Raw genomic sequence first — 55,344 nt, 5'->3', positions numbered from 1 at the left:
TCCTGTGTCTTCAGACTGGAACACCTGACCCTTCTCAGAGGCATCATCGTCCTGGAAGAGTTCTGCAAGGAGCTTGCTGCTATTGCCTTTGTCAAAATGCCGCTGGAGCCACACTCACCCGGACCAGAACCGAGTCGTACGGATTAGGTGAACCTGGATGAACTCAACTAGAATTTTAAACTGGTACCACTGAGCACACCTTGGTCTTATGACAGCAGGTACACCCTCAGAAGCAGCAGCACGTCCAAGTAATCTGCAACCTGAGTGTTTTTAAAAACATTTTAGAAAAGCATGGATTCATGAAGCCCCGCCCACTCAGCCTGCAGCCAGTCACACGCCTTCTGCTGACCAGTAAACAAAGAATGCTGCAGGCCACCTGTCTGGGTTTGGCCAATCAGGCACCGTTTGACTGTCTTTGATCAAACAGGGGGGACTGAAACCAGAACCTGAAACCTCCAGAACCCTGGTCCTGGTCCTGGTCCAGGTCCTGGTTCGTGATGCTCTGCATTGCTACCAGCAGGACAAACATTGTGCCTTCAGACTTTATTTTACTGTGAATGTTTATTTATTCAGATGTATTTTAATACACAGAGAGGTAATGTAATTATGATGTCACACCTGTTGTAACTTCACAACAAAACCAACAACTCGGATGGATTTTTCTTCCTGTTGTGTCCAGCAACATGTAAACAACAATAAAAACAAAAGATTTTCTCAGATTTTATTTCAGAGTTTCTGTTTACTTATCTAATTTGTAAACAACGTGCTTGGATTCTAATTGGCTGTCAGTGATCTATAAGTGAAGTGATTGATTGGAGCTTTGACTTATCTCCACTTGTCCAGACTGTCTGCCTACATACGTGGACAAGATTGTTGGTACCCTTCAGTTAATGAAAGAAAAACTCACAATGGTCACAGAAATAACTTGAATCTGACCAAAGTAATAATAAATAAAAATTCTATGAAATTTAACCAATGAAAGCCAGACATTGCTTTTCAACCATGCTTCAACAGAATTATTTAAAAAAACAAACTCATGAAACAGGCCTGGACAAAAATGATGGGACCCTTTCTTTTTTTTAATCAATAATCTTTTTATTGAATTTTCACATCAAAGAATTGACAATAATACAAGTTCCAATGTATGTTACACAGCAGTATAGAGTGAGAAAAGGTATTGAGTACAAATTCTATACAGCATATTTAAACCTATGGAAACCTATGACCCCAAAAGTGAGGGGGAAAAAAAGGGTTAGGGTTAGTCCTCACCACTGCCGCATTTATCACACTGAGGATTCACATCTGAGTAAATATGGGAGAGTTTGGCCTTGGACATGTGGGTCCTGTGGACCACCTTAAATAGGGAGTGACGAGAGCAGAATGATGAAGAATTAACAAGCTCTAGAAATGAATCCCAGGTGTCGTCCGACAAGTGCTGGTTCAGGTCTTGTTCCCAAGATGTCCTGATCCTTGTTATGGATGTATGGTTTAGATCTGATAGCCTACTGTAAAGTTTCAAGGTCAGACCTTTACCACAGGGCTGCAAGCCAAGAATGTAGTCTAATACAGAGCTCTGAGGAGCCTCTGGGAAACCTGGTAACTGGCTTTGGAGAAAATGCCCAACTTGTAAATATCTGAAAAAGCGTGTACTTGGAATTCCAAAATTGTTTGTAAGGTGATCAAAGGAAGCACATTTATTATTAATAAAGAAATCTTTAAATGATTTTATACCCATGGCAGGCCCGATCCGACGATGGAGGGAAAATAAAGCCAGATATAATAGGGATGAGAAGGGAAAAACTACCAAGTCTAAAACGTTTTCTGAACTGGGTCCACACTCTGAGGGATTGTCGTAAAATTGGATTAGTTACTGATTGGGGTACAGAGAGAGGGTACGAGGCGCCTAGCAAGGCTGCCAGAGTGGTGTGTTGAGATGAATGGGCCTCCAGGATGTAGGGCTGGTTGTTCTACCATTAGCCCAGTGCAACAAAGGCCTGATGTTGGCTGTCCAAAAGTAAAGGTGGAAATTGGGTAGTTCTAGTCCACCATTTGGCTTTAACTTCTGTTAAGTGTATTCTAGAAACCCAGGGGCGTCTATCCTTCCATATATAGGAACAAACTGTGGAGTCTAGAGCGTCAAAGAAGGACTTTGGGATGAAAACTGGAACTGATCGGAAAAGGGAAAAGGGAAAGGAATTTAGGGAGAATCTTTATTTTAACCTGTCCAGCTAAAGTGATAGAGGTGACCATTTTGATAAGTTCTGCCTGATCTGATTTAGAAGTGACATGACTTTTAACAGTAATTTATGCTTCCTTGTTACAGTAACTCCCAGGTAAGTAAAGCTTTCTCTCGCAAGTTTGAAAGAGAAAAGAGAAAAATCGAAGTGAAAGGTTTTATCATTTCAAGGAAATAGTTCACTTTTGTGTAAATTTAGTTTGTAATCTGAATATCTACCAAAATCAGAGAGCAGAGATAATATGGAAGGAAGAGTGGTACAAGGATCCAAAATGAAAAGGAGTAAATCGTCAGCATATAATGCCAGCTTGTGTTCAATGTGGTCGCTCTGAATACCGGAGATAGTTGAATCATTTCGGAGTGAAAACTGCAAGAGGTTCAATAGCAATATCAAATAATAAGGGGCTTAAAGGACAGCCTTGATATGTGCCCCTTTGTAGATGGATGGGTCTGGATCTCAGCTGATTGGTAAGGATACAAGCAGTGGGACAGAGAGAAGTTTTATCCACGATCTAAAATTGGGACCAAAGCCGAATTTCTCTATAGCTTTAAATAAATATTTCCAGTCAATGCGGTCAAAGGCTTTTTCCGCATCGAGAGAGAGGATGCATTCTGGCACAGTATTCGGGGAGGTGTGTACCATATTGAATAAATGACGTATGTTGAAAAAAGAGTGACGGTTTTTAATGAACCCTGTTTGGTCCTAGCAGATAGTTGAAGGTAGGTGCTTCTCCAATCTGTGGGCTAAAATTTTGGCTAGGATTTTAAAATCAACATTCAACAGAGTCAGGCATGGAGAAGGTTAATAACAATGGTGCATGATCTGAAATAACAATGCTCCCATATTCACAGGAAGTGACAGATGCAGCCAGCTGACTATCGAGGAAGAAAAGGTCTATTCGCGAAAATGAGTGGTGTACCTGTGAAGAGAATGAATACTCTCTCATATTTGGATGAAGTAAACGCTGGATTTCCAGGATACCCAGTTCATCAGAAATGGATTGGACAAGTGAGGCAGATCTACTAAGGGAGGCTGGTATAGGCGAAGAACGATCTAAGACCAGCTCCAGCCAGCAATTAAAGTTCCCCCCCAAAAATGAGAGCGTGGAACTCACATCAGGCAGCTGAGAGAAGAAATGCTCAAAAAAACTTGGGCTGTCAGTGTTAGGGCAGTATAATTTTGCTAATATCACGTTGATGTAAGCTTTCCTGAGACGATGACAAAGCTGCCATACTTGTATGTTATGTTGTGAGGCGTGAAGGCAGTATTACGGCTAATAAGAAATGAAACTGCCCTGGCTTTGGCCTCAAATGATGAGTGAAAGTGTTGTCCTGCCCATCCAGTCATGAGCCTGGAATTATCAGAAGCACGAATGTGTGTCTTTTGTAGGAAAACGATTGATGCATTCCATCCATCCATTATCTTGACCGCTTATTCCATTTCGGGTCGCGGGTGAGCTGGAGCCTATCCCAGCATTTTAGCAGGTGAGAGGCAGGGTACACCCTGGACAGGTCACCAGTCTGTCGCAGGGCCAACACAGATAGACAAACAACCATTCACATGCACACTCTCTCCTAGGGAGAATGTAGAATAACCAATTAACCTATCCTATCATGCATGTCTTTGGACGGTGGGAGGAAGCCAGAGAACCCGGAGAGCGATTGATGCATTGTCCTGTCTTATATCTGCAAACACTTTCCTTCGCTTAACAGGGTGGTTAAGACCCTTGACATTCCATTTAAGAATGTTCAGTGTGTTAATCATTAAAGTAGATAAAAGAAGTTGGACAAATAATTAAAGTCAGTAGCAATTGTGCCGGACTTTTACCAGACTTTTTACTGACTCATAAGACTTTTCATATGTGACCAAAATGTAAAGAACAAAACAGTTTACTCACAAAAATGGATAGCACAGTCTTACGATGAACGAGGCGACGATGGAAAAGTCTAGACAAATGTCCGTGCCTCCTCCACTGAGCGTAGCCACTTCTTCTCCCCGGTGGTGAGGGTGATGTGAAGCCTCACTAGGAAGAGGAGCGAAGGTCTAAATCCTTTGGTGTAAAGTCCACCCATCACCTCCCTATATTCTGCTCTTTGGCTTGACACCTCGGGCTGTAATCCTCCACTACTCCAATCTGTTTGCCGCGATACTGAAGCGTCCCTCTCTGCCAGGCTTGCCTGATGAGCGGCTCCTTAATATGGTAGCAATGCAGCCGGATAATGACAGGCCACGAGGTAGCTCTAGGTTAGTCAGCGCTAAGTAATGTGGAGGACCATATAACTAAATTAGCACTACTACATAGCATCATGCTAACATCAGGTTAATGGCCTAACATAACATTTGTAGTAGTACTTGCACAAAATCTTTTTTAGAAATGTACAGCCCGTTGTCTATTTTAAAGGGTGACTAATTAGAAAACTACTTTAAAACTGATTTCAAGCTGGTGATCCACGCATTTCTGGAAAGATGTTTCTTCCTTTCACCTGCAGTAACCTGTCAATCACCTGAGATTATCTGTCCAATCAGAGTTCAGGAGTGACCAATGCCGCCCTGGGCCCCGCATCTAGCTCTGTCCCTGACCGAGTTGAGATGGAGTTCCGGTTTTCAGTGTAAAAGCTGGTATAAAATTGTCCAAGCCTTTTATTGTGACAGTAAAACCGGACCTACATGTGTGTGCGCACACCGCGCGGTCCCTCCCTGCAGCGGAGAAGAGAGCAGCAGAGGAGGAGAGCGGAGCTGAAGGTCACAGCTGGATGAGCATCATCGTCCTCCTCATCGATCATCTCATCGATTAAAGATCCACTGATCACATTCACGAGCCTCTGCGGCGCATGACGCAGTAGGAGCTGCTGGTCTACAACATCCCGTCTCTCCGTGTGGTGTCCTCCGGCCGCCTCCATCATGGGGAACCGGGGGATGGAGGAGCTGATTCCGCTGGTGAACCGGCTGCAGGACGCCTTCTCCTCCATCGGACAGAACTCTAACCTCGACCTGCCGCAGATCGCGGTGGTGGGCGGACAGAGCGCCGGGAAGAGCTCGGTTCTGGAGAACTTCGTGGGCAAGTGAGTCTGTGTATGTGTGTGTGTGTCTGTCCGAACCGGACCAGGCCGCAGAGAGTGAAGGTGTGTGAGAAACCACCCGCTTGGCTGCAGGTCGGCGGTCCCGCTTAATGAAAACCAGCTCACGATGTGGCTTCACACGAGCTCCTTTATTTCACGCGCGCACGTTCACGCATTAAAATTAGATCAGCTGATTCTTAGTGATTCCTGATCAGAATGTTCCTGCACCTTCTTCCATCTACAAAACTGCTGCCCAATTACTGATGCATGATCAATACCTGATAAACTATCAAAAACTGATTGATTAGCTGCTTTGAACCTGTTTTGGTTTGATTCTGTGTTTGTGGTAGTGAAGGTTTTAAAGCAGAAACTCACCTGCCAGGTGTGTCTGATGGTTCTGCTGCGTGGTGTCCTCTTTCTTGCTCTGGGCTGGTCACTGGTTCTGGTTGGCTCCAGCAGCTGGAAACCACTGAAATCACTAATACATCTGCTTATAGGTGGTGCTGTAACGCTGCCACAGAAATATACCAAACCCAGAGAAGAAGACATGGAGCACGCTCAGCAACTTCCAGCTGGTTGTTTTACAAAGGCAATTTTACAGCAAATGATGAAGTGAAATCGTTTTTCCTAAAGGAAAACTTGTAACTAGACAACAGCAGCCCAGCAGTATCGGCTGCACATCATGGTACACATTTTTCTTTTTCTATTTTTTATGCTGTATAATTTTAAGTGCTCAAAAATAAGCTGTTTTGGAGGCATCCATTTTTTGAGTTGGTGTAGTGGAAACACCAAACAAGTTTTTGCCTGGTAATTATGCCATCTACTTTTGGGCGCTCAGAATAACAACACAACTGAAGCTCTATCATGATGGCGGGGTTTGCAGGTTAAGGGAGAATTGGGGAAATGGCGTCACCGCTTCAGGATAGACTTGGTTGGATTGTAACCACAGAAACGACATGGTGGTGTTTTCAGATTCATTCACTTTAGGACCCTAAAGGACTGGCGTGTTCAGGCTCCTAAACACTGGTTTCATATGTTACCTGGAAACCATGCCATCAGTTGGCTATCTATCTATCTATCTATCTATCTATCTATCTATCTATCTATCTATCTATCTATCTATCTATCTATCTATCTATCTATCTATCTATCTATCTATCAAATAGAATAGATCTGTGAATGAGAACCTATGCTCTTTAAAGAAAGACTGCAAGGGATTTCCATATTTTTCCCTTTACAGTCAGAATATGAGTGCACATTTACTAATCTGAATAAATTGTTCATCTACCGGTTTTCCAAACTCAGTAAAGCAGAGAAATTGTCCAGTGGAGAGGGAGAGAGCATTGAGGTCAGTGCTGTTACTACAGAGTGAGTACGCATTTTAAATTCTTTAAGGACCTTTCTGCTCTGCGCTAAAGACGGAGACTTTTGTCTATCTTCTGCAAACTATGCATGCATAATTTGATCAGTTTCCAGGGTACTTGCAGATGCATCCCCTCAACTCAACAACCAGAGCAGTACCACCGTTAACCACGGGGGCAGTGTTGAGCAGTATAGCTGCACAGACCACCACCATCTACGAAGCTGCTTCTTTTCATGTACATTGTCATGATTTCCTCCACCATCATCGTGTCTTCTAGTCTCAGAAACGGATGCTAGAACTCATAAGTGAAATTTGAACTCTGCCCTGCCCCCTGCTGGACGTATTGCCTAACAACCATGCCTGCTCAAAGGAGACGAGAGTAGGAGAGCAGTGATGTATGAAATAGACGTACCTATTCACATATATAAGAGGAGCATACTCAAGTCCTAAAACACATTTCCAGGAGGAATAGGACAAAATAACACCTGAAACTCTTCATCACTCAACGTTGGAACATCGAACACTGCAAATGTTGAGAGAAGGAATGGTAAAGTTACAAAGTGGGAAAAGATTCACCAAACCAACTTTTTCTAGAATGTTTCAGGTCTGAGACCTGAAAATGGGTGTATATGAAGAGAAAAGCTGATACATCAGTTGGAAGGAAAATGAGACAAACTTTTAAACTGTGGCGATAAACTATGGGTTTATAGGTGTGTACCTGCAAACAGCACTCAGCGCAAAGACATTAAACCTGGTTTTCTAACTGATTCTGCTGATCCAGAACTCCTGCTAGAACCTGCGAGGATACAGGACCATCATCTGATACATTCATCACCGACCTCTCAGACACTGTTCCTGTCACACTGAAGGTTAATGTGTGAATCTTAAACAGAGAACAAGCAGCTGTCTGCACATGTCAGCCAACCAATGGGGGCAGACGGGGCCTTTCAGGGGGCGGGGCTTAAACAGACAGCAGGTGACCAGAGGAGCTGGTACAGATTGCTCCTCCACCATGCTGCTGCTGCTGCTGCTGATGAAGATGAGGTTTTGAAGTCTATATTTTCCTAAAGTCTAAGCTGTTTTACTACTGCAGCTCAGTGATGACGAAGAGAAGAAGAGGAGGAGGTCTGTAGTTTGAGTCCTGTGGAAGCTGACATTTGATTGGCAGAATATTTTTATCCTCAGCCTGAGGAGGTACTCCCATATGAGCTCTGCTCTCATTGGTCACTGATGGTCACATGACTTTTAAACGTCTGCATGACAATAGCGGCATGATGTGTGTGTGAGAGAGCTGACTGCAGGGAAGACACACACACGCACATATTATCAGAATGTCGTGATTTTCTCCTCGAGCTGCAGCTTCTCTGAAGGATTCACATCCCAGACACCTTATTATATTATATTATATTATATTATATTATATTATATTATATTATATTATATAGAATCAGAGGATGGTGGTGAACACTGTAAAATTGATCTGTGTTCGGTTGGCATCAGTCCCGTCCTCCTTCTGTTTCCAGTCCAGATTAAATCTGCAGTGTGTTCTGGATCGAACCGGGTCGGCTTTCTGCTGACTGAGAACTCAACCCTTCACAGAAGAGTCCAAGATGATCCTGATCAGAATCAGAATCAGGTTTATTGCCAAGTAGGTTTACATGTACAAGAAATTTGTTTTAGTGCGTGGGTGCCAGCAAGAGCAGATATATACAAAAAATAAATAAATAAATAAAATAAAATAAAACCACTAAATAGAAAAACTGTGCAAGTAAGTGCAGTATGAAGGTAAATGTAAGTACAATCTGAACTGAGGATGTGCGACGTTCAGATTGTGGCAGCATTTATACAACGTTAATATAACGTGTAGTGCCCGGGGGGTGATGTTCAGCTCCCACTTGAGGTCCTGGCTGATGATGGTGCCCAGGAAGCGGAAGGACTCCATAGTGCTGACCGTGAGGCTGCGTTCTTCCTGAAGTCCACAACCAACTCCACTGTCTTAAGAGCACTGAGCTCTAGGTTGTTCTGACTGCACCAAGACACCAGATCATCAATCTCCTACCTGTAAGTGGACTCATCCCCACCAGAGATGAGTCCAATGAGGGTGGTGTCGTCCGCAAACATCAGGAGCTTGACTGATTGATGACAGAAGGTGCAGCTGTTGGTGTACAGGGAGAAGAGAAGGGGGGAAAGGACACAGCACGGAGCCCCTAATAACAATTAGCTTTTTTAAAGTTCATGTGTTCTATGATATTCTTCAAAATCTGGAAAGAGTTTTGTTTTTGACATTGGGAAGAGCTCATAGCTGTTATTTAAAGGTCCCATATTATACACTTTATTCCCAATCTGAGACCATTCATTAATATCTAAATGAAATATTTCCGCCATGGTATGGACAAATCGACCCTCAGTTTGAGTGCAGCGGCTTCTCTTCACCTCCCTCTTTTTAGCAGCTTCAGAAATGTGCCGTTTATGGTGGGCGGAACCCTGGTGGAGCAGCTCAGCTGTTGGCTCCGCCCATCGCATCGCCCGTCATGAGGTGATTGACAGGTTAGGCCTTAGCGGTTACTAGACGCTGATTACAGCGTAGTGAAGGATAAACAAACGCCGGAACACCGGAACCCATTCCTGAAGAAGTTCGAGCAAGAAGACTAACAGTACTGCTCTTACCTCTCCAGCTGTGTCACGGACAGTTGGTATTGAACCTGGCTTCAGCTTCAAACGGTTGGCGAAGCCTGCTTTCCATGCACCCATGTTGTGGAAACAGTCCTCTTTGAAATGCTGGCCACAGACATGCAAAACCTTTGGAAGTTTTCCGGGTACATTTCCTCCAAAAATAAAATTAATCCACTCAGTCCTCGTGGGTTCAGTGGATGGAAGTAAAAAACGTTTTCGTGTTCATTTATGCAGCCACAAACAGAACAGTGCTTCTGTCGCTTAGCCATGTCCGCTAACGAGGGTTGCCGAAGAGGGAAAAACACTGGGCGCTAGGTGATTTTTAGAGGGCGGGCTTTGAGAGCCGGTAGACGGGTCCATCGCTCTGTGGGGAGTGGTTATTGTCCCTTATGACGTCATAACGTACACGCTTTCAAACAAGCTCATTTCAGCGCTTACTTCCCTAGAGGTGGAGCAGGGGGGAGAGAGAGCGCCTGAAAGAGTTTCACACTTACGGGTCTCCTACACATGCGGGGGGACCAGTATGACTGTTCCAAAACCATTAAAAAGTGAATTTTGCATAATATGGGACCTTTAAAGGGTTTCCAGACACCCAATATTTCCCCGTCTTTTACACATAGATTCTAACCAAAGTTAATAGTGATCCTGCTGGACATTACAGTAACTATATGTATTTACTGGCCACCCCACACTAACATCCGCCACCCTATTACATCACAACACTAGCCCCGCCGTGGCTGATGGGAGAAATAGCCATTGTTGGAGGCCATGAGGCGCCATGATCGACATGGGTAGAACTTGTTGCCTAGTGGGTTGCAATGCACGTGATCGACAGGGGAAAAATAGCAAACCCGCTGTCTTTTTATTCTTTTCCTACATGGAAAAATCAAGCGATTCTTGCGTCTGAAGTAACAAGGAGGCGGCGGATGGTGTGGATATCCACTGTGAAATGCCCAGACATCAATTTCCCTGATATCTCAAGCTGGTTGAAAATGTGCTCAAGGCATTTTCATTCTGGTAAGTATGAAGATTTCGCTTATTTTTGCTTTCTCCATATCCGAGAAAATTAACAGTAGGCTCCTCTGCATGTTTTAACCTAGCACCAGTCGAGCCAGCAAGCAGGCTAAGGAAGGCTTGTTCAAACATCCTGTGATGAATGAATGGGATCCAAACAGTTCTCAGCCGAGCTATTCTGAGAAACCGGATGTAACCCAGCCAGAACGAGGGCTATTTTAGAGTTATTTTTATCATTATGCCTGAAGCCTGACAAATTCTCCTATTATCCCTATAAGGGAGTCTGCTATGTTAGATCGGGTAGACTGACAAATAAGACAATTAGTAGGAACTAAAATGTGTCATCTGATGAATCCAGAGCTCTTCTGCCTTAATGTGTATACTTTTCCCACCCTGTAGGTCAGGGGTATTCAACTAAAATTTAAATAGGTCCAGTAAAACCTTTTGGAGTGAAGTTCCGGGAGATCATAATGACATATACACATATCTATACTTATGTCTATGTCTATGTGTTCATGTTACACATTCCACACCCAAAGAGTTATTTTCTTTATTGTGGACAGCTGTGAGAGAATCAGGAGGCTTCATAACAGGACAAGCCCAAATAAACAACTACACTCAGGAAAACAAGCCCAAAAGCCCACAACTGACGATATTTGCAAGAGACTTCACAGTAAAACCAGCTAAAAGTCGCTGATAACAGGCAAATTTAGCAACTCTGCTGCCTTTCTCCAGTGCAGTCGTCTGTATCCTGCTGTTTGATCTAGTTCCAGTGCAGCATCTTTCCCACATTTTTTAGTGTCATGTAAAACTCTTTCCACTACCTTTGCTGACACCATGCACATCTTACTACCTTGTTTTACTAGCCTGAGAGACACTGATTACAGACAATGCCACATTAATTTTTGAAAACTTTTGGAAAGTAAGTTGCAAATATTGTTGGATGTTTTGAAAAACACATTGAGAGACCATCAAATTTAAAAGCAGGTGTACAATCCTTTTCCAACTACACGCACGGGTACACGCACAATGAAATGCCTGGTAGGAATCACACCCCAAGGCCAAATGACATTTATTTCAAACGGGGATGAGCCTCCCACAAGTGTATAACAGACAAACCCTCCACTAAGCTTGCCACTGAGACACAGGGCTCCTGTCTGATCTATAGTTAAAACAGATTACAATTTGATCATTTAAGAAAATGATTCAATAAAAATCTAAAGTGCAACTGAGTTTCTTCTTGTGCTTCTTACAAAATATTTCAAGTAATAATCCTTTTTGAGTCAAGTTAAAGTAAGCTGTGGTTAAAAATCCATAGAATATATAAGGGATAATGCCCAACGAGGTGGCCATTATCAGAAATTAATGGACGACGCGGAGGCTAGAACCGGAGGATGGTTGCCTCCGTGAAGTCCATTAATTCATGATAATGGGCACCTCGAAGGGCATAATATATATACACATATATATATATATATATATATGTATATATATACATATATGCATATATATAAATTGTCCCCTCGCCCTCCGTGGGTGGTCTCTCATCCATCCAAGCTCGGGTCCTCTACCAGAGGCCTGGGAGCTTGAGGGTTCTCTGCAGTATCTTGGCTGTTCCTAGGTCTGCACTCTTCTGGACTGAGATGTCTGAGGTTCATCCTGGGATCTGCTGTAGTCACTCTTCCAGTTTGGGGGTTACTGCCTGAGTGCTCCGATGACCAGGGGCATCACTGTTGCCTTCACTTTCCAGGCCTTCTCAAGTTCTTCTTTCAGGCCTTGGTATTTCTCCAGTTTCTCATGTTCCTTTTTCCTGATGCTGCAATCGCTTGGTATTGCAATGTCAACCACAACGGCTTTCCTCTGCTGTTTGTCCATCACCACAATGTCGGGCTGGTTTGCCATTACCATTTTGTCGGTCTGGATCTGGAAGTACAACAGGATCTTAGCTCGGTTATTCTCTACCAACTTCGGAGGGGTTTCCCACCTTGACCTCGGGGCTTCCAGTCTGTACTCCGCACAGATGTTCCTGTACACTATACCAGCCACTTGATTATGACGCTCCTTGTAAGCTTTCCCTGCCAGCATCTTACACCCTGCAATTATGTGCTGGATTGTCTCAGGGGCCTCTTTGCACAGTCTACACCTGGGGTCTTGTCTTGTATGGTAGATCTGGGCCTCTATTGCTCTGGTGCTCAAGGCCTGCTCCTGTGCAGCTATGATCATTGCCTCTGTGCTGTCTTTTAGTCCAGCCCTTTCTAGCCATTGGTAGGATTTCTCAATATCAGCCACTTCAGTTATCTGTCGGTGGTACATCCCATGGTGGTACATCCCATGGAGGGGCTTTTCCTCCCATGATGGTTCTTCCATCACCACATGATCTGTTTTCCACTGCCTGAGACATTCACCGAGCACTTCATCCGTCGAGGCCATCTTCCTGATGTATTCAAGGATGTTGGATGTTTCATCCTGGATAGTGGTTCTGACAGTCACTAGTCCTCTGCCTCCTTCCTTGCGCTTAGTGTACAGTGCCAGGGTGCTGGATTTGGGGTGGAACCCTCCATGCATGGTCAGGAGCGTTTGCGTTTTCACATCTGTGGTCTGAATCTCTTCCTTTGGCCAGCTTATTATTCCCGCAGGGTAGGCAGGGCATAGTTGTTAGTTGCCTGGACCTTGTTCTTGCCACTGAGCTGACTCCTTAGGACTTGCCTTACTCGTTGGAGGTATTTGGCTGCTTTTCTTGTGGCCTGTTCGAGGTTGCAATTTGCTTGTGGGATTCCAAGGTACTTGTAGCTGTCCTCAATGTCTGCTATTCTGCCGTCTGGGAGTGAGACCCTTTCTGTATGGACTACCTTCCCTCTCTTTGTAACCATTCGCCCACACTTCTCAAGTCCGAATGACATTTCGATGTCATTGCTGTAGTTCCTGGTTGTGTGGATCAGTGAGTCAATGTCTCGCTCGCTCTTGGTGTACAGCTTGATGTCATCCATGTAGAGGAGGGGACTGATGGTGGACCCATTCCTGAGTGGGTATCCATAGCCAGTCTTGGTGATTATTTGGCTGAGGGGGTTCAGACCTATGCAGAACAGCACAGGGGACAGGGCATCTCCTTGGTATATGCCGCATTTGATGGACACTTGTGCAACTGGCTTGCAGTTGGCCTCAAGGGTGATTTTCCACTGCCGCATTGAGTTTGCAATGAAGGCTCTTAGAGTCCTGTTGATGTTGTACATCTCCAAGCATTACATGATCCATCTGTGTGGCATTGAGTCAAAGGCTTTCTTGTGATCAATCCAGGCAGTGCACAGATTGGTATTCCTAGTTCTGCAGTCCCAAGCGACTGTTCTATCTACCAGCAGCTGGTGTTTTGCTCCTCTGGTATTTTTACCAATGCCCTTCTGTGCTGTGCTCATGTATTGATCCATGTGCCCACTTATCTTAGCCGCTATGATGCCTGACATGAGCTTCCATGTGGTGGGGAGACAGGTTTTGGCCGATAGTTGGACGGAACTGTTCCCTTCAGGGGATCCTTCTGGATCAGGATTGTCCAGTCTTCATTTAGCCATTCAGAGTGGGTCCCATCCTTTAACAGCTGGGTCATTTGTGCTGCCAGGCGCTCATGGAGTGCTTTAGCTTCTTCAGCCAGTAGGTGTGAACCATGTCAGGCCCTGGTGCTGTCCAGTTCTTCATACCTGAGACTCTTTGTTGAATGTCTGCCACTGTGATGGTTACTGGTTCTTGTTCAGGGAGGTTGCTGTGGTCTGCTCTTAGATCCATCAGCTACTGTGCACCGCTGTTGTGCGATGCCTCCTTCTCCTTATATATATATATATAAAAATATATATAAACAACACTAAAGTCACGTCCTGTATCTGAGCACCATGTGGATATAGTGTTTTTCATTGCAACAACATTCATTATTCTCTTTCAGAACAAGGCTCCACATTTTTTGAGTAATATTTTACCAGAAGCTCTGGCAGGCACACCTTCTTAAAAAAGTGTTGTGCTTGCTGGATGGTGCATGAATGATACTTGAAGGGCCATTTCACTTCTAGGCAGCCCTTCCATCTAGAATCTAGAACAATTACATAGCTGGATAATGTCTTCATGAGGTTCTCAGGTCCAAAGACAACAACCTCAGTCAGATTCATTCTGGCCTTTATGTCATTAGGAAACCTTTGTAATTTGGCAAACTGATAGTTTAATCAGTTTAATACAAACACACACACACACACACACACACACACACACACACACATATGTATATATAAGTTTATATAAGTATCTAAATGTAGCAGTAAAAACGGAAAGCAGACTTACAAATCTCACGAAAGCATATTTTATTCCCAAAATAACATAAACACCATATCAGATGCTGAAACTGAGACATTTTACCATTTGATGGATAATATGACAGTTGAATCTGAGCTGATTGTGAATCTGATGGCAGCAAGACGTCTGTAAAAAGTAGTTCCAGGGTGATGTTCAGCATGGTGTAAAAAGTAGTTCCAGGGTGATGTTCGGCATGGTGTAAAAAGTAGTTCCAGGGTGATGTTCGGCATGGTGTAAATAGTAGTTCCAGGGTGATGTTCGGCACGGTGTAAAAAGTAGTTCCAGGGTGATGTTCAGCAAGGTGTAGCATCTCCTCTTCTTCAAACAACTGTCGTTGCTGGAGTTTTATGAGAGGAATGTTGTCCCATTCTGGTCTGATGCAGGATTCTAGCTGCTCTACAATCCTGGACCTTGGCTGCTGAATTTTTGCTTTCCTGATGCACCACATGTTTTCTGATGTTGAAAGGTCTGTACTACAGGCATGCCAGTTCAGTACATACAGCGTCCATCACAAACATTTGTTGAGTCTAAATGGAGATGGAAAAGAATTTAAAAATCCTCTGTCCACACAGAAACACAGAAATCCCTACATGTCAGACCAGCAGGTGGTGATAACATCTACACACGTCAAATACATAGCAGAATATTCTGAGCATGCTGAGGTTGTTACATACGGACCCTGACAGGGGATACTGGATTTTTTTTCTTTTTTTTTTTTTTTTTTTTTGCATTACCACACAATTTTGTGTGGTAACATCCACCAGGTCTCCATGTTGCCCTCGTCACCCAATGGTCTCTGTGTGAGAGCATACACGCTTCTTCATCACTTTCTGATTTCTGTTACCTCCTTAATTCATGTTTTGTGTTGTCTCTTCTCTGATGACTTTTGTTTTACGATTTGCCTCGCCTGGCAGATTGTCCAACCTGTCAGGTTCATCAGGTTGGCCGCACAGCGGCCAGATGACGCCTCTGAGGCAGAGGCCAGACGAAATAGTGTATATTTGAGATAGAAGATTAAATTATCCTTTTTGAACCAGAAGATCCTAAAGAAAAGCCAGCATCACATTTTATTATGTATTTTTTTACACAAATAGCCTAGCGCCTTCTTAATAATCAGCAGTTAATACTGAGCAGTTAATAAGTCACAGTCATAAAAATAAATGGAAATTTGAATTTGTTTGATAAATTACCCTTCAATCATATCAATCTCACCTAAAAGTCTAAACACAAGCAGCCAAAACAGTAAAGCAGCAAAATGCTTGATACTGTTTCTGATTACATGGATGTGAGAAAGCACATATGTAAAACAGTTAAAAAACAAACAAACAAACAAAAACTTTCTCCTATCCTCACAGAACATGCTACTGACTGGCTAACATTTTAACAGCATATAAATATACATTTACAAACAACTTAAATGGTTTATATCAGATAGATACTGAAGTTTTAAAATATTCTTTGTTGGCTTTAAAAGATTTGTTCACCACCTGTAAATCAATCATCAGAAGGAAGAGTGTTCAAAAATCCACATTTTTAAAAGAAGGCAAAAACACCAGAGTTTGAGTAGAATTGACAATTCTTTGTTAAGCCAGTAATAAGAAAACAATACATATCTTCTCGAGAAGGAGGCCTGTTAGCTTAGCTTCTGATCACTAATACACAAAGTGTCGGGACCCTTCGGTTCAGCCAAAAAGACCCGCCTAACTAAATTATCCTCCTCATTTATACTGATACAAAGCATTGTGGCTATGTGCGTGCATGTGGTGAGCATTCATGTGAATGTGTATTTTGCAAGGTGGTCCATCCTTCTTCCGGGAATTTGATTCCTCCAGGTCCTCCCTTTGGGGTACGTCTGAGGTGCGTCAGAGCTGAAAGGAAAAAGATACTATGCTCTGCCCTGTTATCTGTCTGCCTCTCTGTGCTGACCTCCTTCTACCTGTTCCCACCGTTTTACACAAAGGCTGTACTTTTTAATGATTTCTGAGTTATTGGGAAATTCCGTTCTGCTAGGAGTGAATAGATAAGCAAAGAGATGTACCAATATTTAGATTACTCCCTAGTGGCCATCCAGAACATTGTCAAGGCCGCTAATTCTCAGCTGTTTTCTCAGTATTGAACTCAGTAACCTTATATGAGTTTATGTGAATGGACTATCTGTAACCTGCAAAGCAATGATAACAATTAAGCTGTAGTTCTATTAAAAGCAAAGCCTAATGCATGTTACTAAAATCTAAGGATAAAATGTAAATGAATAAATGAATAAGAATGCTTAAATGAGTAAATGAATAATAAATGAGTAAATGAATCAAAATGCTTATAAAATATTTGCAACAATACACTTAATCACCATGCATCTGACATACATGCTAATCTGACATACATGCTAATCTGACAAACATGCTAGGTACCGGATAACACAGACTGAAGTTAACTACAAAGCAACAATTTGAAACAGACACACCTCAAAGGTCTCTTAACACTTCAAACTAATAATAATACATAATTATAATTCTAATCAGTTAATCAACATATACAAGTGTATTTCACCGCCTTGTGAATCACATAGAGGAGACTGGTTTTAGCATGTTGCCCAGGCCAGAGCTCCAAAGCTAAAGCTAGACCCACCATGGCACAAGGGCGCCTTCTACTGACTTGGAGTTGTATAAACACCATTTGAAATACGAATGCTAGAGTGGGGTGAAGAGGGTGTTTGTTTCAACAAAACTTAATGTAGCCATTTTTTCCAACCTATTACACTTGCGGCTTTTTCTCGACACATCGGCACATCTTCTCATCGGGCTCCAAGAAGAATTGTGTGATTGGTCGGACATTTGAGGTTGACGTATTTAACTGCGAAAAGAATGAAGCAGAAAGTTGTGGCTTCCGCATTTCGCCTGATGTAGAAACGATAGTGTTAATGAACAGCTGATTATGGTGGTGAGAAAGTTCCTAAATGTAAACAACATGTGGGATTTAAAGACAAGTACTCCGCCGCATGCACAGAAGTGACAAAGTTTGTCATTAAATATAAAATAACCCGATCAGCTGTTCTTTGCACATAAAAACACATACACCCCTCATATACAGTCAATCAGTAACCATTAACCATATTAAATAACATGCCTGTTTGTCCAGTGAGATGTCTCTTTAACAAGGTCCTCCCCCTCCTCACAGAGACTTCCTCCCTCGTGGTTCAGGAATCGTCACTCGACGCCCCCTGGTGCTGCAGCTCATCAACTGTCCAACAGGTGAGACTGCAGACAAACTCATTTGATCACCTGCATTGACCCCATATGACAGGTGTTGACACAGTGTGATGTGTATTGATCAGAGTATGCGGAGTTCCTGCATTGTAAAGGGAAGAAGTTCACCGACTTTGATGAAGTTCGTCAGGAGATTGAAGCGGAAACAGATCGGGCGACCGGACACAACAAAGGAATCAGTCCAGTCCCCATTAACCTGAGGGTGTACTCTCCCAACGGTAACATATCTGCCACAACCCGTTAACACACATGTAACACACCTGCCATACACGTCCCACACACTGACCATATACATATAACAGACCAGCCACATACCTGTAACCCACATCATAAACCTGTAAGACACCAGCCACACACCTGTAACCCACGTCATATACCTGTAACAAGCCAGCCACACACCTGTAACACACGTCATAAACCTGGAAACAAGCCAGCCACACACCTGTAACCCACGTCATACACCTGTAACACGCCAGCCACACACCTGTAACCCACGTCATACACCTGTAAGACACCAGCCACACACCTGTAACCCACGTCATACACCTGTAACACGCCAGCCACACACCTGTAACCCACGTCATACACCTGTAACACGCCAGCCACACACCTGTAACCCACGTCATACACCTGTAAGACACCAGCCACACACCTGTAACCCACGTCATAAACCTGTAACAAGCCAGCCACACACCTGTAACACACGTCATAAACCTGTAACAAGCCAGCCACACACCTGTAACACACGTCATGAACCTGTAACACGCCAGCCACACACCTGTAACCCACGTCATAAACCTGTAACAAGCCAGCCACACACCTGTAACACACGTCATGAACCTGTAACACGCCAGCCACACACCTGTAACCCACATCATAAACCTGTAAGACGCCAGCCACACACCTGTAACCCACGTCATGAACCTGTAACACGCCAGCCACACACCTGTAACACACGTCATAAACCTGTAACAAGCCAGCCACACACCTGTAACCCACGTCATACACCTGTAACACGCCAGCCACACACCTGTAACCCACGTCATGAACCTGTAACACGCCAGCCACACACCTGTAACCCACGTCATACACCTGTAACACGCCAGCCACACACCTGTAACCCACGTCATACACCTGTAACACTCCAGCCACACACCTGTAACCCACTTCATGAACCTGTAACACGCCAGCCACACACCTGTAACCCACATCATACACCTGTAACATGCCAGCCACACACCTGTAACCCACGTCATACACCTGTAACACAAGCCATACAACTGCCACAACCTGCATGCACTGGCCACACAACTGCTATACGTCTGACACACCTGTAACACACTTGCAACACATCTGTCAAACGGTTGTAACAGACCTGCTACACACCTGCTACACGGTGACTGAAGTACTGTCTGTTCTGACCCTGCCTCTCATGTGTGCCGGCAGTGCTGAACCTGACTCTGGTGGATCTTCCGGGGATGACAAAGGTTCCGGTGGGTGACCAGCCAGCCGACATCGAGCACCAGATCAGAGACATGCTCATGCAGTTTGTCACCAAAGATAACTGCCTCCTATTGGCTGTTTCCCCGGCCAACTCTGACCTTGCCAATTCTGACGCTCTGAAGATCGCCAAGGAAGTCGACCCGCAAGGTCAGAGTACATCTCCACCTGCATCATTTACACCTCCACCTTCTTCATATACACCTTCACCTACATAGCTTACAATTCCAACCATATCATTTACACCCCCACCCACATAATTTACAATCCCACCCTCATCATTTACACCTCCACTCTCATCATTAAATCTCCACCCACATAATTTACATACCCACCCTCATCATTTACACCTCCACTCTCATAATTAAATCTCCACCCACATTATTTACACCTCCACCCACATCATTTACAGCTCCACTCTCATCATTAAATCTTCACCAACAACATTTACACCTCCACCCACATCATTTACAGCTCCACTCTCATCATTAAATCTCCACGCACATCATTTACAGCTCCACTCTCATCATTTACATTTCCACTACCATCATTTACACCCCCACCCTCATCATTCACACCTCCACTCTCACCATTAAATCTCCACCCACGTCATTAACAGCTCCACTCTCATCATTTACAGCTCCACTCTCATCATTAAATCTTCACCAACATCATTTACACCTCCACCCACATCATTTACAGCTCCACTCTCATCATTAAATCTCCACCCACATTATTTACACCTTCACCCACATCATTTACAGCTTCACTCTCATCATTTACATTTCCACTACCATCATTTACACCCCCACCTACATAATTTTACACCTCCACTCTCATAATTAAATCTCCACCCACATCATTTACACCTCCACCCACGTCATTAACAGCTCCACTCTCATCATTAAATCTCCAAGTGTTTTTATTTGTTTTTAATGTTTATTTTGAGTTATTCTAATTCTGTGGTTCTATGTTCCTATGTTTTTATTTTTAAAGTTCTATATTTTATTTATTTATTTATTTAGTTATTTTAAACTTTTAGTTCAATTTCTGTGAAGCACTTTGGTCAACGCTTGTTGTTTTTAAATGTGCTACATAAATAAACCTGACCTGACATGAAGTTGACATTTTCACCTCCACCGTCATCATTAACATCTCCACGTTATTTACACTGTTGTCTACATCATTTTACCTCCTATCACATCATACATGCTTCAGCCAAAAGTCAGTGTGATCTAAAGTGATGTGAATGTGATGTAGGTCTGAGGACCATCGGTGTGGTCACCAAACTGGACCTGATGGATGAAGGAACCGATGCCAGAGACATCCTGGAAAACAAGCTGCTCCCTCTACGTAGAGGTATGACATCATACACATTACTAACACCTGATTGGTGAAGTCACAATGACAGGTACAGTATATAATTTAGTGTGACACTGTGGCAGGTAGAGACCAGAGTACAGGGGTCCACTAACTAGAATGCAGGTGGAGAGTTAAAGTGTCTACTTAGAGACAGAAAAGAGTCCAGATGGACGCCTAACAGTCAGGTGAAGACAGAACATGGTACAAGTGTTGACGAAGAGACATAACAGAAATGTTACTGTTGTCAGGTTACATCGGGGTTGTGAATCGCAGTCAGAAAGATATTGATGGGAAGAAAGACATCACAGCAGCCTTGCAGGCCGAGAGGAAGTTTTTCCTGTCGCATCCTTCGTACCGTCACCTGGCTGACCGCATGGGTACCGCTTACCTGCAGAAAGTCCTTAACCAGGTAATCACACATCATTTGTCCTTAGTTCAGTCTGATGTCTACAGATCACAGCTGGAGTCAGAGTGGACCCATTTCAAACGTCTACACATCCACTTCTTACCTGAGAATATTCTAAGAGTTCTCAAGTTCACTGTCACACGTTCATCTGGACCATGTCTACCATTAAAACCAGCCTACTGTCCAAGTTCAAGCAGCTGCACTCCAATTCTAACAACGCAGCATCTCTCTGTTACCCCTAGCAACTCACCAACCACATCCGGGACACGTTGCCGGGGTTACGCAGCAAACTGCAGAGCCAGCTGCTGTCCATTGAGAAGGAGGTGGAGGAGTACAAAAATTTCAGACCAGATGACCCGAGCCGCAAGACCAAAGCCCTACTACAGTCAGTACCATTAGACACCACAGTACTACACAGTACACAGCACAGTACTACACCAGTACACTGGGCTTAAAGTATTTCAACTGCATCTCTGGTGTTTTGTGTTTTTTGTTGTGGAGAAGAAAGAGAGAGAGAGATCATTTCATAACTTGATGATGTGAGCACTAATGTGGATTATTGTCATGTTAGGATTAGCTGAGCTTATGTGATATGAGAGGAATGAGGCGTTTCCTCTCAACTAAACACATTACAAACCAATCACAAGTTTAGTTGGGCTTGGAAAAATGCTTGTTGAGAGATTTAGCTGCAACTCAGACAGATGCTATTAGCTATGCGATGAGCGATTACCCTGTAAACAATGCTACGTGCCCTACTTGTTAAAGGAGAAGGGAGATACAGGCAGGTGGAAGGTTAGTGGCAGAAATGGTACGCCATTGACTGAATTATTCCACAGAGCATAAAGATTCATTAACACACAGCTTTTGATTTTTATGAAACCTATATACTGTTTATGAAAATGCAAATAAGTAATTTTGAGGATTTTTTTTTTGGCAAAACATATTAGACCAGGACCTGCTGAAAAACTTCAAGACAAAATATATCCAATTCTAGACTGAATTGTTCTACAGAACATGTAGATTCATTACCACAGTTGTGTTAAGGTTGTGAAACCTTAAAAAATGCAAATTAGGCTCATTTAATAGGTTGTTTTTTTTTTTGTTTTTTTTTGCCAGGCAGGTTTGCATACAGATTAAGTATTTAACCCCTACTGAACTTTGTTGGTAGGACTGTTTTATAAATGCAGCTTGTAACAATTTCAAAAGTTAATGACAGAAAAATTTAATATATACTGTCTGGCTAAAAAAAAGTCACCACCTGGAGCAAATAGGTACAAGCCTCCTATTGAAAAACGATTGCATGGGTGTTATTTAACCCCAACTGGATGCAATTAGTAGCTTCTCATTCTTAAAAAACCATGTGGAAAGACACATCCTGTGGTCATGGAAAAGATGTTAGTCTGTTTAAGAAGGGTCAGATCACTGGCATCAAGCAGAGAAATGTCTAAGGAGATGCAGAAACTACTAAAATTAGGTTAAGAACTGGAAAACTGGATAGTTAGTGGGGAACCATCACCTTCCAGGAAGAAATGTGATCAGAAAACATCCTGAATGATGGTGATCGGTGATCACTTCAATGTTTGGTCAAATCAAACCAAAGAAAAACAACAGTAAACATCAGGGTGGTGTTTCATAGTGAACGTAAGAGCATTTACACACACATTACATAGGGAACTAGAGGGGTTGTGACTAAAGAGCTGTGTATCCATAAGACAACCACTAACCAGTGAGGCTAACCGGAGAAAAAGGCTTCAGGTTGCTAGGGAGCATAAAGACTGGACTCTGGAGCCATGAAAGAAGGTCATGTGGTCTGATGAGTCCAGATCTACCCTGTCCAGAGTGATGGGAGCATCAGGGTATGAAGAGAGGCAGATGAAGTGATGCAGCCATCATGCCTAGTGCTACTGTACAAGCCTGTGTGGGCAGTCTTTGATCTGGGGTTGCTACTGTTCGTCAGGTCTAGGTTCATGTTCTTTTTTGCCAAATTGCCCAATATGTGTGTGTGTGTGTGTGTGCGTGTGTGTGTGTGCGTGTGTGTGTGTGTGTGTGTGTGTGTGTGTGTGTATGTGTGTGTGTGTGTGTGTGTGTGTGTCAGGATGGTACAGCAGTTTGCGGTGGACTTTGAGAAGCGGATCGAAGGTTCTGGAGACCAGGTGGACACCTATGAGCTGTCGGGAGGAGCAAAGATTAACCGCATCTTCCATGAGCGTTTCCCCTTTGAACTGGTGAAGGTAAGCACTGGACTCAGGTGTTGTCATGGTAATGTGTTGTCATGCAGCAGGTAAACAGATGTCATTAACATGTTTCACCTGCAGCTGGAGAGCGACGAGAAGACCCTTCGTAAAGAGATCAGCTATGCCATCAAAAACATCCATGGAATCAGGTCAGTTTGACTGTGTGCAGGTGTTTGCAGGTGTGTACAGGTGATTATGTGTGAATTACCTGACCATCCTTACCTGGGTTTTGTGCTCAGGACGGGTCTTTTCACACCTGACATGGCTTTTGAGACGATTGTGAAGCGGCAGATCGCTCAGATCAAAGAACCGTGTCAGAAGTGTGTGGACATGGTGATCAGCGAGCTTGTCAACACTGTGAGGCAGTGTACTCAGAAGGTACAGCAAATACTACAACTGTAACTACACAGCGCCCAGAAAGTACTTTAATACAGTTTTAGTCTTCATACTGGCTCCTCTTTCCTGCTTCCTGCCTATTTTTCTCTCTCCCATCTTCTCTTTCTTGTTTCATGCTTCCTCCTTTTTCCACCTTCTACCTGTTTCCTGTTTCCAGTTGGCCCAGTATCCTATGCTACGAGAGGAAATGGAGAGAATTGTGACTCAGCACATCAGAGACCGAGAGAGCCGCGCCAAAGACCAGGTGTGTCACATGATGCTGCATCTGTCACATGACACTAGTACAGCAGTGGTTTGCCAAACTCTTTCTTCATGTTAAGCCCCCGTACATAGAAATGTGCCACCAAATAGTCTTTATTGGCTCCTGCTTCATAAAGTCAAAACCATGTCAGTGCAGAAGGAATGATCAATTCCTCTACTGTAGTGTGAGGTGATTTAAACCAGGAAACTCTGCAAGCTACTTCAGGTAAATTGAGCTTCCGATGAGGCGGATGCTGTTTTAGTAAAACCACAGCTATATACAACAGATGGGTCATTTATTTCTAAAGTAATCAGAAGGAGACGTCCCTAAGTAGCGTTCTAACTTGTTTGGCTGCTTACTGTGTGATGCTGATATTTTGAGACATACAACACTGTGGTCTCTTTTCATTACCCTCCCATGGCAATGACCTGATCAAGCCTAAGGCAAGATATGCCATTTTATTTAATTGCCCTTTTTTTGGTAGCTGAAATCTGTTCTTATTCATCATCGTTTGCCCATTGGTACTTTCACAAATTTCTCCATGTTTTGCTAGCAGTACAAACACTCAGTTATGTTTAGCCTTGCAGCGCCCCTCCATCATAACTCTGGGCCTCCCCTGGGGGGCGCCAACAGTTAACCTGATGAACCTGTTAGCCTTTCTATCTCTCTGCCTCTCTGTCTACCTGTTTGTATACCTGTCCATCCGTCTACCTGTCCGTCTGTCTCCGCAGGTGATGCTTCTGATTGACATCGAGTTAGCCTACGTCAACACCAACCATGAAGACTTTATTGGCTTTGCAAAGTAAGAAACTTTAAATAAACTTTGATCATCTTTGAAATCAGGACGAAAGCACATCTAGAACTTTTTACTTAAATTGTGAGCGATGAAGCCACCCTGCACACAACCTGTTCAGCCTCCTGCTTCCGTTCCCGTACTACCAGGCTTACCAACAGCTTCATCCACCAGGCGATTAGGATGCTGAAACCCTCTAACTCACTTAGTGACTGTCTTGCACTATGCCACTTTGCACACCTCTGCTGATACTACTGCCTTTGCACTACTATACATAACATATACATACAACTCTGTGCTTGTACATAGTACCACAACTTATACATACAACTTGCTGCTACTTTCAAATCAAACTGTGAACCCCTTATTGTTCTTGAAACAGTTAGCCTTAGGATCAGTTCATGCCTTAAATTTTTACATTTTATTTATTATCACCGTGCAATGTCAGATATTTGTTATGACCGTGCAGTTTTTTTTTATTTTTTATGGTTACTTAGTTAGTTAGTGTTGAAATGTCCTGTCTTGTCTTCATTGTGGGACAGTGGGAAACGTAATCTCAATGCCTTTGTATGTCTTGTACATGTGAAGAAATTGACAATAAAGCTGACTTTGCCTTTGATACACATGTCCCAGGTAAAGGTGTCACATAAACCCCCTGAGCTGTGTAATCATTGTTATCTGTGTGTATGTGTGTGTGTGTGTGTGTGTGTGTGTGTGTGTGTGTGTGTGTGTGTGTGTGTGTGTGTGTGTGTGTGTGTGTGTGTCAGTGCACAGCAGAAGAGCAGTCAGATGAGCAAGAAGAAGGCTGCAGGAAACCAGGTGAGTTTCTGCAGGTGATGTGGGAGGGGCGGGGCTATAGATGGGTGAATGGATGACTCATTCATGTGTTGCTTTCTTCTCACCTCTCTCTCTCTCCATCCATCTCTCTGCCTCTGTTGCTGTGGCAACCAGGACGAGATCATGGTGAGTGTGTGTGTGTTTCTGAGTGGGGTCTTCAGAGGCCAGGTTTGGGTGGAGTTTAGGTTAGTTTCATCTAAGTTCTGTTCAGTTTACGTGATGTTTTTATGTTGGTCAGAGTAGTCATGTTTTGGTTTGTAATTTGTAATTTAAAAGAATGGAAATAACATGTCTCTGAGGTTTTCCACTGAACCTGTTCCAGTTCTGATTTAGAGCCAGGACCTAACAAAGACTATGTTTTATATGTTTTACATGGAGACAGACATTTGACATGAAGACAAATGATTGACATAGAGATGCCTTTTCACCACTGATAAGTTCTTTCTCAGCTATCTCTGATTCTGGAGGGGAATATTTGTTTCCTGAGGATGATGATGCATCTGTCCATAATAATAACGTACCTTGGGCATCACATGTAGAAGATGACAACTCTGAGGCTTTACCTAACCCAGGTCAGGAAGACAGAATTCCAACATTTCTTGGCGTGGTCGAGGCTGCAGGGGTTGAAATGTAGCTCTGAAAGGTCTGTGTGAGCAGCAGAGGCCTAAAAGCCGATATAAATATAAATGAAGATTGCTGCATCACAGGTGGCTCAGACAGTTTGATGAGACAACTGGGTATTTTGGAAACTATGATTTAAAAAATACTAAACTCAAGGATTATATATAGTGATATATATTATGACTATGTATGTAACTATATATATTATAGAATTTATATATGTGATTTTATACACTATATCTTTGTAGATTAAGGCTCTCTTGCCTTTATTGTTTTTATTTTTAACACCAAGGACCTGTCTGGTAACAGATTTTATAATTTAGCATGTTTATCCCTTGGTTCCAGGAATCATTTAATCTATATATATATATATATATATATATATATATATATATATTCAGGACATTGTGATCATGGATAAGCAGCAAAGGAAAGCCACAGTGATGGATGTAGCCATCCCAACGATGAAAATATCAGAAAAAAAGGAACACAAGAAACTGGAGAAATACCAAGGACTCAAGGAAGAGTTGGAGAAAGCCTGGAAGGTGAAGGCAACAGTCATCGGAGCACTGGGTGCTGTGCCCCCCACACTGGAAAAGTGGCTCCAACAGATACCTGGAGAACCATCAGACATCTTCATCCAGAAGAGAGCAGTCCTAGGAACAGCTAAGATAGAGCGTAGGACCCTCAAGCTTCTAGGACTTTGGTAGAGGACCCGAGCTTGAGATGAACAGCCTACCCAGCCTACCCAGGAGAGATGGGAGGGTGTGTGAGGGAAGAGTTTTATATATATAATTGCCAACCAGTGATGCCACAGTACAAAATTATATGAGTGATTTCACTCCTATCATAAACTCTGGTTCATATTCATATTTTTTATCAATTACAGTATGCCCTAAAAACTTTAAAACTCTGGCATCTAAAGGGTTAATGCTGTAAACCGTCCGTTAACAGTTCATGTAGCAACCACAGACCCTTTCTTTACACTGTCCCGTCCAGGATCATGCCACGGCATGTCTCTGTCTGGCTTTGTGGTCTGAAATCTGAGTCCAGCTCCTGGTGTCGCAGACATATACTACATTCTTGAAATTCCTGCTGTGTTCTCGGGAATGCCCCAAACTTCATTTCATTTTCTAGAGATCTCACCAGCAGCTCTACGAGCCCAGGCATTGACTCTGGAGCCTTGCTGCCCAGCTTTTCTTTACATTCTGGTTTTAATTTGAGGAAACAAGGTTATCAGTGAAGGGAAACAACAAGAACTGTGTGTTTGGTCTCTCCTTGATCACATGATTTATCTTCCATTGATGTCATAGGATATGGATTGATGACATTATGTACTGACACATGCAGGTGATCCGTAAAGGCTGGCTCACTATCAACAACATCAGCATCATGAAGGGTGGAGCTAAAGAGTATTGGTTCGTCCTGACTGCTGAGACCCTGTCCTGGTACAAAGATGACGAGGTAACACACTGCCGTTTGGCTAGTCTAAAGTCTGGACTTTAAAGTTTAGAGCAGAGAGCAGACCTGAACTTCATATTTTCATCTGCTTCAAGTTTAAATTGTTAACCTGCTGCTAACAAGCATCCGGATTAACCTGATTACAAGAAGTCATTTAAAGCAAGCTGTCCACCTGAGATCAGATCAGCCAGGACACGCTGAGAATGGAGTAAACATGTCATCATTAATGAGGAGTCATTGCTGTTTCACCCCCTGCAGGAGAAGGAGAAAAAATACATGCTGCCTGTGGACAACCTGAAACTGAAGGACATCGAGAAGAGCTTCATGTCCAGCAAACACATCTTCGCCCTGTTCAACACTGAACACAGGTCAGCATGTGCACAATCAATGCTAACTCCTTCTGTGTGTGTGTGTGTGTGCAGTATAAACTGTTATAGTGATGCGTTCACTTTCATAATACCCAAATTTCCCAGAGGGCTCTCCGAAGGGATTAATAAAGTATTTCTATTCTATTCTATTCTATAATAAATGAAACAGGTTGAGATTTGAAGTCATCAGAAGAAGCTCAGACGCTGGTTCTGTACTTGGTCCACTTCTCTACCGTTTGGACAGCTGCATGTTGTTTATGTTGTTTACAAACATCATGTTGCAGGAATGTGTACAAGGACTACCGTCAACTGGAGTTGGCCAGTGAGTCTCAAGAGGAGGTGGACAGCTGGAAAGCTTCTTTTCTACGTGCTGGAGTGTACCCTGAACGCAGCGTGGTACTCCTCGATCCTGCTTCTGTAGCCCTACTGCACATTAATCCACATTACTGCACATGACTTCTCATGACCACATATTACTGTGCATAACTTGCACATTACTATACATCACTACATGTTACTTAGACATAACTAAACATAACTACACAGTACTTGAATATTTTTGTACAGTACAACACATTACTGCACATTAATTGCATGTTATGTCACTTCACAGCTCTGGATATCACTACACATTACTACACATTGCTGCACATTACTGAACATTACTACACATTACTTAAAATTATGCATATTGCTGTGCATTATTGCACATTATTTGCATATTACTACACATTATTTGCAAATTACTGCATAAAGTTATGCACCACCCTGCACAATCTGGATTTTTTACACTTCAATATAATACTATACTCTGATATGACTACCATTACTCTGCATAACTTGCACATTACTACATATTACCACATATTAGTGCACATGCCTACACATTACTGTACATAACTGTACATTGCTTAGTACATATTGCTACACATTACTTTTGCATTACTGCACAGTATTACACATTACCACACATTATTTATAACTACATGTTGTTTGCACATTACTGCACTTTATTTGCACATTTTTGCACATTACTACACATTATTGGCACAACTGCTAATTTTCTTCACATTACTACACTATATTATTTCACATTATGGCTTATTACATCAGATTACTGCAGATTTTTGCACATTACTGCACATTACTACACATAACTTCACATTTATTTGACATTGCTGCATTATCTGCACATTGCTGCATGATCAAGATTTAATACAGTGCAAAACGATACTGTCCTCTGATTTCATTGTGATGTTTCTGTTTTTCTCACCATCCTGCAGGACAAAGAGAAGGTGAGTCACTGTTTAATGTCTGAAGGTGTGTGTGTGTTTGCACATGCACAGGTGATGCTGATCTCTGTGTGTCTACAGGTGGAGGTGGAGGACTCGAACACTGACGGACAGATTCATAGTATGGACCCTCAGCTGGAGCGACAGGTGGAAATTGTGAGGAACCTGGTGGACTCGTACCTGGCCATCATCCACCGCACTGTCAGAGATCTCATTCCCAAGACCATCATGCACCTGATGGTCAACAATGTACGAAACACATATGCAGGCAGACTCTGGTTCAAACAAGTGGTGATGACAAAGATCATGTGACCTTCTGTCTGGTCTTCTAGACAAAGGAGTTCATCCACGCAGACCTGCTGGCTCACCTTTACTCCTGTGGAGACCAGAACTCTTTGATGGAGGAGTCTCAAGAACAGGTGAGTCTGGAAACAGACAGGTGGGACAGGTATGATTTTTTTTTCTACCTACTGACTTCTTCTATCCAGGCCCAGCACCGTGATGAGATGCTCCGGATGTACCACGCCCTGCGAGAGGGCCTCAGCATCATTGGTGACATCAGCACCTCCACCATTACCACGGCAATGCCTCCACCTGTTGACGATTCCTGGCTGCAGGTGACAGGGATGCCGTCTGGTCGCAGGTAACCTGGTAACAGATCAGGGGTCTCATTTATAAAACATTGCGTGGGATCTATACTATAAGTTTGTCCAAAAGCTGAAAATGGCATATGTCCCAAAAAAAAAAAAAAATCTAGACTTATAAAGCCACGCTCACACACCCCTGCAAACTATTTCCCCTTTATAAATCACAGAATGCTTGGAAATGTGTGCACCTCACATACTCCCAGATCCCGTGTAAAGCCTTCCTGTCGGGGAGGGGGCTGTGGGTCGTGGTCCTCATACTGGGTGGGGGTGGGGGGCAGTTTGCTTCCCACCTCAGCAAAATGATTGTGCCAGTCAGTGATTTAGGCTACAACCATTATCAGAATTTTACCTGTAGCTAAAACTGAACGGCCCTTTTCTCTGCTCCTGGGTTTGAGATTTAAGTTTTATATATTTTTATACTGAAAGATGTTAATAGTTATGGCTCACTACAAGCCGCAGTACAGATGACATTGCTGGTTTGAATGTTTATGACGTAGATCTATGGTTGATGTTGGTGTGAAGTGAAATTATGTGAGAGGACTAAGATGCAGTCTGACTGCAATTCACCACCTGCATCGTCTCCAAAATGTCCGTACGCATGGGTCAGAGCTTATGTACAGGTGCGCACATTTTCCGTCATGTTTGTTTTTATAGATCACAACTTTTGTGTAGGAAGTGGCGTGCGCCACTTTCAGGCCCCGTTTTGTGTGTTTGCAACGTTTATAAATGAGATCCCAGATGTCCCTGAACTGTATGATGTCAAGAACTGTATGAGCGACGTCTCTGAGTCTCTGCTTGTCTCTGCAGGTCTCCTATGTCCAGTCCAACGCCTCAGCGTCGGGCCCCTCCAGGTCCTCCTCGACCTGGTGGCCGTGCAGCCCCAGGTCCTCCTTCTCGGCCTGCGGTGTCACCTGATCCTGGACCACCACCTTCTGTCCCGTCGCGACCCAACAGAGCCCCCCCACCTGGAGTCCCCAGGTAATCCCCCACTGTTATTAGTTAAATGCTGATATTAAAGGGTCAGGTGACCAGCACCAGAATAATCTGATTCTGGTTCTCAAGATCCAGATCCGGGTCTCAGTAGGTCAGCTGAGCATCAAACGCTAGCTGCTCCATGATGTCTTCACACATCAGATAGTAAACGGACATAGAAAATGTGTTTTTCTGAGCTGACAGTGGAATAAAAATGTGATCTTCGTCTCTGCAATATGACCTGAATGAAGATTGATATGTTTCCAGGTGTTCAGATCAGTGTGTCTAGCTCCAACACACACACCTGCAATATGTGGCTGTAAAGCAGGTTTCCTCTGAGCTCAGCAGCAGATTGAAGCTGTTTGTGTTCAGAGCTGGACACAGAGCAGACAAACAGGAAGTTACTTCTTTGTTGGTGCTGTAGAACGACGAGCAGCGATCCACAAACAACCTGCACAGACACGGAGAAGAAAGACGGGTAGTTCTTTCTTCCTTGTCCTCCTCAGCCTCCATCATCCGTCCATCTCTCTGTCACACTGTATGTGTGTCCAGGACATCTCTGCAGAGAACAGGACTGCAGAGTCCATGTGTTTTATTCACTTTCCTCATCATACAGGTGTACCTGGAGCCATGTCTGTCTGTCTGTCTCCCCCTATTTCTCTGTCCATCTGTCTCCCCCTGTCCTTCTTTCTGTCTCCACCTGTTTCTCTGTCTGTTTCCACCCACCAGTCTGTTCGTCTGTCTCCACCTGCCTGCATGTCTTTCTGTCTGTTTTCACCTGTTTCTTTATGTCTCTACTTGCCTGTCTGTCTCCACTTATGTCTCTTTCTGTCCATATCCACCCACCTGTCTCCACCTGTCTGTCTCTCTCCATCAGTCTGTCTGTCTGTCTGTGTGATCCAGTTCTACCAGTACCATATAAGGTAAATCAGGTGTCAGGTATGTGAGTGATAGCCCCACCCCCAGCCCCCTCATATTGACCATATATGGTTATTCTTTCAGAATCTCTATCAGTGACCAGTGAGGAGTCCACCAATGGTACGTCAGCTGTCCATGTGATGTCACTGTCTTTCACCAACTCTGTGTGTATACTTCATCATGTGACCCCCGCCCACTCCCCTGCATCATCAAGAGCCATGTGATTGACCTCCTTTCACCTGTAACTGTCCACTGTTTTTGTTTGTTTTGTTTATTGTTGCCAGCCGACGGGCTCCTACATCTCCATCCTGACCCTCCAGACCCAGCTGGTTCGACTGGTGTTTGTTAAAGTTCTGACCAGGATAAACTCTTTTCTATCTGGTCCTGATCACATTTCTGACTCCGCCCTCTGACGCATACCCAATGACAAACACAATATAAAGCACACAGATGATCAGTCAGTAATGTTCCAACGGGTTCTGACTTCCTGGTTTTAATGTATCCTGACCGGCTCCATATGATTCTGGCTGGTACCAGTTATGTCTCATTTGTTTCGTAGAACTGGCTGGTTCAAACTTTGATTAGTTTCTGATGATTCTGAAAAATAAAACAGACACAGTTAGTTCATCATCCTGGTTCTGACTGGTCCTAGTTAATGGATTCTAGTTGGGACTGGTTCAGTCAGATTCCATCTGCTGGTTTCATGCTTAAACTCTTTCAGCTGAAACTTTAACAGTCCAACTGGATCCAAACAGAACTTTGATCTGGTCCAAATGTGTTTCTGGTCTTTATCTGATCCACTAGTTCCAGATTAAATGGATTCTGCATGGAATTATTTAAAACTTGTTCAAACTAACTTTAAATTTATATAGTCCTTGAGAGCTTAGTTGGATCAAACCAGCTGGTTCCTACTGTGTGCTGCTGATTTCATAGCGGTTCCATTTACTATTCGCTGTTTCTGTTGGACTCTGTCAAGTTTATATTGAGTCAGCTGGTACAAGCTGAGCCCAGTAGGATTGTCTCCAGTTGGATTATTCGTGCTGGTTTCCTCTGGTTACAACTGAGTCCAAACCTTTTCCTTTGGGACTTATGGTTTATTCTGCTGGTTTCTTCCGGATGCATCTGGATTATCTTTGGTTGCTTTGGTCACTTTTTAAGATGTTAATGATCTTTCCCAGTTGTTTAGACTAGTCTTATTTAAAGCTCTGACCCTGACAAACTATTTTCTGTCTGGTTCTGATCACATTTCTGGTACCATATGGTTCTTGCTAGTTCCAACCAGCTCTGACTGGTTCCAGCATGCTTGCTCTGGCTGCAACTTAGGACTGGACAATATCTAGAGCAGGGCTACTCAATTCGGTCCTACGAGGGCCGCAATCCAGCAGGTTTTCCATGTATCCCTGCACCAACACACCTGAGTCAAATTAGGTGGCTCTAACAGTCAATCAGGTTCTACACAATAACTCATTAATTTGACTCAGGTGTGTTGGTACATGAATGCATGGAAAACCTGCTGGATTGCGGCCCTCGTAGGACCGAATTGAATAGCCCTGATCTAGAGTTTTCAAATTATATTGATATAATTTTACAAAAGATATATTACCAAAGCAGTAGCCTACCATATCGCTGTGGACATTGGCCCTCATTCACCAACCGTTCTTGCGGACAAATTTGTTCTTAAATCCTACTTAAAAACATTTTCCAAAAATCGTGGCATTCACCATCTTCGTATTTGAATTTGTTCCTTCTTAAGAACAAACCCTTCAAACACTGAAAGCCGACACATTTGAACAAAACCAGTATGTGTTTTTTGCTGCTCTGTTCATTAAAATAATAAAACTACAGTAATGTTTTTGTCAGATTTTTAAATAACTTTCAGTGAAGTATAAGGCATTTTGTTATTTAAGATAAATACCAATATTGCAAATCCAAATATAATTTCCCTCAAATGAAAATAAGCTATTTTTCATCCATTTAATTCATTCAGAACAAGTCACAGTCAAGACGGATCTAGTTCCGGTCTTCCTAACATGGTGCAAAAAGCTGCACACAGGCCAGATCCGTTCCCTCAACCACAAAAATATCACTCCATAACTGTCCAAGTTACCTGTATTTCCTGATCCACCTGCTGAATGTGGTCTTTAGTAATTAAAATGTAGGACAACATTGTCTTTTTATTATAATTACTTTTATTAAGAATTCACGGATATTTCCTGGTTAATGAGATCTGTCAGACTCACCTGGAGGATTCTTTAGGTAAACCGCACCTTAAAATGATGCCACAGCAGGTGGAAATTTGCTTTACAAACTGTAGAAGGTACAGTAGGCTATGTAATGAAATGTTATTATTCAGTGTACTACTTTCCCCTTTATCCACGGTACTTCAAGGATGTGCATCTTGATGCACACAAAACCAGAATGCAGGGTGCTGTCCAACTTCAGGATCCATTTCTATATAAAGCCATTTTTATATTATTTGAAGCTCACCATGTGATTATTTATGATCACATAAACACTTTAAAAATAAATAAAATCAGGCTTTATCTATATTATTTTTTGTTTGCAGTCATTCTATGCAAAGTAGGGCTGGGTGGTCCGTCCTTTCAATTCACCAATCTAAGTGGAAAGATACGAACAGTTCCTCGGTCTACGAACATATTCAAGAATCTGAAGTAGGATTTTCATAATAAATAAATAAATAAATAATAAAAAAAAACTTCTCAAGTACAATTTAGGAACAATTTTAAGAATTCTGAAGACAGTGTATGTGAATGAGGACCATTATTCTTATCTACATTGTTGGACAGGACAATGTTATTTTCCCCATCACTAGTATAGATTCAGCTCTTTGACTCGGCTCCTTCCTCTCTTTATTTATGTAAGAGCTTCTATTTTATTCAGATTCAGCATTTATGAACTGTTTGTCGGGTCGGGTGCATTGTGAGCTGGGCGGCTGCCAGAGGCAGGGACCTTGGCGGTCTGATCCTCGGCTGCAAAAGCTAGCTCTAGGGACGTGGAATGTCACCTCTCTGGCAGGGAAGGAGCCTGAGCTGGTGCGCGAGGTTGAGCGGTTCTGGCTAGATATAGTTGGGCTCACCTCGACGCATGGCTTGGGCTCTGGAACCACTGCCCTCGAGAGGGGTTGGACCCTCTTCCATTCTGGAGTTGCTCACGGTGAGAGGCGCCAAGCAGGTGTGGGCATGCTCATTGCCTCCCAACTTGGTGCCTGTACGTTGGGGTTTACCCCGGTGGACGAAAGGGTTGCCTCCCTCCACCTTCGGGTGGTGCTTATGCAAATAGCAGTTCAGAGTACCCACCTTTTTGGAGTCCTTGGGGGGGGGCGTTGGAGAGCACTCCTTCTGGGGACTCCCTCGTAATGCTGGGGGACTTCAATGCTCATGTGGGCAATGACAGCGAGACCTGAAGGGGCGTGATTGGGAGGAACGGCCCGCCTGATCTGAATCCGAGTGGTGTTTTGTTGTTGGACTTCTGTGCTCCTCATGGATTGTCCATAATGAACACCTTGTTCAGACATAAGAGTGTCCACATGTGCACTTGGCACCAGGACACTCTAGGCTGCAGTTCGATGATCGACTTTGTAGTCGTGTCGTCGGACTTGCGGCCGCATGTCCTGGACACTCGGGTGAAGAGAGGGGCGGAGCTGTCAACTGATCACCACCTGGTGGTGAGTTGGCTCAGATGGTGGGGGAGGATGCCGGTCAGGCCTGGCAGACCCAAGCGTGTTGTAAGGGTCTGCTGGGAACGTCTGGCATAGTCCCCTGTCAGAAAGAGTTTCAACTCCCATCTCTGGCAGAGCTTCAACCATGTCCCGGGTGAGGCGGGGGACATTGAGTCCGAATGGGCTGTGTTCCGTGCCTCTATTGTCGAGGCGGCCAGCCGCAGCTGTGGCCATAAGGTTGTCGGTGCCTGTCGTGGCGGTAACCTCCGAACTCGTTGGTGGACACTGGCAGTAAGGGATACCATCAAGCTGAAGAAGGAGTCCTATCGGGCCTTTTTGGCCTGTGGGACTCCAGAGGCAGCTGATGGGTATCGGCGGGCTAAGTGGAGCGCAGCTTCGGCGGTCACTAAGGCAAGAGCTCGGGCATGGGAGGAGTTTGGAGAGGCCATGGAGAATGACTTCCGGACGGCTTCGAGGAGATTCTGGTCCACCATCCGGCGGCTCAGGAGGGGAAAGTAGTGCTCCGTCAACACTGTGTACAGTGGGGATGGGGGGCTGCTGACCTCGACTCGAGACGTTGTGAGGCGGTGGAGGGAATACTTCGAAGACCTCCTCAATCCCACCAACACATCTTCTGATGAGGAAGCAGAGTCTGGGGTAGCTGGTGCTGGCTCTCCTATCTCTGGGGCTGAGGTCGCTGAGGTGGTTAAAAAGCTCCTTGGTGGCAAGGCCCCGGGGGTGGATGAGGTCCGCCCAGAGTTCCTTAAAGCTCTGGATGCTGTAGGGCTGTCTTGGTTGACACGTCTACAGGGGGATCACACTCCTCAGCCTCCCCGGTAAGGTCTATTCAGGGGTGCTGGAGAGGAGGGTCCATCGGATAGTCGAACCTCGGATTGAGGAGGAGCAGTGTTGCTTTTGTCCCGGTCGTGGAACAGTGGACCAGCTCTACACCCTCTTTGGGGTCTTTGATGGGGCATGGGAGTTTGCCCAACCAATCTACATGTGTTTTGTGGATTTGGAGAAGGCATTTGACCGTGTTCCCCAGGGACTCCTGTGGGGGGTACTCCGGGAGTATGGAGTGCCGGACTCGCTTGTAAGAGCTGTCCAGTCCCTGTACGACCGGTGTCAGAGCTTGGTCCGCATTGACGGCAGTAAATCAGAATCGTTTCCAGTGCGGGTTGGACTCCGCCAAGGCTGTCCTCTGTCACCGATTCTGTTCATAACTTTTATGGACAGAATTTCTAGGTGCAGCCGAGGTGTGGAGGGGATCCGGTTCAGTGGCCTCAGGATTGGGTCTCTGCTCTTTGCGGATGACGTGGTTCTGTTGGCTTCATCGGGCCGTGATCTTCAGCTCTCACTGGAGGGATTCGCAGCCGAGTGTGAAGCGGCTGGGATGAGAATCAGCACCTCCAAGTCAGAGACCATGGTCCTCAGCCGGAAAAGAGTGGAGTGCTCTCTCCGGGTCTGCAATAGGGTCCTGTCCCAAGTGGAGGAGTTCACGTATCTTGGGGTCTTGTTCACGAGTGAGGGAAGGATGGAGCGGGAGATCGACAGGCGGATCGGTGCGGCATCCGCAGTGATGCGGACTCTGCATCGGTCTGTCGTGGTGAAGAGGGAGCTGAGCCAAAAGGCAAAGCTCTCGATTTACCGGTCGATCTACGTTCCTACCCTCACCTATGGTCATGAGCTGTGGGTAATGACCAAAAGAACGAGATTGCGAATACAAGCGGCTGAAATGAGTTTCCTCCGCAGGGTGGCCGGGCTCTCTCTTACAGATAGGGGAGAAGCTCGGTGATCCGGGAGGGGCTCAGAGTAGAGCCGCTGCTCCTCCACATCGAGAGGAGCCAGATGAGGTGGCTCGGGCATCTGGTTAGGATGCCTCCTGGACGCCTCCCTGGTGAGGTGTTCTGGGCACGTCCCACCGGCAAGAGGCCCCGGGGCAGACCCAGGACACGCTGGACGGACTACATCTCTCGGCTGGCCTGGGAATGCCTCGAGATCCCTCCGGATGAGCTGGTGAATGTGGCCGGGGAGAGGGAAGTCTGGGTTTCCCTGCTTAGGCAGCTGCCCCAGCGACCCGACTCCGGATAAGTGGAAGAAGATGGATGGATAGAACTGTTTGTATGTTAAGCAAATTTTCATTCAGCTTAATTAAAAAAGCTATTTTTTATGCATTTTGTGTTAAAATAGTTACTATTACATTTAATCATACTTTAAAATAAAAACTGAACACAAAACCACAGCACTCAAATCAAATAAATAAAGATCAAAGTCTTAACATAAAATGCTTAAGTCTCAAGAAAAATGGTAATGTAGTAGTTTCTGTTGTTGCTTTTAACATGTCATTAACCGCCTCGTAGAGCTGCCTTGTTCATGAACGACTGCTTCATACAGCTGCTAAAACCCCCGACCCAAAGTACCAGTGACTGAGCTGGAATTATTTTGCAAGCACACTAAAGGCGCCTTCGCTGTGTTTTTGTTATTTCTTTACAGGGAAACAAATTGAGATATTGCATATTGAACATCGTCATTTAGCTAAAAAAAAAACATTGCAGTATGATTTGTGATTTGTGCCCAGATCTACTGCAAATGGTCCTAACTGTTGGTTTTCAGCTGGGATTAACTGGTTCTGATGGGTTTCTTTGCTTCCAAAAGCCTGCCCCTGTTTTTCTGTTGATTCACTCTTCTTCTCTTTTCTCTTTCTTCGTTTGTTCTGTCGTTTTTTTCTCCAGTCGTCCCAGTAAAGGTAGCCCCGCCCATGGAGAGAGTCCCCAGTCTTCTGTTGAGGGTTAACCCAACGTGTTTGTGTCTTTGCTGTGTTTCTGTGAACCTTTCAGTAATAAGGATAGTTATCAGCACATTGTGACTTATTGATCAGCAATACTGCGTGCATGAACCTGTTGTCCGTCTGTCAGAACAGAACCGTGTAATGTTGTTATTGGACGCCTCCGGAGACGTCTCACTCTGCTCTGGATCTCCAGGCTGGTCTGAGATCAGACCCGGTAGCTCCTGGATTTTTAGTTTCTCTCCTGTTTGAGGCTGAGATTTTTCTTTACAGTGTAAAGTATAAAAATGATTTCAACATGTCTGTTTGTTGATCTATTTATTGATTTATTTATGATCTGCAGTTCTCATTAGTGTTCAGTAAATCTGTATTCTACTGTGTTCTACTGTGATAGATTTGAAACATTAGATTACGCTCTGCTGACGCTGACCTCTCCACCTTCATACTACCATCGGTTTTAACCAGTCTAACACCTTGTTGGAACAAAGGTGTGAAGCAGATCCATTAGGTTCTGTATTACTTCCAATGGTTCCAGCTGGATCTAACCTTCTTGAGCTGATTTTACTAGAATCACATGTTCCAGCTGGTTCTAACTGGTTCTGACTGGGTTGAGGAGGTAAAAGAGGAGGTGTGTGACTGACAGCTGAGCTGTCTTTGTCTTACCTGTAATTAAGACCCAGTTTTTAACTATGTGGTTGTTGTTTGGACCGACATGTCGTATCCTGTGTTTTTTCCCAAAATATCTGACCGACTCGGCCCGTTGCAGGTGTATAGTTGCTGATGAAGATGGAGACGATCAGACCACAGTCAGCAGATGCTTGTCTCCATGACGACTGAATTTGCAGATGTACCTGTGCTCCCTGTTAGTGTTAGCATGTGGTGCTGTGTGTGGCGTTGGCGGACTCTGAGCTGCGTTCAGCTGCGTCAGGACAATGTTTGGACGCTGTGAAGTGTTTTGTGTGTTGAGCATGCTCAGTAATTCAGATTTAAAGTGTTTTATGAAGTGTTGTGCATTGCTGCAGCAGCGTGTTGAACGCAGCTCAGCCTCCAACACACACACACACACACACGCGCACACAAACCTGTGTTAGTGGATGTTCACTCTGTATGGTGTTAATATTAATCTATGTTTACACAATATATGAAGATTATAAGAATTATAATGATGATTATGTAACACATATATGTGAAGAAAAGATATCTGTAACACTGAAATATGCAGCGGCCCGCTCTGTAGTGTGTGTGTGTGTAAGAGCGTGTGTGTGTGTGTGTGTGCACGCATCACAGTGTGTTAGTGTGACGTGATGTTGTGTATCCTCATATCACATGATAAGGGCCAACACACATGAATAAAGTTGTGTGAATGATGATGATGAGTGTTGACTCTTCTTCATGACCACCTAAACACAACTGAAGCGAACTGACTTTAATTTAATTAAACTAAACAAATCTAAATTTAAATAAACTACATTATAAACTGAAATTAAATGAGCTGAACCATGTTAACTGTTTTAAACTTAACTGAAATTAATAACACTTAACCTGTAGTGAAACCCCAGAAACAAAAGACCTCAAGATTGGTGACCTAACCCCAAACCCCCTTTCCTCAACAGATGGTCAAAGTGCTTCTCAAGACTCTCTGCCTGGTACCACCAGCGTCAAAGAACCCTGAGAGTTATCACCTTTAGATCTGCCCTCCAAACAGGATTAGAGTCCAATTCTATCTAAATTAGGTTAACTTCTTCAACTACTAATCAGCTAAATCTAAATTTCTATATGATGGGAAAGGCTTCCACCCGTTTCCTCTTCATCCAGTTTGCACCCGTCAGGTGTGACCCATCCGTGGTAATTGTAGGCATCTGCTTCTCTGCCTGCGGCTTCTTCCCTTCTGTGGCGTGTTGGCAGTTTCCTTGGCTGGATTTGTCAAGTGACTCTCATTGCCGATTTACCTTAAGTGCCTGTGGACAGCAGAGGTTTCTTGTTTCTTGGATATTACAGCTGCTTCATTTTGTCTGCAGTGTGTCAGTTTGCTGGCCATGGTTGGGGCAGCGTGCATTGGTTCGGCCTTAGGTGGACCGACCCTCTCCCTCTTCATTGCTGCAGTAACTTGGCGTGTTCTACTCTTTGTTTGATGGTTAATTTAATGTTTAATTTCTTGCTATGTAGAGTTGCATGAGGCAGACTATTGCTGCAGTCTTTGAGGTAACATGGACATTTTGTGCAGTGAGTATCCTGAAGTGCACTACTCCATTTTATTTGATATCAGTGTATTAAGTGTCATGTTGTATGGACACTGATATGCAATTTTGTTTTTATTTCGTTTCTTTTGTTAAGAGTAACCGTTTCAGTTGTTCATGCACCGGCAGAAGGAAATACAGTTTTATTTATTTTATTCACTACACACTTTATACACTTTTCTCAGGCAGGCGTTAACATTTTCACACTTTCTGTCTTGTTTAAACACCCTCAAAGTTCAAACCTTCGTAGAAAAATAAGTCCAGCATTATAAAATGAAACCAAAGACACCAGAGACACAGCACGGAGGAGATTGACAATGGTCTACAGCCAGTCAGGACGCAGAACACAATGTGGTGTTTAAAAAAAGCATGCAAAATTGCACTAAAAAAATCTGCAAAACTGCAGGGCCGCGGAAGGTGAACCGTTTTCTGTGGTTAAATGGCAGGTTGACAGGTTTGCCCTTAGCCTCAGAATACAATAAGACAGTGGCAATGGATCTGCGTGAGCTGGAACCTGACGTATGGTACCTCCACATCATCGACCACTTATTCTATTCTACAGTCATTTAGAAGATGCCTTTATTCAAAGCGACTTACATTTGAGAGTAAGAAGTTGGACCCAGGTGCTGTCACACACTTTGATGCAATGGGAACATTGTGAGGACCAATAAAGCCTTGGAGATCGTCAACTCCTTCACTTGTGGATAAGTGTCCATGGTGCCTCCAAGCGGATCTACATGGACAACAGTGGAGATCTCAACAATGAGGTTGTCAGAGACATGGCTGAAAAATTCAACACAGAGACTACAGCAGGATAGAGCCTTGGAGCATCGGGCTGCTGGAGAGACACAATATGACACTGAGATCCTCCTGAAGGTGAAAAACATGAGTGCAGTTGGCAGACTGCTTTAGACTGGGCTCTTATGGCCAAAACAGTATGATCAATGTGCATGATTATAGCCCACACCAGCTTGTGTTTGGACAAAGTCCCAATCTCCATTCTGTTCTAGTTGGTAAACTACCTGCCGCTGAGGGGGGTAAAGGAGAAGGATTCTAGGGGCTGACGGGGCCAGAAGGGCCCTCGTTGCAACAGCAATACTGACAAAATGATCAAATACTCAATGATTAACTTACATGCAAGCATTTTAGTTACAAAGCATTAGTATCACTAAGTTTCTTTGTTTTGGAAACATTTCTTTTTTTTTTTATAATTATTTTTATTGAGCACCAGTAGTACAGTACATGTACAAAGTTGAACATATAGAGGTTAAGTATACATAGAGTAGTGCTCATATCAACATTTTCTAGTAACAGTAGCCCACCCTGGAACATTTGGGACATCCACCCGGAGCAATGGAGACAGCAGTAATGACAGGCAGAAAAAATGGCAACAACAAAATAGCATTATCATTGTCACTACCATCACTGATAAACATACATGCAGTGGGAAATAAAAGAGAGAAAACAAAAACAAAACAGCAACAGAAAAAACAGTAAATACAGGCTCTTTACAGCTTGTGTAGCTTATACCACAAATTATTTGTTACACATGAATAATTAGGTCACACATGCAGATTCAAGAGGAGTTTGACTGGCACTACACAGGTAGGGTTTTGAGTTTACCTAAATAGGACAACATTGGGTCCCAGACAGAAAAGAATTTGTTCCGTGACCCCCTGAGAGAGTACTTTATCTTTTTTAACTGTATGAAATGCATTAGGTCACTAAACCACAAGGACACTTTAGGCGGTTTGTTTGACTTCCAGTGTAATAATATCCGTCTGCGTGCTAGCAATGTTGTGAAAGCGATTATGTTTTGGTAACTTTTCCTTATTGTAGCATGTCTTCTATCCATTGTACCAAATATGACCATTGCTGCATTGGGTTGAAGATCAATGTTTAGAGCTTCTGATAGTGTTTTAAAAATCGTAGACCAGTAGGCTGTGAGGGACGGACACAACCAAAACATATGGGACAAGTTGGCAGGGGTATTTCGACATCTGTCACAGTTAGCCTTAACATTAGGGTATATTCTAGCCAGTTTTGCCTTGGAGTAGTGAATGCGGTGCAAAATTTTAAATTGAATTATGCTTAACCGGGCACAAGAAGTGCTACCATTTACTTTTAACAAAGCATTGTCCCAAATGTCTTCTGATTCCAGTTCCCCACCCAACTCAGCCAACCAGTCTGCTTTGATCTTCTTAAGGTTTGTGTCTTTAAAGGAGGATATACAATTATTTATTCTTGAAATTAGTCTCTTAGTATTAAAAGGAGCCCCTAGCAGATCCTCTAAACTGGGGGATGATGACATGTGAGGGAAGTTGGTGTCATAATATTGTATAAAGCGGCGGACATGGAAATAACGAAATAGACTAGATCAGGGAGACTGAATTTGCGAGACAGCTCGTCAAAAAAATAGAGTTTATGTACATGTCTTTAAAATAATAAATACCTTGTCTTTGCCAAAGAATGAATTTGGAATCTTGTCTTGCCTGGGGAAAATTATGATTGTTAAGTATAGGACTCAGATAAATAAGGTTGACAATTCCAAAGTTCTGTCTAAATTGAGACCATATTTTGAGGGTATTTATGACTACTGGATTGTTAGTGAATTTTGAGGCAGAAATGGGTAGACTAGAGGTGACCAAAGCTCTAAGGGAAGTGGAGATACAGGATGCAGCTTCTAAAAGGCACCAGTTCATATCAGGAGTGTAAAGCCAATGCATGACTTTGTAAATATTTGAGGCACAGTAGTAATAACAAAAATTTGGTAGAGCTAGGCCACCACTGTTTTTAGGCCTCTGTAACAGTTCTAAGCGTATTCTAGGTTTCTTCTCATCCCACAAAAAAGAGGTGAAGGCCCTGTCAAGAGACTTGAAGAAAGATCTAGGGATGTAGAGAGGAATACATTGAAATAGGTAGAGGAATTTAGGGAGCACAGTCATTTTGCTACAATTAACCTTCCCTGCTAAGGATAGATTACATAATTTCCATTTCTTTAAGTCTAATTTAGTTTTGTCAAATAGTGGGCCAAAGTTTTTTTGGTTAAGTTGCTGCATATCTCTTGTAATGTTAATACCTAAGTATTTAAAGCCATTTTTGACATTACAAAACACACCATCTTGTATTTGAAGAGCCAGGGCATTAACAGGGTAATATTCACTTTTATTAATATTAAATTTGTATCCAGAAAAAGCTCCAAATTTTCTCAAAGTATGGATTACAACGCGAGCACTTTGAACAGGGTCTGATACATACAGTAATAAATCGTCTGCATACACAGATACCCTATGCTCCACCCCCCCCACCCCCGTGAATTCCACTGATTGATGGTAGTGTGTTGAGTGTGATAGATAAGGGCTCTATAGCTAAGGCAAACAGCAATGGACTTATTAGGCAGCCCTGACGAGTACCCCTTGACAGCTTAAAATATTTTGAGCGTTTTCCATTTGTAATGACAGAGGCCTGGGGTGCATTATACAAGAGTTTAATCCATGCAATGATGTTAGGGCCATAACCAAATTTATCCAAACATGCAAACAAGTGTTCCCATTCTATCCTGTCAAATGCTTTCTCCGCGTCAAGCGAGACAACCACCTCGGGTATCTCACCAGACGGATGGTTATGAATGAATGGCGCCCTGGCATAAAACCTGTCTGGTCCGCAGAGATTATTTCAAGCATTGTTCCTTCTAGGCGAAGGGCAAGAGCTTTGGCCAAGATCTTCACGTCACTATTTAAGAGGGAAATAGGACGGTATGAGCCACATTCTGTGCCATCTTTACCTGGCTTAAGTAAAAGGGTGAGTGATGCTTCAGTCAAAGTTTGTGGGAGTGAGCCACGGGACAGAGAGTCATTAAACATATCAAGCAGGATTTTTGATAGTTTGTCTGAGAATTTTTTAAAAAACTCGATAGGGTACCCATCAGGGCCTGGCGCTTTGCCATTTTGCATTGCCTTTATTGCTTTAATGATTTCTTTACAGTTTAATGAAAGTTCAGTCTTGTCCTTAAGCTCTGCTGTTACTGAGGGAGCTTCTAGGTCATTAAAGAAATGTACCATGTCAGAGCAGTCTCCGGTCATCTCGGACGTATACAGATCTGAATTAAACGAAGTAAATGTGTCATTAATTTCTATGGGGTCAAAAGTTAATTCACCATCATCTTTCCGTATTTGGTGGATTTGTTGTGAAGCTGAGCGACACTTAAGTTGGTGTGCTAATAAGTGTCCAGCTTTGTCGCCATGCTCATAGAAGTATCCCTGTGTTTTTAAAAGTAGGCGTTCTGTTTTTTCAGTCGATATCAAATTATATTGTGTTTGGAGGTCCAGCTTCTTCTTATAGAACTCAGGGGAGGGAGAGGCTGAGTACTGATCATCCGCTACAGATATTGATTTTATGAGCTCATCATGTTCAGTTTTTTTAATTTTATTCATTTTGGCTGAATATGATATAATCTAACCCCTGATTACAACCTTTAGTGTTTCCCAAAGGAGAGAGGGGGAGATGCCATCTTTTTTGTTAGATTCTATAAAGTCATCAATTTTTTGGGATATAATTTTACAGAAGTTGTCATCAGATAAAAGGTTTTTTTTTGTTTTTTTTTTTTAAATTGTCCTGTCCAGCATCATAGCAAGCAAAATGATAATCTGGTTGCTGTATCGTGCTGAACAAATTTGCTCTGCCAAGGGGAGGCCTATGGGTAAGGCTCCTCTTGATAATCTGATTCATTTATTTATTTATTTACTTTGAATCACGGAATCTATGTAATCTTGCTGGACCTGACCGGAGGGGACAGAAAAAGATGGAAAATAGCAAAAAGAGCAAAAGGGAAAGAAGAAAGGAGACAAAAAGATCACAGACAGAAGGAAACGACCCTTCAATCCACACAATCACCAGACAACAAACTGTTACACCTGTACATGAACACACCAGAAAATTTCCTACAACTTTTACAAAAGCAGAAACACACACACAGAAAATAAAACAGGGCTGCCGGTCATTAAGAGTTTTTAAATAATAACCAAATCAAAAAGACATAACAGCGACCAGATACTAACTAAAAATACAAAAAAAAAAAAATTAATAATTATCGCTTAGTATTAAAACCCACTGGACAACTCAGTGACTGTGTCAGCATGCAGAGAAACAAGGAGTGATCAGTGATGAAGAGTGGTGAGTGAGATCGGGCAAATGCGACCTCGCCTCCACGGAGGCCAGAGGCAGACCAGGGCCTGGGCCGGGCCCTCAGCAGCAGACCCGGAGCACCAACCCAAGCCACCCCACCACAAAGACGACTCCAGCCCCACCTGAAGGGCGGCAGAGGAGAGCCCCAGCAAGAGCCCCCCACGGTCCCAGGGCACAGGCCCCAGTGGGCCAAGACCGGCCACCCAGGGCAGCCCAAGCGAAGGGCCCAGGGCCCCAGGAGCCCAGAGGCAGCCGCCCAACCCCACAAAGGTAGAGGGCCCGCAACATGCCTAGGAGGACCAGGCCCCCCCCAGACAGCCACCCGGCGTAGGCCAGCACACACCCCGATGTTCCAGCCGCACACCCCGGGAACCAGAGTGCTATCGGCCCCCTCCCCCCACTTCCCACCTACTTCAATCTGCACCTCATATAACCCCACACTCACACCCTCCCCCGTGCCGCACCCACAATCACTCACCACCACACAGTCACGCCACACACAACCCACCCACCATGCCCCGTGGGGGACACCCCAGGCGGACCAGCGGACAGCGAGCCACAACCACCCCCCCCCCGCCCGCCCCCATCCACACACAGGAGGAGCAGGGGTGTGAGAGGTCCCCAATACCCTCTCCCTCACCGCTCCTGAGTGTTTATGTAGTGTGTGTTGTGTGCAATTAAAATTGAGGGGCAGTGACTGCAATGAGCCGGGAGCAGGGCCACCTAAGTGGCCCCGCCCGCCATGCACCGCATGCCATGCCCCCCAGGTGTTGTTTATGTGTTGTGTTTCTTGTGTTTTGGTGTCTCGGTGCAATTAAAACTGAGAGGCAAGTAGCCAAGGGGGGGGGGGGGAAAGGAGACCCCTGAATGGTCTCCTCCGTTCCACCCCGCATGGCTCCACGCCTCCCAACTCCCTACGTGTGTGTGTGTGTGAGACAGAGAGAGCGGGAAGTAAGAGGGGTCCGGGGATGTACGTCCAGAGGGAGCGGGAAGTAAGAGGGGTCCGGGGATGTACGTCCAGAGGGAAGCAAACTTCCCTCTGGATGATAAGCCTTTAGGTGCATTAGGCACCCCTGCTCCCCAGGAGGCCCCCCAGGGCAAGACAGGCCAGGAGAGGCCGCCCCCCACGACCGGGCCATTCAGGGACTGCAGCCAGTGAGCCGCCACCCACCCCAGAAAATACCCACCCTCCCACACCCCTAACGGGGAATGAGAGGATGGGGACAGCGGCAGACCCCCCCCCCCAACCCCCCCCCACAAGTGCACTTAACCCTGCCCCAACCACACACAGAAACACATGCACACACCTAAAGAGCACAACTCCAAAGCTAGAACAAAACAACGCATACGCAGATAAAGGCTCACTGCGTGTTGCAAGAAGTTCACATCAGAAGCAGAGAAGACAATAAAGCTGAGAATTCACTGCGAAGCAGAAGAGAAACTTTTTTTTGGACTAATGAAGAAGTTGAGCATCGTCTTCAAAAAAATGCTACACCAATCTATGTAATCTTGCTGGACCTGACCAGAGGGACAGAAAAAGAAGGAAGACAGCAAAGAGAAGCAAAAAGGAAAGAAGACAGGAAACAAAAACATCACAGACAGAATCAACGACCCTCAATCCACAACATCACCAGACAACAAACTGTTAGACTTGTACATAAACACACCAGAAAATTTCCTCAAACTTTTACAAAAGTAAACAAAAAAATAAATAAATAATAAAAAACAAAAACAGAGCTGCTAGTCATCACGAGTTCTTAAATGATAACCAAATCAAAAAGACACATCATGAATGTAGCATAACAGTGACCAGGTACTAGCTCACAGGAGAAATAAAAAAGAAGAATTATCTCTTAGTAAATAAACCCACTGGACAACTCAGTGACTGTCAGCATGTTGATGACTGAAGTCGACTTCGTGGCTACTTCAAGTCATTTTCTTATTTTTACTCAGCATCTGACTAATAAACAATTTCAAAATCAGAATAGGTCTTTATTGCCAAGTAAGTTTGCACATACAATGAATTTGTCTTGGGGTTAGCAAAAACAATAAAAGTGAAAAAAGAACACACACACACACACAAATAAAACAGAACACAAACAGTTTTTACAGGACATAAGTCCCCTATTTCTACCCTAGTGCTGGAATATGGCTCCAAGTATAAGTAGGCTCTTGAAGACATTTTGTCTCCCTCTCTCTAGGACAAAGAGGTGTTGGTGGGGGTGGGAGGACCTTTAGAGGTGAGCAGCTTTAAAGAGGCCACATCTCCTGTACTGCTGGGGGAGGGTGAGTGGCTGGTTTGCTGGGACTGTTGTGGAATGTTGGTTCCAGCACATTGTCTTTAAAAGCAGTAGTAAACCCAGTGTTGTTGGCAAACCTGAACAAATCACAACAGTCCACAGCTCCACTGGTCCACTTCTTAGATGTCCTCAAGATTCAAAGTGTTTATTGTCATTTGCCCAGTAAGGAAACAAGTTTCCCCGAACAATGAAATTCTTACTTTGCCGTCTGCACTGAATGCCATACTAGATAGAAGATAAACATAAAGATAGAAAATTTACTTAGTTTTTTTAATCATATGTACATAAATGTGCAGTGTGCTACATAAACTGTTGTGAGGTAGACATGTGCAAAAGATTAGCAAAAAAGAAAAAAAGTGAATTTATGTCATTAGCATTTTCTATGCAGGGGTGGAAAAAGTACTGAAAAATTGTAATTAAGCTAAAGTATCTTTACTTTGCTTAAATTCTACTCATGTAAAAGTTATAGTACACGCCAAAGATCGACTCAAGTAAAAGTAAAAAGTACTAAATTTAATCGAGTAACAGTTACATAGTTACTTTAAATTACTTGATGTAAACAAAAGAAGAGTCATAAATCCAATCCAACGCTGTTTTTAATAAACTTTTAAAACACTACAGTAAAAGAGAGAAAATAAAACCAAATCAAAGTATCCATGATGCTGAAAATGTTGAGCAATTCTTTAAAAACAAAACTGTGCTCTTTTTTCTTTATATCACAAACATAAATATAGTCAGTTGTCTAAATTAACAAACAGTGACTGGCGATATAAGAAAATAAATAAAGTGCCACGCCCCACAGAATATTTTGCCAAGTGAAAACTACATTAGACTGTAAAGCGTTTGCTCAGCTTGAGCAGGGGAGCTTTCATAGCGACGCCCCGTCACAGACGTGATGTGGCGTGTCTCGGCTCTAACACAGAACCTGCAGCCCGGTCGGTCGCAGCTTTTGTATTAGACCTGATCAGTGGCGAGAAGGGAGATGATTGCTGCCCTGCACCTGCTTTCATAGCGATGCCTCACAGACATGATCTGGCGCGTCTGCAGCCCGGCGTCTGAGTTTCTGTTGCCACGGTTATAGTGAATAATAAATAAATAATTCAAACAAACTGTCATTTAAAGGGGTAAAAATGAACGAGGGTCATCAGAGAGGGCAAAATTAAGTTGTATATGAGGTGGGTTATGGGATTTGTTCCAGACGTATGTATGGAGGATATCTTATAGGATCTGTCACAGAAACGAATGCGGAGAATATGACGTAGGATCTGCGAGAGACGTGTATACGGAGAATGCCATACACTAGGATTTCTTAAAGTTGTGTATATGGAGGGTATCCAATGCTAGGATCTATCACAGATGTGTTTCCGCGGCATATCCCATACTAGGATTTATTATAGATGTGTATACGGAGGGTATCCTATAATAGGATCTGTTACACACCAATCTTCCCGTATATACCCGGAAACAGTCCGGAGGTGCCGCGGATACGGAGACTTGTATCCTCTTGGATCTCTCCGGATCTTAGGTGTTTTTGTCCAGTGTTAGGAGATTTGTGTAGAGTGCTGTTTAATCTGAATCAGGTGTGTTGCTGCAGGGAGCCTCTAAGACCTTCAGGATAGTGGGGCTTGAGGACCAGGGTTGGGGACCTCTGCTCTAGAGCATCCTGCATGAAGAGGTTCACCAGCAGCTTCAAATACCTGCTTGCTCCTCATCAGTGGATTTTTAGCAGCTGATTTCTTAACACAACACATTTCCAGAAAGATTCTTCTTTTTGCCCAGACTGCATGGAAACTAAGACTTGCTTAATAACGTGGAACCTCCCATAATAGTTTCCCTTTAAATAAACTCACCTGGAAATTTATTGATCAAACCTGTCTGAGATTGTTTTCAGAGATCTAAGCAGACAGGAGAAAGAACACAAACTAAACCTAACAGAAAAACAGAAACCTGAATGTTTGATTAATTAAAACTGCGTTCTAATCATTTAGACACAGTGAAGAGTGAGTATATTTGGTAACATTTGATCCACAGTACATAGTTGTTTTTGTGGCTTAAATAGGTTTAAGAAGATTAAGACAAAATATGATAACATTTCTGATAAAACATGGAATTATTTTAGCCCCATTACCAAGATAGAAACAGCTGACTTTTCCTTTTTTCTTTATTTACAAACAAAGATACACAGAAAAATAATGCTCAGAAGAAGTGCTTCCAAACCTGGACATTAAAGACAATCTTTAAGGTACCACAGGATGTATGAAACTGAATAGTCTAACAACAAAAAAGAAAAGAAGAGAACATTTTTACACATCAACTTTCAGGTTTATATATTTATAAGATAACAATGACTGTTTAACTGGGACTTGTCAGATTTAAGAATTTCTACCTTGTGAAGTGTTTTCATCTTATATCCACCTCTTCATGTAATCTTACAATATAAAATAGATCAGTCTATACAACACTACGTGCGAATTTTGCTTTGTGGTGAACTTTAACTGTCTGTCAGGATGAAGATTTATAAATATGATCATTTAAAAGGGTCATCTGATTTCAGTCCTTTTAATACAACAGCACAGTGGTGGTGCTCGGCAACCTTACTTTGCTGTTATGTGTCGGTGTGACTAAAGCTGCAGCATAATGGCATTAAATGCACAGAGCAGGAATAACAACTGACAGCTGGCACCACAATACACACTGTAAATACTCTAAATGCAATGGACAAAACTGATAAGGGTTGACAAATGCCTCTGTCCCAGTCAGTATCTGTGCACTGACCAAATGTTAGCTACTACAGCTTAATGTGTTTACAGGAAGTAAGGTGTTGTTGTTCGGGGTGGGATGACTCTTTCAGAATCAGGCACTGCTCTGAAGAGCTTTGGCTCTCTTGTGCTAGCGTCTTTGAAGACCACGATGGATGCAATGTTGCCGCAGCGGTAGCAGTAGTTGGGAGCCGACCACACTGTTACCAGCTTCTCATCAAACATGAACTTGTAGCCTTCATGGACGAGCTGATGTGCCCTGCAGATCAGCTTCAGGTTGTTGATGTAAACAAACTGCAGATAAAAAAACAAACAACTATTATTTGAAGCCTGTGCAACTCTGATGTACTTCAGCTTGACGTGGCATCCATCCATACACCGTACCCACTGTGAGACCATAACTATAAAACCTCAAGACAAACACTCAGACCTCAGAAATCCAGCTGTCGATGTCCTGTAATTTTTATACAAGCACTTATATTCAAACTGCACGTAATTCTTGCAGCTTACCTCATTTGTGACCTTTGCACCAAAAAGCCAGCCAGCTCCTCTGGGACTGATGGCCCAAGTGTCCACGTCCTCAGGGTCTGACCACACCAGGTCACAAAAAGCTCCTTTATGGGGGATCTCCTGGTTCCGCTCGATGGTTCGAATTAGGTCAAGAGTTTTTATGTGTGGAGAGAGACCGCCGTGGACGCACAGGATCTGCTCGTCCATCAGCTGATAGAAAACAACATTAAAATCACAATTACTAGGACATCGGACTTCTCTCATCACATAATTATTTCTTACAATTATGAGCAAAATGAAATGCTATGACGGTGCTCTGTAGTATGTGGACCCAGCTGATCTGATTCTGTGCCAACTATGATGGGATCCGGCACCAATCCAGAGGATTTTAGGAAGTCTTTTCTTGGGTTGTGTATGGATTAATAAATAGTAAAAATATGCTAACTGACCTCACAAATCTCTCACAAAGTAGGCCAAAGGAACTAGAAAGACATTTATAAAAACAGAGATGATATCTGATCCTCAGTGAGACACCAGTAAAAAAAAAAAAATATCACACAACGTTCATGGTTGAGGTGTCATTTAGTCAGAAAGGCTTCCCTTTCCATTTTTATACAGATTCTGAAATAAAACAATGTAAAATAAATCCCACTGGCATCAGTGAAATTAGCATGTAGCACAGTTAAAAAGTGTCACGGCCCCTTTTACACGTCAAGAATGTGAGAAAAGATTTTGGATTACATCATCCTAGAGGGCAAAAGTAACGCTAAAATATCTCATCTGGTCCTGGTGAGGTTGTATGGACCTTATAATGCACACACAACATATTCCCTCTGCTACACTAAACTGAAACACCTACGTGGTGCTTAGGATCGAGCCTTGTTAATCAGACATCTTAAATACAGCCCACATGCAATAATTGAAAATAACAAGACATGCTTCTAGTACCAGAATTTCAATGTATTAGCACGGATTATTTATCAGTATACAACAACTTAAACAAAAACATATCAAGAGCATATTGTATTAATTTTTACTTACAGCTGCAACGGTGAACATATCAAACACTTTGGTGCAATAACGCCAGGCATTCGCATTCCCCTACTTGGTCTGGCACTCATCTGTAAGGTAAAAAATATTCCAATTAAGATGAAGATTTCTGAAGCTGCAAATCGCCATCTTTAATAGATCAAACCTCACCATAAAAACCATAAACTTGGGTGATCTGCCTGCTCTCGTGGTTTCCACGTAGAAGAGAGATGCGGTCAGGCCATTTGGCTTTCAGTACCAGCAGATAGGTGAATGTCTCCAAGCTGTAATATCCTCCATCTACAAAGTCACCCTACAGACAGCAGAGGCTTGTTAAAGAGGCTGTCCCAAAATACCATCCTGGAAAGCAGAGTCCTACGTAAGTTCAAACTGAAAAAAAAACAAACCCTGAAGATGTAATTTGACCTGGCCGCCAGTTCGGAAGAGCTCGCAAAGATCACAAAACTGTGAAAAAACATCACAATTCAGTGTGGAAATTATACTGAATTTGTACAATACAGTAAAAAAAAAAAAGAAAAACACAGAAGCAGGTAAAGATCTTGTACAATGTAAAACCCATCACATCAAAAGAGGAAATATTAAGATGTTTGAAGACATTTTTACCTGTCCATTAATGTCTCCACACACCGTTACAGGAGTAGAAACTGGCTGAACATTAGATTCTTCCAGCAGAAGATATCACACACAGTCGCATAACCTCTGTGTAGCAAACAAGTGTCAACAAGACAAACAGAAAGGGGTCAGGTAAGAATTATAATAGAAATAAACTTTTAAATAAATATTAACAAATACATTTGCAATTTCAGAATTGGAAAAAAAAACTTATTTTTCTTCTATTTAGTTTGTTTTGGGCGAACTCATTAAAGTTCAGAGTTTGGGAAGAATAAACTAATACTGTTTCACTGAATGAAATGTGTAATATTTCCTTTGCATATCGAATATGAAGGGTGGTGCTCATCTGACAAGCCAGAAGGGATTAATCTAATAAAAAGTTTAGGATCAAGTCTATAAAAATTAGTAAAGAAAGGAGTTAAGTTTTAACAGTCACAGATTCTACCCTTTTTATATGACCACAAAGACATGGAGATGCCAAGCGGGGGCAGCAACAGAGCCACTGTGATCTGATAATCTGGTACATCTGTAGTCATTCATAGTGGCCCAACAGAGCAGCTCAGCACATGACATTTTGTTTTAAACTTTGATCAGTCGGTGGCTCACACTGACTGTCTGACCCCAAAGTTACACCAGTGTCTATCTTATTTATTCTCTTTCACGTTGTGAGGAAAAAAGCACCCTAGACAAAAGGTTAATGAAACCAGAAAGCCGTCTGCAAGAAAATATGCTTAACTTGTTAAAGTGTGACAAAAAATGCTTAAATTCAATCGTTTAAAGCTTAAGATAATGTTATGGTTTTATGAGCTCCTAAAATAAAATCAAGGCACGAGGGCTGCTGGGTATATTCCATATGAGCTTCTCAAGTTGTCCTTCACAAGCATCTAAGACCCAAATAGTTAGCGTCATCAAGTCACTATTAACGTTAGCTATATCTTATAGCTATTAAGATTATTACTGGAAAATAACGTAGCCGAACAGATCAGTCTCATCCTTGCTTTCATAAATCTTTGGGGATATTTGGTTCGGACTGTGTTTATAGAAGATCACATGAAATATTTGCTGGACTGTTTTGACTTCCTAAGACAGCAGGCTAGCATCAGTAGCTAGCAGAAGCTAACGTTCCCTAGTTAGGCTGTTAGAATACAAAACAGTACAGAGCTAGTTTTACAAATATAAGCTAGGGATACATCTTTAGCTAAAATACTTCTCAAATGTCACATTTACTTTGGGGTCATTTTCTGGGAGATATTTACACTGTTTAGCAATCTCAGCGTATTTATCCAAATCTAGAGGCGCCATTGTACCATGAATAGTTGTCATGCGCAACTTCCTGTAACACTTCATCTGAATTCCGCACCGGTTTCTATGTTGTCCTTTCAAATTTTCACACAAGCTGGAGTAAGTAATTAAATAAATCAGTAAGAGTCCTCAGAGTTTTTATTTTATTTTATTTTATTTTTCTTTTTGTAAAAATTCCTAGTGTGCTTGATTGTTATTGGAAGCAGCCTGGAATTTCTACTAATCAGTTTTCGTAGATGTCAAACTGTCAGTTAAAAAAACAACAAAAGTAAATAAGTATTTTGCCTGCAAAGTTACTTAGGATTAATATGGGGCGTGACCTTAATCATCAGAGATTTTTTTCGCTTTTATGACGTCAATGCGACCAAAGGCAATCAGACGTCACGCGCGTCCTTCTTCGAATTGTCAGATTAATACGCAGTCATTTAGTCCGAGGTTAGCGGCTCAAACGTACGTGTGATTTTTGCACCCAGCAACTTTAGAGGACAATTTTGGAAATATTTAAATTTCGAAAATGGAAAACGAATTACTTAAAGACGTTTCTTTCGATCTACAAATTTATCAAGAAGATGATCTACAAGGTCGTGTTGTGTGCAGTAAGACGAGTTCATACCTTGTTGAATGTTTTATTGGTGAAGGAACTTTTGGAAAAGTAGCCAAATGCAAAAACGTGTACACAAATGAAGAAGTGGCAATTAAATTTGTGAAAAAAGATCATTACAAAGCAGGACAAAGGGAATGTAAGGTGTTACACCATCTCAAACAGCTGGATCCGGAGAAAAACAACTTAACCAAGTTCCATGAGAGCTTCACATATAATGGCCATGTTTGTATGGCTTTTGAGATGCTTCATGTAAACTTACATAAGTTTATGAGACAAAGACGTTGGATACCACTCCATGTATCTGAAATCCGAAGTATTGCTCAGCAGTTACTTGTG

The 55,344-nt window shown here is 43.1% G+C and overlaps 2 protein-coding genes and 1 pseudogene across 3 annotated transcripts in view; 2 read left to right on the top strand and 1 right to left on the bottom strand.

The window, feature by feature from the left end:
- The window catches only part of fhip2b (FHF complex subunit HOOK interacting protein 2B), a 13,992-nt gene extending 13,279 nt beyond the window's left edge, over positions 1-713 (top strand). For both annotated transcript variants that reach the window (XM_041999846.1, XM_041999845.1), the window contains exon 18: positions 15-713. In XM_041999846.1, the coding sequence (XP_041855780.1) occupies positions 15-147 (133 nt within the window). In that variant the 3' untranslated portion in view covers positions 148-713. The remainder of the gene's footprint in view (positions 1-14) is intronic.
- A 4,194-nt stretch (positions 714-4,907) lies between these two features.
- Positions 4,908-39,820, top strand: LOC121649311 (dynamin-1-like). The gene is made up of 23 exons (XM_042000047.1): positions 4,908-5,299; positions 17,850-17,923; positions 18,007-18,156; positions 19,385-19,588; positions 20,699-20,797; positions 21,049-21,209; positions 21,449-21,591; positions 23,302-23,437; positions 23,522-23,589; positions 23,680-23,818; positions 23,994-24,080; positions 24,809-24,879; positions 25,638-25,689; positions 25,822-25,833; positions 27,679-27,792; positions 28,048-28,157; positions 28,442-28,553; positions 29,441-29,452; positions 29,531-29,698; positions 29,782-29,868; positions 29,938-30,092; positions 30,904-31,074; positions 38,398-39,820. Exons 1-23 carry the CDS (start codon positions 5,139-5,141, stop codon positions 38,456-38,458), a joined length of 2,547 nt encoding a protein of 848 aa, XP_041855981.1. The 5' UTR covers positions 4,908-5,138; the 3' UTR covers positions 38,459-39,820.
- A 10,494-nt stretch (positions 39,821-50,314) lies between these two features.
- On the bottom strand, positions 50,315-53,167 carry LOC121648286 (annotated as a pseudogene).
- Between the last annotated feature and the right edge of the window lie 2,177 nt (positions 53,168-55,344).

This window comes from Melanotaenia boesemani, chromosome 11 (genome assembly GCF_017639745.1).
Source record: "Melanotaenia boesemani isolate fMelBoe1 chromosome 11, fMelBoe1.pri, whole genome shotgun sequence".
NCBI lineage: Eukaryota > Metazoa > Chordata > Actinopteri > Atheriniformes > Melanotaeniidae > Melanotaenia > Melanotaenia boesemani.
Note: the sequence above shows the minus strand (reverse complement) of the source record. Positions and strands in the feature narration are given on the sequence as shown.

What these genes read in the sequence shown, in the direction of transcription:
- LOC121649311 (XM_042000047.1), top strand. Translation starts at nt 5,139, where the DNA reads ATGGGGAACCGGGGGATGGAGGAGCTGATTCCGCTGGTGAACCGGCTG. An exon ending in CAAGGAAGTCGACCCGCAAG is followed by an intron (nt 19,589 to 20,698) that starts GTCAGAGTACAT and finishes AATGTGATGTAG; the next exon opens with GTCTGAGGACCATCGGTGTG. An exon ending in TGCAGAAAGTCCTTAACCAG is followed by an intron (nt 21,210 to 21,448) that starts GTAATCACACAT and finishes TGTTACCCCTAG; the next exon opens with CAACTCACCAACCACATCCG.